General features: G+C 58.6%; 2 protein-coding genes across 5 annotated transcripts; one reads left to right on the top strand and one right to left on the bottom strand.

Moving 5' to 3' along the window:
* Positions 1-18202: 18202 nt before the first annotated feature.
* Positions 18203-35940, bottom strand: TRIP13 (thyroid hormone receptor interactor 13). 2 transcript variants are annotated; one of them, XM_062211853.1, is made up of 13 exons: positions 35814-35940; positions 34733-34898; positions 32837-32966; positions 32133-32188; positions 31336-31426; positions 28588-28660; positions 26059-26122; positions 25235-25321; positions 24917-25023; positions 22910-23063; positions 20898-21010; positions 19833-19902; positions 18203-18996 (listed from the first exon to the last, which is right to left on the bottom strand). In XM_062211853.1, exons 1-13 carry the CDS (start codon positions 35903-35905, stop codon positions 18934-18936), a joined length of 1266 nt encoding a protein of 421 aa, XP_062067837.1. In that variant the 5' UTR covers positions 35906-35940; the 3' UTR covers positions 18203-18933. The 2 variants fall into 2 exon arrangements, with proteins under 2 accessions (XP_062067837.1, XP_062067836.1); XM_062211852.1 differs by having other exon boundaries at positions 18204-19029.
* Positions 35941-36070: 130 nt separating this feature from the next.
* On the top strand, positions 36071-67111 carry BRD9 (bromodomain containing 9). Of its 3 annotated transcripts, none has more exons than XM_062211804.1 (16): positions 36071-36180; positions 37264-37478; positions 37752-37884; positions 39809-39869; positions 40648-40792; positions 42228-42338; positions 42927-43039; positions 47738-47870; positions 49610-49685; positions 51017-51112; positions 53256-53388; positions 55816-55927; positions 57991-58029; positions 58828-58930; positions 65177-65344; positions 66449-67111. In XM_062211804.1, exons 1-16 carry the CDS (start codon positions 36129-36131, stop codon positions 66547-66549), a joined length of 1791 nt encoding a protein of 596 aa, XP_062067788.1. In that variant the 5' UTR covers positions 36071-36128; the 3' UTR covers positions 66550-67111. The 3 variants fall into 3 exon arrangements, with proteins under 3 accessions (XP_062067788.1, XP_062067786.1, XP_062067785.1); XM_062211802.1 differs by having other exon boundaries at positions 42924-43039; XM_062211801.1 differs by having other exon boundaries at positions 42864-43039.
* Positions 67112-68399: the final 1288 nt, after the last annotated feature.

Raw genomic sequence — 68399 nt, 5'->3', positions numbered from 1 at the left:
CCCACTACAAGGGCTGCGCGGCCACGCCCGGGCACCCCTGGGCTCCCGCTCACCTCAGAGAAGCCCCCCAGCACGCTCGGTGGGTGCAGAGCTCCTGGCTGTGGGTTCCATGAAATCGCACGTAAATCCAGACGTGGAGCGGCGTGGGCATCCACTGCCCCTCCCACCAGGCGCAGCTGACCTGGCTCCCTGCCTTGACCTGCCCCGGGGCCTCCTCACAGCCCGTGCACGCCAGGGCTGCTCTAGGCCCCCCTCCCGGCCCCTCCATCCTGCTTGAACCCTCACCGTGGAGGACGCCGGGACCGCAGGGGCTCTTCCTCCAGGCTTCTCCACCGCGGGCCCTCACATCTTCATACACATCTTGGCCTTGCCAATTTCCACCAAAAACTCCGGCACTTCTGACTGGAACTGCATCCATCCACTCCGGAAGAAGCAGCGGCTCTCCCAGGCGGTGGACATGGCGTCTCGGTGCTCCTGTGGGATCTGCCACCCGTCCACCCGGTCTCTGAGGCTACCTCGGTGTCCGCAGCCTTTGCCCAGGCACCAAGCCCTCCCAGGACAGCCCTCTCCTGCAGTGCGGGGGAATCAGCTGTCGGCCACTTCCCCCGGGCAGACACAGCCAGCTGGGGCTGGACGGCTCAGTGCACAGGCAGGTTGTTGATGGGGGCTTCCGTGTCTCCAGCTCCCCTGTGTCCATGTCTAATACCGACAGTGGCCCTGAGCCAACCGTGGGACATCACCTTCTGTGCCATTCCTGAGGGTGACAGGGACCCTCTGAGAGCGCCCTCAGGAAATTGCTTTCTTCCGCTCCCCTGAATGGGGTAGTGATGGAGGGTGTGGCTGCAGGGCTGCGGGCAGCCACTCTGGCACCCTGAGGAAGTCTGAAGGCAAAGATGACACCAGAGGGGCAGGCTAGGGTGCTGAGGATAGAGCCCAGGACACAAGACCACTGCACAGACTGAAGGATGGGGGCGGAGCCAGGGCCCTGAACCCGCCTACCACGGCTGCACTCTGCCACGTGGGCCACACCATCAGAACTCCAGGTGGGGAGGGAGGCCAGACCCACAGGCTGTGCTGTGGAGCGAGTGTGAGGCCACAGGGGAGCGTGTGGCCAGGGCGCCGGGCGCCCACGGCCACAGGAGTTGGGCGAGGACATTCTGTCTCTGCCTCTGCCTCTCTGTAACTCTGCCTTTCAAATAAGTAAAGAAATTTTTTTTAAAGGGAGCGAGGACATCTGTAACCGTCTCTGGTTGATGAGGCAGTATAAGATGGTGCGCCCACAGAAACCAAGCCATCTGGTGTGAGCCACAGAATGGAGCACACAGAAACCACGGTGCCACACGACGCGGTACACAGAGGACGCCACCATCTGCAGCCGCCTGTCCCAGGGCAGCCGAGCGGCTCGCCAGTCAGCCTGCCGGTCTCTACCGGACGACAAGCGCCCTGACCTCTACTGTGAGACGAAGGGCCCTGACCTCTACCGGGCGACAAGGGCCCTGACCTCTACCGTGAGACGAAGGGCCCTGACCTCTACCGGGCGACAAGCGCCCTGACCTCTACCGGGCGACAAGGGCCCTGACCTCTACCGTGAGACGAAGGGCCCTGACCTCTACCGGGCGACAAGCGCCCTGACCTCTACCGGGCGACAAGGGCCCAAGCACAAGGTGAACTCGGAGGGTGGGCATCCCTGCCAGGATTTCCCAGCCCAGGGAGGCGGTGCGGGGACACCACGGCTCACCAGGGTTTGCTGGATACCCCTCCCCACGGAGCAAGTCTGCATCCCATCTGGGACATTGAGCACTGGGGTCTTGGGACACATGGGGCACCAGTGTGGGGCCCAGGGGGGCACCATGCAGCCAGCTCAGGGCTGTGCCTCTCCACACTGACTCCTGGCATCTTGCTCTGGTTCCCTTCCCTGGGACCCCAACCTCAAATTTCCAACTCTCCCGTGACATCTGCTCTAGGTGTTCTGGGAGCCCACCATGGCCTCCCCGGGGAGGGCCACAGTGGCCAGTCCAGGGCTTCCCATAAAGCCCCCAACTGGCCCTGGCAATCTCAGCGCTACCCAGCCCCTCTACGATCTCTCCCAAATCCTCTACCTGGACAGCCTCCTCCACCTGTGCAGGCCCCGAGGACTCCCCGGACACTCGACACAGCTGCCTCCATAGAGGCAGGACCGGCAACACACAACAAAAGTGTGTGTCCTTGCAGCGAAGGCCAGACCTGCCTGCTCCTCGGCCACAGCCCCTGTGCCCCGACTGACGCTGTGACGCTGTGACGCTGTGACGCTGTGGGGTGGGCCCAGCCCGGCCCAGCCCGGCCCAGCCCGGCCCAGCCCAGCCCAGCCCCGGGATCTGCACACACTCTCCGCTCCCTGCAGTCTCCCTGAGACGTGCTCGGTGCCTCCACCGTTCAGGCCTCAGAGGAGCTGCTGCTCTCCCTGCAGCCACATGGACAGCTCCGTTTCTCCCCTCCCCGCACGGTGGGTGGGCCGTCTGTGAGAGCCCCAAAGCACACAGTCTGCACTAGGGCTGCCGAGGCAGTGGGGTGGAAATCCAAACCCTGTCCACCGTGAAGCAAACCAGACACGTCCTGCACACCCTGGGCAGAGGCTGCAGCTCCCCTGCCCTCTCTCCCTCTGCCCCCTTCCCGCATTCCGGGCTACTCCTCATCCACATATCGAAGTGCTTGTCTTGGGATCTGCTTGGGGGACACTGCCCAGCCCACAGAAAACAGCGCAGCCCCCACTCCATGCCGACCCCAGGGTGTTTCCTGTTGTACTTCGCAAACTTCGTCGCACTCAGTGCCGACCCCAGGGCTTGGAACTGCCCCTCCCTCGGTGGGTGCTCAGGAAATGCTGGGGATGCAAAGACAGGGAGGGAAGGGGGGAGAGGGGGAGAGGGAGAGGGAGAGGGGAGAGAGGAAAAGACCATGAGGGTTCCTGGGTGTCAGCTCAGACCCTGCTTTGGTGGCAGAGCTGAGCCGGACAAAGCCTGGGCTCGGCACTGAGGTCCCACACCTGTGTGTGCATGTGTGTGCCTGTGCCTGTGTGTGCACACGCGTGTGTGGTGCTCCCACTGTCAGCACTGCCTGCAAGGCTCCCCTGTCACCTTGCCAAGGTCTGGCTGGTGCAGCGCTGACCGAGGACATGGGACATCTACCACTGGGGCTGGCGCCGCCCTGTGTGAGTCACTCTGTTCCCGCGCCCTTCCACCCTGCCACCCCATATGGAAATAATATCGGAGCTCATCAAGGGTTGGGGTTCTTGTTTCACATTATAAGCAAACATTCTCCTCGGAGAAAGCCCTGTCAAGCCACGACTGAGGTTTTGAATTCCAACTTCAAGGGGAACTAAAATTAGCTCTAAACCATGGCATGTAAGTTTGTAATAAATTGGAGGCCGTATTCTGCTCCCAATTACAAGTAACTGCTGAACCCGTTCTTCGAATCATTTGAATTTACATTTATGGCACGCCTTTCACAAAGCCTTAACATCAGGAACACAAGTGCGAACTTCAAAAGTCATTAATGCAACTTAATGGCAACAAACAAACTTCAAAGTGCAGCGGCCGAATGCCATCGACGCAGGGAAAACAGCCGTCTGCTGCTCACATCTGAACCCCAAGGGGCCCGGCGCGTCTGTCAGGGGAAAGGAGGGGGCGACGCTTTGGAATGAGGTGTCTCCCCCTCTCTGCCTGCTCCCCCGTAAGGAGACGCGGCACCAGGGGCTCACCCTGCGCCCCGCTGACGTCCGAGCGGCCCTGATCTTCTGAAATGAATGGAGCTGCCCTGTACTTCGGGAGCCAACACGGAGACGTCTCCCGAAACGCAAGGAAGCAGCTTTTCAACTTCCAGAACCTTCTAGCAAGGGCCAGTTCAGGCTTTGCTGTGGCCCCCTATTTCCAGGATAGCTGTCGGATTCGAACCCTGCCTCACCTGGGACTCCGGGGGACCTGGGAGCGTGTACACCTGCACACACTGAGCCACGAGCAGACCAACCTGCTGCTGTTTCTTCTGCTCATATCTGGTGGCCGAGACCAAAGCAACAGACGAGGCCCTCAGGACGCAATCCCAGCCTCTGTCCGGCAGACAGGCCTACCCAGGGGCGACCCAATGCCCTCCTGGAAGTCTCCAGGGGACAACGCAGCCTTTCCTGGCCCCCACCAGGAAGCCACTCTCTGCCGGCCTGACCCCGACACCAACAACGAAGGTTTCTGAGGCGCACACGAGGTCATGTGCTCCGCTGGTCTGCCTTGAGCTCAGTCGTCAGGGCGATGGCTCTGTCGGGAGCACCCGCGGAGCCCTCAAAGCAGCCTCCCCTCCCATCCATCCAAGAGCTCGGGAGTTGAGCATGGAGCTCCCAGCCGCCCTGGAGCCAGCCCACAGGATGGACCGTGTGCTTGACTGGACGCTCAGGGAGCGTCACAGCGTGAAGTGGGCCTCAGTGGGCATCAGGCACAGCCCCCCCCACCTCAGGTTCGGCAGGTGAGTGGGAGACCCCAGGCCAGGCCCCAGACCTCGTCTCTGCACACTCTTGTCATCCACCCACGTGTTCTGCCAACACGAGCCTCAGGCAGCTCTGGTAGCTGAGGGAGACAAAGCACTAGACGAGCACACGGTGCGGGCAGAGACTGCCTGGGCACGCAGCCTCTGCAGGCTGTCCTCTAGCGCCTCCTGGCCCAGCGGCCCCGTGGTGTGGTCACCGCCCAGGGTGCCGGTGCAGCCCTGCCCTCCACAGCCCCGGCCAGCCCACAGCAGGCAGGTGCAGGGGTCCTGCCCTTTCGCCAGGTCCCAGAATCCATCTGTCCCGGGTTCAGGGGCCACAGCGAAGCCTGAACTGACACTTACTAGAAAGTTCTATCCCTGGGGTCTCACAGTCCTGCCACGGCTGGGCAGGCTGCTGGGGGTTGGGATCCGCGTTCTTTGCCGGGTTTCTCCTTCCTGAGCTCTGCCCCAGGTGGACTGGGGCCTGGAGGGGCTGCAGCCCAGCTCAGCGCTGTGGGGGCAGCACAGCTGGGTACAGCTCTCCTCCACGGCAGGGTAACCGCTCAAGTCTGCACGGCCCCCGGGGTTCCCAGGGTTCAGCCTGAGCAGTCCCTGTGACCCAGGAGTGTTTCCTCAAGTTTCTCCCAAGTCCTGCTGGGGTCACCTGGGCAGGAGCCGGTTCCCCACACACCCGGCCGTCCGCAGCCCACCAGCCCCTCAGTGTCCCCGGTTTCCCTGCGTGGGAAGCTGCCTTGGGCCTCACCTCGGACCCCCGCGCATGCGCGCGCACGCTCGGTGTCCCGCGCTTCGAGTCTTCCACACCACGTGGGTTTTCTTCAGTCACCTGAGAGGCTGACGACCCCGCCCCTCACCGACACCACCGGCCACCGGGTTCTCGCCAAGCTCCGCCGCGCACCGCAGGACCTGAGGGAAGAGGACGACGCGGCGCGGCCGGCGTGGCACGTCCCGGGCAGCGGGAAGTGGGCAGCGGGCAGCGGGCAGCGCCAGAGCGCGTGTTCCGGTGGGCGGGGCCAGTGCGGCAGAGCGCTGCCCCGGTGGGCGGAGCTGGCCCCGGTGGGCGGAGTCTTGGCGCCCCTGTGGCCGCCGATGGGGTCAGTCGGCCACAACCCAGCCAGCACCCTCTGGACAGCACAGCACGACCCCAGCAGGGGCAAGTGCTCTGGGGGTTATCTTGTGGGCCTGGCTGTTGATTGATGGGTGGATTTCTCCCAGGAGACCCACAGAGCCCTCCTGTGGACAGGGCGGCCACGCACGAGGACAGGGCGGCTCCAGGTCCTGAGCTGGGGAGCAGGGCCGGGCCTGGTGGTGGGACCCTCACGCTGGGCCTGGCTGACATTCAGAGGCCGTGTGGACCGGTCAGACCATGGCTCCCCGCCTCTCTGGGAGCCGGCCGTCTGGGAAGCTGCCTCCACCCATCACTGTGGCCAGGGGACTCCCACTTCCCTCCGGTCCACAACTGAGGCCCACGCGACGCCATGCCGGGCCCCGGGCTGGTGGGTGGGACACGGGGCCTGGACAGGGGCGACAGGGGTGTAAACCGTGGGTCCAGTGCAGCTCCCACACCACAGGAGGCACATCCTGCCGCTGGTCCTGGGTAGCGGCGGGGGGCTCGTCACTTCCGGTCGGGGTCATGGGGACACCGCTGCTGTTCAGCTGAGAGCCAACGCCGAGGGTGACATCCGCGAGTTCATGGCCAAGACATCAGGAGCTGGGACCGCCTGTGATGGGCAGCTGGCGGTGGACCCTCCGGCCTCAGCAAGGCCCTCTAGGGTCACAGCCCTGTCTCAGCTGCGAAGCCCGGGGGGGGGGGGGGTTCATGCAGTGGTGGACTTGCCCTCAGCCCAGGGAGCCAGGCCCACCCGACCGGCTCCACAGATCTCTGAGGCCCACATGCCCCTGTCCCCCGTCCCCACCGCAGGACAGAGGGGGACGGGCCCTACAGAGCATGCGCAGGAGCCCCCGGGCGTCTGGACGCCCTGGCCCCTGGCTGGGTGTGGTCACCACGGTCTCTGGACGGAAGAGTCTGTCAGAGAGACCTGGACAGCCTGCCTGTGGCCCCGCAGCTGGGGCTGCCACGAAGCACCTTGTGCCCCACCTCTGAGGGGGCGGCTGCAGGCATCGACCTGGCCCGGGGCGCCCATGTGGGCGTCAGCAGCGAGGCAGGCAGGCGAGGGGGCACGGCGGCCGAGCCCGAGACCTGGATGACTCCTGCGCAGGGTCCTTCAGGGTTTGTCTCCCTCCGGCCTCCCCACGTGGGGGCAGCCCTGCCCCACCCAGCAGGGGGCGTCCCTGGCCAGAGCCACTGCAGGCCGCGGGAGCGGGGGATGATGCCAGGCTGTGTCTGCAGCCAGGCATTTGGGGAGGTAGAGAACAGACCCCAGGTCACCATGGGGACAGCGCTGCCCGTGGGGAGCTGGGACTGGACACTCGGGACCTTGGGAATCGATGCCCACCCCTGTCCGCCTGGCGAGCCCTCGCTCGGCTCCCATACCATTAACTGGGGCACGATGCTAAGGTGAGATCGCAGCTCCTGCCCCCTGCGCCCCAGTGTTTGCCGCCCGAGCCTTCCCCGGGGCCTTCCCCGGGCCGGCCGCCTCCCACACGCGCGTCCTCCTCTGGCCCTTGCTCACCCCACGGGCATGCGGCCTGGCCCCATTGAAGTCTGAAGGGTGAGGAGCGGGAGGGTGTGTCTGGATAAAATCTAGGCGTGACCGCCACCTGGCCGACAGAACCGCGCGGTCTCCCCGTGTCCACCCCGAGCCTCGTCTGGCCCAAGCACAGTCGCAGGCTGCTGGTTCCTTCCTCGGCTTCTTTGTTTTCTGTCTCACTGTTCATCGTATTTACGTGCGGCTCTCACTTCATCCTGAGGCCTGAGTAGCAGTGAGCGCAGGCGTGGCCGGCACAGTGCCTTGGAGACAGGTCCCGTGAAGTGGGCAGAACCTCCGGACCCGGAGGCTCAGGGGGACTGGAGAGCAGATGGTCAGGGTCACCTCGTCCACCTCCCCAGGCAGCAGAGTGCTGGGCTGGCTGGCTCCTGTCAAGCTGGGGGCAGCGGGTGTCCACTCCAAGTGTGTTGCTGACATCCGAGGCAGACCCTGGACAGGGTGCCTCTGAGGAGCCTGGGGGACATTCAGGTCCTTTATGGTCACGGTCATGGTTGGATCCACACCTGTCCCGTAGCCATAGCCGCCTTCTTAATTCAGAGAAGCAAACACAGCAGGACCTCCCCCCCCGCCCCCGCAGAGAGTCAGGAGAGCAGGGCTGAACCATCTGGTGGAGTGTGGAGGACCCCAGGGGTCCCTCTCGCCACCCAGAAAGCATCCTTTTTTTAAGGACTTATTTTAAAGACAGAGTTAAAGAAAGAGAGAGAGAGAGGTCTTCCATTCTGCTGGTTCACTCCCCGAATGACCACAATGGCCAGAGCTGAGCTGGTTGGAAGCCAGGAGCCAAGAACTTCTTCCAGGTCTCCCTCGTGAGTGCAGGGGCCCAAGGACTTGGGCCATCTTCTGCTGCTTTCCCAGGCCACAGCAGAGAGCTGGATCAGAAGTGGAGCGCCCCTATGGGATGCTAGCGCTGCAGGCTGGGGCTTTAACCCACCGCGCCACAGCGCCGGCCCCAAAAGCATCCTTGTAAAACCAGTTTATTTGAGAAACAGACAGATAGACAGAGATCTCCCTCCTGCCCCTGCTGCTTCACCCCCACCCCCCAGATGCCCACAGTGGCTGGGGCCAGACTGAGGCCAGGAGCCATAAGCTCCACCCAGGTCTCCCACACGGGTGGCAGGGACCTGTGTCCTTGAGCCATCACCTGCTGCCCGCAGGGCCTGCACTGGCAGGAGGCTGGAATTGGGAGCAGCCAGGGCGCCAGCATCTTAGTCGTGGTCTTAACACTGTGCCGATGCCCGCCCACAGTTTTCTGTAAAGCCTTTGGCAATATGGAGTGGCACCCGAGGCAGCTTCTATGACCCCAGTGCTGAGGGAGGGTGACTTCCAGATGTGTCTCCCACTGCCTGGCTAGGGGGGCTGGGGGCTGAGCAGGCCCGGGGACCCTGGGGCGGCCATGCCTCAGGTTTCCGCTCTTGAGCTTCAGGAGTTCCCAAGGAAGCCTCTTCATAATGGGGCCTCCCGGGGATGCTGTCAGGAGCCGTGTCTCGGGTCTGGTGGGGGCTGAAGGATGGAGCCGTCTAAGGCCGCTCTGTCACCCAGCGCACGGTGAGTGCCTGTGTCCAGCTGCAGCTGGCCAGGCTGGCCCTGCTCTGGGAGTGGCCATCCCCAGGGGGCACTGGCCAGGATTAGGACCAGAGCCACAGGCACCTAGACTTCCCCACTGGCTCTGAGATGCCACCCGCCCGTGCCCTCCCCAGAGCCGGGCCTCGCTTCCAGCCTGCACGGCTGAGCTTGGCACATGCGAGGGCGAGGGGACGCTGGCTGGCTGGGCTGGCGGGTCCTGACCACTGCCTAGGGCAGCTCAGGACGGGCCCTGGCAGCATGGGTGATTCCCCCAGGAAAGACAGGTCCACGCAGATGCCCCGAGGGCTCTGAGGGAGGCTTGGTGGGGGCAGGGGCAGGTGTGTCTGAAGAGTTCCTGACCCCAGGCGAGGCAGAGCTGCTGGGGGCACGGGCAACCCGCGAGGGCTCCCAGATGAGCTCCCAGGGGGCTCTGAGGGCAGACACGCTGCGCCCGTGGGTTCCATCCCCTCCCTCTGTGTTCACGCGGCACAGCCCACGCCCCGTTCACACGCCCCCCCCCCCCCCCGCCATGTCCACAGGGCTCACACTGGCGCTGTGGGCATGGGTGGCCAGGACCCTCTGACAAACAAGGAGTGCTGGGGGGCAGGGCCCTCAAAGGCACCAGGGAGCCTTCCCCTCCTCCCGGACGGCCCTGCCCGTGAGGCTCTCGTCCCGTGGGCACCCCCTCACCATGACAGGGCAGGGTCATCCCAGGTTTCTCCTTTGTTCTGGGAACCCCTGGCGGCCAGGTGTCGGTCCACTTTCCACTTCACTCACCAGGTCCCTCCTCCCGGACCTGGGCAGCCAGGGCGTGGCCCCTCCTGTGGGGAATCCCACAGGAGTCCCAAAAGAGTTTCAGAGCACCACTAACCCAAAAAGAAAGAGAAAAAGCAAAACCAAAATGGAGTTACTTAAGCTAAGGCCACTAAGCACCAGGAACTGCCCAGACCATCTATCAGAAAAGACTGGTGGTGAGGCCTGGTAAGGACTGGGGGACATTACATTATAGAAGAAGCCAACCAGCCGGCTACTGCACCACTACTGGCCACACCCAGGAGACCCCTAACACACCACTGGTCACACCCAGACACCCACATCTGGTTGGTGATACTCCAAAAGAAGAGCTTGTGATTGGTGACACCCAGGGCACCTTCACCGCCCACCTACCCCAGAGAGGGGATGAAAAGGCAAACCTCACAACTGCTCTGCATCCCCGGGGGACCACGGCTCAGTGCCAGTGACGCTCTGCCCGCGTCTCCACTGCCTGAGCTCTGCCTGCCACCCTGCTGGAGCCACCTCGCCTGGACCCCAGCTGCCAGACCTGACATCGGACCCGACGGACCTCTCATCAGGTGACATCAGAGCCGGGCTGGACCGCTCGTCAGGTGACCTCTCCAGCCCTTCACCTTGCTGTCCGTCTTGGAACTTGGAGCCTACTGCCCAGAGCACCAGTCACCCCACAACCCCTGCCCGTAAGTGACTGTTCTGAGCTCCGTCTCTCCGAGTGGGAACGGAGACTCTGGACTCTGGACTCTGACTTCTCGTGACCGTGATAGGAACCTTGAGCACGCAGCCTTCATATTAGAGTGTTTTTTTGTTTTTTTTGTTTTTTTTTTTTTGACAGGCAGAGTGGATAGTGAGAGAGAGAGAGACAGAGAGAAAGGTCTTCCCTTTTGCCGTTGGTTCACCCTCCAATGGCCACTGCGGCCGGTGCATCTCGCTGATCCAAAGCCAGGAGCCAGGTGCTTATCCTGGTCTCCCATGGGGTGCAGGGCCCAAGCACTTGGGCCATCCTCCACTGCACTCCCGGGCCACAGCAGAGAGCTGGCCTGGAAGAGGGGCAATCGGGATGGAATCCGGTGCCCCGACCGGGAGTAGAACCCGGTGTGCCGGTGCCGCAAGGCGGAAGATTAGCCTGTTAAGCCACGGCGCCGGCCAGTGGTTGTGCTTTTATGCTTTATGCTTATTACCATTGCTGGATATTTCCGGAAGTTGCCTTACTCCTAGATGTGTGTTATGACCTGTGGACTGATGACATATTGAGTGGTCCTGACCTTTAGAAGTGTGCAATGAGTGTATATTGAGTGATACTGAATACTGAATACCAAATTATTTTGAGAAGACTATCACTGTCCTGTGCTCCGACACGTCACATCACGTCAGCCTTGTCGAGCTGTGTGACAAGTGGTGCTTGCGACGCCTCCCCGGGCCGCCCTGGAGCACCCCATGGCCTACAGCGCCCAGCATGGCGCAGCTTGTCGGGGAGGGGCCCTGGAGCACCCCATGGCCTACAGCGCCCAGCATGGCGCAGCTTGTCAGGGAGGGGCCCTGGAGCACCCCATGGCCTACAGCGCCCAGCATGGCGCAGCTTGTCGGGGAGGGGCCCTGGAGCACCCCATGGCCTACAGCGCCCCGCATGGCGCAGCTTGTCGGGGAGGGGCCCTGGAGCACCCCATGGCCTACAGCGCCCCGCATGGCGCAGCTTGTCGGGGAGGGGCCCTGGAGCACCCCATGGCCTACAGCGCCCCGCATGGCGCAGCTTGTCGGGGAGGGGCCCTGGAGCACCCCATGGCCTACAGCGCCCCGCGTGGCGCAGCTTGTCGGGGAGGGGCCCTGGAGCACCCCATGGCCTACAGCGCCCAGCGTGGCGCAGCTTGTCGGGGAGGGGCCCTGGAGCACCCCATGGCCTACAGCGCCCAGCGTGGCGCAGCTTGTCGGGGAGGGGCCCTGGAGCACCCCATGGCCTACAGCGCCCCGCGTGGCGCAGCTTGTCGGGGAGGGGCCCTGGAGCACCCCATGGCCTACAGCGCCCAGCGTGGCGCAGCTTGTCGGGGAGGGGCCCTGGAGCACCCCATGGCCTACAGCGCCCAGCGTGGCGCAGCTTGTCGGGGAGGGGCCCTGGAGCACCCCATGGCCTACAGCGCCCCGCATGGCGCAGCTTGTCGGGGAGGGGCCCTGGAGCACCCCATGGCCTACAGCGCCCAGCGTGGCGCAGCTTGTCGGGGAGGGGCCCTGGAGCACCCCATGGCCTACAGCGCCCCGCATGGCGCAGCTTGTCGGGGAGGGGCCCTGGAGCACCCCATGGCCTACAGCGCCCAGCGTGGCACAGCTTGTCGGGGAGGGGCCCTGGAGCACCCCATGGCCTACAGCGCCCAGCGTGGCGCAGCTTGTCGGGGAGGGGCCCTGGAGCACCCCATGGCCTACAGCGCCCCGCATGGCGCAGCTTGTCGGGGAGGGGCCCTGGAGCACCCCATGGCCTACAGCGCCCCGCATGGCGCAGCTTGTCAGGGAGGGGCCCTGGAGCACCCCAGGGCCTACAGCGCCCTGCATGGCGCAGCTCGTGGAGGAGGGGCCTCTTCCCGCTTTCCACAAGGAAGAACCCCAGGGGCCGAAGTGTCCCCTGCTGCCATCCACCTGTGCCTTCTGTGCCCCCCAGCTCACCGTAGCCTCCCTGACCCACACGAGCACCCGGGGGACGTGGGGCTGTGGTGCCCTTCCTGAGAACACCATGCCTGGGTTGGCCGAGGGTGGCTTCTCGCCCGGGGTGAGGCCCCTCCCTGCATGGGTACCTGGTGCCCGTGGGGCCAGATCCGCCCTGCACTGTTGACAAGGACTCCCCACGCTGGCAGGCTGGGGGACAGGCAGGGCGGGGGCTGCTGTGAGCAGAGGGGAGGTTTGCTTGCAATCTAGACACACTTTGTGTGCCCCCAGCTCAGGACTGCCCGGCCCGGATCCTGACCTCGGGACCCCTGCCTGTGAGCCGTGGGGAGGGAGAGGACAAACACTCTGGGGGGTCCAGAGCCCCGTCCTTCCTGTCCACCAGGGGTGGGACTCCACTCATGGCCATCTGCTCCGGAGCGCCACACCTCAGGTGCAGGCTGTCTGCCGGCTCTTGATGTAAGGTCAGGCCTCCCCTGATTGTCCAGAAGGACAGGAGGAGCCAAGCAGTGGCCACTGCCACTGCCACAGTGTGGGGCGAACAGGCCAAGGCCTGTGATGGGTCCAGACAACAGAGAAGGACCAGGGACAGCCTCAGAGGGACGACGCAGGGAGGACGGGGTGGCTCCGCGTGAGACCCCGAACTCCCCTTCCATGGTATAGGAGGCCGGTGCCGTGGGCAGGGGCAGGGCTGGCACCAGGGTTAAAGGTACCAAGTTTAACTCACCAGCCTGAGCCTGTGGAATTGGGGACTGGGGACTGCCTGCAGCTCCCGTGCTGGCGCTGGTCCCCACACCACTGCCAGGTGTGGCCGTGTGGCTCAGGGACCTGGGATGGGTGCTGCACCCAACTGTGCCCAACTCAGCTTCCCGGCCCTTCCCCCACCGTGCGCCCTCCATCCACAGAGCCTGGAGACCCAGCTCACGCGGTGAAGGGGCCTGGTGGGCAGATCAGGTGGGCCCTGCTGGGGTGGCTTCAGGCGGCCGAGCACCACCTGCCTCCCACAGGGCCACCCCCAGCCAGGCTCCTGCTTCCAGCCCAGCCCACAGAAGGACCCCCACCCTGAACCTGCCCAGCACAGGCCAGAAAAGTGCTGGAGGCAGCCCGGCTGTGACTCCTGGACCTCAGTCCTTCTCTACACACTTGCACACATGTGCACTGGAACACACACCATGGTGGGGTCTCTGCGACCCTGCCGCGCCACTCATCCTATGCTGCAGGGAGGTGCTGCCCTCTAGTGGCCAGGGTCTGGGCCATCAGACATAGCAGCAAGACCACTCTGGAAAGCCTGGTGAACACCCTGTCCCTCAGTGGCTAGCCCCTGCCCACAGGGCCTGGGCTCTGATGGCCCCTGGCCCGTCCCCTCCCCAGCCCGCCTCCTCTGGCTCCCCTGCGCTTTCTGTCCCCAGCCTCTCTGCCTGGGCACCGAGACCTCTCGACAGCAAAAGTGTGACATTTTTAGGGTCCTTGCCACTCCAGCCCCCGATCCTGGAGCATGCAGCACCCTCCTCCTCCTGACCTGGTGCCCCCAGACTCACCTCTCTCGGGGGCACGGCCACTTCACCCGCAGCACTACCCCAGCCAGCATCGCCGAGTGGTGGCGCCCAGTTGGGCATGTGCCGGGAGGGCTGGGTGGCCAGCATGGGGGCCCCACGGCATCCCCTTCCCTGGCCCTGCTCTGTGGGGAATTTGCACCTCCCTCCAGGCAGCCAGCTTAGCTCCCTCTGGCATTACCTGGACACCCCATGGATGCTGTCACACAGGCCCTGCCTGAAGGGTTGTGCTTAGAGGACGCGGCCTTGTTACCCTGACCAGTGACCACAGAGGACAGCAGAAAGGGCATGGCTGACCCTGTGCCGGCTCTGAGCCTCAGCCCCCTTCCCCAAAGCGGTGTAGGACGGGGCCTCCGAGGCCACAGTCTGCAGGTGGAGCTGCCACACAGGACAGGAGGAAGTCACTCCCGGGTCCCCGCGCTGCTCTCACAGGTCCTTACCAACTGCGGGGGTCACTTTCAGGAGGCTCAGCAGAAGCTGTCACTGGGGACCCCACCCCAGGACATCTGCCGGAACGTGGCCCAGAGGACATCTCACCCACTCTGTAGATGCAGTTAAGCCGCTTCAATCCTACTGACCTCTGAGTCTCTATGAAAACTTAACTGGAGGTCAGCCCTCCAATGTCGACATGCTCTGCAGTCAGCCCCGAGTGTGAAGGCACAAACAGGTGTGTGCCCAGGGACGGCTCCTGGAGTGCAGACGCAACCTCACAAGCACAGGTGCCGTCCTGGGGCGACCAGGCAGCTGTGCAGCACCCCCGCCCCGGAGCTTGTTCCAGGCACAGAGCGTGGGCACACGCCCACCACACACGGCTTCACCACGGCTGTGCAGCACCCCCGCCCTGGAGCTTGTTCCAGGCACAGAGCGTGGGCACACGCCCACCACACACGGCTTCACCACGGCTGTGCAGCACCCCCGCCCTGGAGCTTGTTCCAGGCACAGAGCGTGGGCACACGCCCACCACACACAGCTTCACCACGGCTGTGCAGCACCCTCCCCCCAGCTTGTTCCAGGCACAGAGCGTGGGCACACGCCCTCCACACACGGCTTCACCACGGCTGTGCAGCACCCCCGCCCTGGAGCTTGTTCCAGGCACAGAGCGTGGGCACACGCCCACCACACACGGCTTCACCACGGCTGTGCAGCACCCCCGCCCCTGGAGCTTGTTCCAGGCACAGAGCGTGGGCACATGCCCACCACACACGGCTTCACCACGGCTGTGCAGCACCCCCGCCCCTGGAGCTTGTTCCAGGCACAGAGCGTGGGCACATGCCCTCCACACACGGCTTCACCACGGCTGTGCAGCACCCCCGCCCCTGGAGCTTGTTCCAGGCACAGAGCGTGGGCACACGCCCACCATACACGGCTTCACCACGGCTGTGCAGCACCCCCGCTCCTGGAGCTTGTTCCAGGCACAGAGCGTGGGCACATGCCCACCACACACGGCTTCACCACGGCTGTACAGCACCCTCCCCCCAGCTTGTTCCAGGCACAGAGCGTGGGCACATGCCCTCCACACACGGCTTCACCACGGCTGTACAGCACCCCCGCCCCCGGAGCTTGTTCCAGGCACAGAGCGTGGGCACACGCCCACCACACACGGCTTCACCACGGCTGTGCAGGCTCCCCCCAGCTTGTTCAAGGCACAGAGTGTGGACACACGCCCACCACACACGGCTTCACCATGGCTGTGCAGCACCCCCGCCCCCAGAGCTTGTTCCAGGCACAGAGCGTGGGCACACGCCCACCACACACGGCTTCACCACGGCTGTACAGCACCCTCCCCCCAGCTTGTTCCAGGCACAGAACATGGGCACACGCCCACCACACACGGCTTCACCACGGCTGTGCAGCACCCCCGCCCCTGGAGCTTGTTCCAGGCACACAACGTGGGCACATGCCCACCACACACGGCTTCACCACGGCTGTGCAGCACCCCCGCCCCTGGAGCTTGTTCCAGGCACAGAACGTGGGCACACGCCCACCACACACGGCTTCACCACGGCTGTGCAGCACCCCCGCCCCTGGAGCTTGTTCCAGGCACACAACGTGGGCACACGCCCACCACACACGGCTTCACCACGGCTGTGCAGGCTTCTACACCTTTCCTTCAGGACATGCGTGGCTGTGTGCTCCCGGCCGTACGACACTTCCACTGCCACCACGTTCCAGCACAGCCCTTGCTCCCCTCACTCGCTGTTTGCCCCCGTCACACATTTCGGGAATACCACCTTTAAAGGAGTACAGGGAAAACTATTCCCCAGATTGCTAAAGCCAGAGAAAATGTCATTCAAAAAGGAAGACGGGGGCCAGCATTGTGGGACGACAATGCTGTGCTGGCTGCTCCACTTCCGATGCACTTCCTGCTAATGTGCCTGGGAAAGCAGTGGAAGATGGAGCCTGGGCCCCTGTCACCCACGTGGGAGACCCAGATGGAGTTCCAGGCTCCTGGCTTCAGCCTGGCCCAGCCTCGGCCATTGCAGTCATTTGGGGAGTGAACTGGCAGATGGAAGATGTCTCCCTCTCCCCTCCTAACTCCCTTTCAAATGAACAGGTAACAGAATCCTGGCCTCTCAGTGCACAGGGAAGGAAGGCCAGGCAGCGCCCGAGTGGACCGAGGCCAGCCCAAGCCTGTGTGTCCAAATGGGGAGGGCCAGCAGACAGATCTGTCTCTCTCTCTCTTTCTCTGCTTCTCAAGTAAGTCAATAAAAAAGTTTTAAAAAGTAAAAGGATGTTACAATATCACACAAAAATGAACCAAAAGAAAGCTAGTGAGACTGCTCGTGTCAGTGCGAACCAGAGCCAACCTCCACGGAACTGCCTGGCTCTAGCAACAAGGAGGGCCGCAGCCCGGACACGCACAGGACGGACGCTCACGTGTGCAGGGAGCACAGGGAAGGCACCAAGAGGAAAGCTCCAGAGGTGTTCCAGAAGCAGCTCACTGGCATCTGGTGACGCCGCGGCGCTGACTGGGAGGCTGCCGTCACCAGGCGGGACAAAGCCACCGGGCTCGCAGGACACATACAAGCAGGCGCCCTGATGAAGGTCCCGCTACCAGGCAGCCATGACACAGGAGACTCGGAACTACAGACGCTGCGGGGAAAGGGAAAGGAGGAGAGACCCCTCCCAGGGGTGCGCGGGGCAGAAGAGGCAGAGGCAGAGGCAACAGCCTTCTCTAAGCAACTGGAAACGGGAAAGACCGGGTGGGCGTTTGGCCTAGCGGTTAAACCACCATGGTCACTCCACATCAGCGCTTGGGATGGAGTCCAGCTCCACTCCAGGGAGCGCACCCGGGAGGCAGCTGTGATGTGAGCTCTGGCTCCAGGTGGGGGACGCGCACAGAGTTCCTGGCTCCTGGCTTCAGCCCCAGGGAAGTGGACCAGGCGACTGCAGCTCCACCTGTCACACAGAAAAAGGCAGGCGCTGGCTGCTGCAGCTGTGCAGCCCATTCTGGCCCTGCTAGGGCACCTGGGAAAGCAGCAGGAGCCGGCCCAGATACGTGGGGCCCTGCCACCATGCAGGAGACCTTGGCTGGAGGTCCAGGCTCCTGGCTTCAGCCGGGCCCAGGCCTGGCCATTGTGGCCGTTTGGAGAGTGAGCCAGCAGACGGAGGCTCTCTCTATCCTTCTCGCTTTGTGACTTTTCCTTTCAGATACGTAACTATTTTTCTTTAAAGGTTTTTAAAGTTTGATCAGACCTACCAGTGCAGCCGTGTGTACCTGCCACTCCGTTTTTGAGAACTGACTGACAAGGGGAGACCTAGACCCACGCCCGCTCCATGGGCTTCTGTAAGGAAACCACCAGGCCAGCTCCACTCAGCAGGGCAGGAGCAGCGTCAGGATCTGGACTGGAAGTTAAAGCCCAAAAGATGGCGCAGCCTGGGGAACCTCTGCGAGTGGTGACCCAGCATCCCTGGCCCAAGCCCAGTGCCACGGCTGCGGGTGCCACCCTGTGGTGAGGGGGCTTCCCCGGATGATGCACAGAGTACATGGCAGATGTCAATTAAGTGACAGCAGGAGAAATTTTTAGTAAAACCCAGGCACCCAGGAGAGAAACTTAAAATCAAAATAAGAGAAAATTGGGGCCAGTGCTGTGGCCTACTGAGTAAAGCCACCGCCTGCAGTGCCGGCATCCCATATGGGCACCGGTTTGAGTTCTGGCTGCTCTACTTCTGATCCAGCTCTCTGCTATGGCCTGGGAAAGCAGTAGAAGATGGCCCAAGTGCTTGGGACCTTGCACCTGCGTGGGAGACCCAGAGGAAGCTCCTGGCTCCCGGCTTTGGATCAGTGCAGATACGGCCATTGTAGACATTTGGGGAGTGAACCAGCAGGTGGAAGACCTCTCTCTCTCTCTCTCTCTCTCTCTCTCTCTGTAACTCTGACTTTCAAATAAATACATTAAAAAAAAGTTGTGAAAAAATTTAATATTTAAAAAGTTCTACAACAAAAAGTTAACATTCTTTAGAAAGTGAACTTCATGTACAAAACATTATTATAAATTTATTTTAGCATGAGATAAAAGCAAAACATGGTATTTTGTGACACATCAATAACCGACCCATTTATTTTATGCTCTGCTGATGTGAAACTTCTCTGAAGCATGAAAAACACCAGAACAGAGAAGATGGGCAGAAACGTCCAGGCAGTGACGGGAGCTGGCAGCGGTCCCGAGGGACGACCGGCACGCAGGCGCCTCCACGGGAGGCGGTGCTCCCCGCAGACAGCACGCGTCTGATGGTTACAAAGGACACGTCGCCGGGACCTCTGCCTCAAGTCCCGCAGCCTGGGAACAGGCTTCCCACCAGGAAGCAACTCTGGGTTCTGGCTTGAGAAACGCTATGGCTTCAGGCTTACTGAAGGCAACAGCATATTTCTTTTGTTTCCATAGCGCCCGTCCTCAGCTTCCTCTTTAAACAAAGGCCAACCCTGGTAGTGTGACGTGTCTGGCCGGCTGCAGGCAGGATGGGCGGACCTCGTGGTGGTTTCTTTACAGAATCGGGATGAGCTTTAGAGCGGCAGTGACAAGTTGGTAGTCTTCTGGCGTGCATCAGGAAATAGCGCAAAGGTCGCACACCTCTTCCAGGGAAGCCCGGCCTCGTCGGGGGCTGGCCTGCAGGCCTAGGTGGTTTCCAGGGATGGTGAGTGGCAGCTGCCGTGAGGCCATGTCCCGACAGGTGGTGCTCCATGAACGCCACTGCTGGGACCCGGGTCAAACATCAGCTGAGAGCTTCTTCCTCTCTTCAAACTGCTTGTCCACTGCCAGCGACAGCGCCTGCAGGAAGCCCTCTATGGTGACGGTGGGGGCCTGCAAGAGCACACAGCCATCACCCTGGCAGGGCCTCTGGCAGCAGACACACCAGGGGCTCAGCAGGGCACAAACGTGACGCATTCTTTACGTCACAAAAGGCAAACAAGGTGACCCGAGGGCTCCCTTGCTCCTGCAGGCAGGGAGCACAGAGCAGGGAGCACAGAGCAGGGAGCACGGAGCAGGGAGCACAGAGCAGGGAGACGCTGCTGGGAACAGACTCGGGACCTCTCGGTCTGCCTGCCTGGAGCCCTCGGTCTACGCGGCTCCAAGGACATTGCTGTCACCACGTCCCTGCACCCTCGCTGCATTAAACAGCTTCCACTCACAGGCCCCAGCCACCCACCTCACCTCAGCTCTGAGCACCACCCCCAGCAAACAGGCTGCTATGACCAGACAGAGCCAATGACTCTGACTGGGAAGGAACTATTACGAGACACGTGTTCTCACCAGACGTCAGCTTCTCTGCCTGCCACCCTCTCAGAACACCCCCCGACCAGCTTCTGGGGACCATCAGGGAGGGGGCCCAGCACGGGCAGGAGAGGCCGTGGCCCCAGGTCGCTGTGTGAGCCAAGCCCAGAGCTGGGGACGGGAATACGCCGAAGCTGGATGGAGGTAGGCATGTGTGTGAGCAGACACACGGCCCGACCCCCCCTTCCCAAGAAGCTCAAGACAGCCATCACCAGTTCTGCCCAGGCACTGAGCTAAAGCAAGGCAGACCCTAAGGCTGCCAAGTGGAATTCCCAGGAGGCCAAGACCTGTGGACAAGGAGGGTGAGGGTGGGACCCGAGCGCCCGACTCACCTGCACGTACAGCGCGTGAGCCAGGAAAGGGAGCTTCCTCAGGACCCGGCCGCTGAGGCCCTCGCTCTTCCTGTGTGGAGCAGCCGAGTGCAGGATGTCAGTTTCAGGCAACACCTCCTTCGTTCCAGGGCCAAACCTGAGGCCGGGGGGCTCAAGGCGGCCCAGGCCCACCCTCGGCCCCCGGGCTCTCTCCCCTTGCAGCCCCTGGCTGGTTTCCTCCTCCGTGTCCTTTCTGACTTGTGACCTTTGAGTGGGCTGGCTTCCCGTTCTCAGCTTCTGCTCTAGGCGGGGCAGTAGCCCTGGGACCCCAAAGCAAGCACCACCCAGGCCCACGTCTGTGTTCCACTGCGTGGCGCCCCCCTTTGTGCTCAGGGAATGGAGCACCTGCCAGGGGCCCCAGGCGTACAGCCAGGCGCCCTGGACACGCACGGTCAGCCGAGGCCCCAGATGACAGGCACAGCTCTGACCCTGACTCGCTTCCTGCTAACGCCGCCCAGGGAGGCAGTGGTGAGGGCTCGAGTGCCAGCACTCCTGCCGCCTGTGTAGGAGGCCTGGACTTGTTCCTGGCTCTTTTCTCCCCAGCCCTGGCCCTGTGAGATGGGAGCTCTCTCTCCAGAGCAGAAAAAGGAAAATTCACTTCGCTCTTCACGTTTCTCTTCATTCAAGAACTCCTCGTGGCTTCAGGTAAGTCCAAGGCTCTGCCACACTGGCCCCTCACTCCCGACTGCCGTGTGTGGGGAGGCCCTAACCACAGGGCTCTGGCAGTGCTCCCAACACAACCCCAGACCCCGACTAGCTGCTCCTCGAGGCTCTGCTTGCCCGCGAACACCAAGGCCACTTCTCGTCTCTCGCTGTCAGCGGGAGGCACCAGCACGCATGCCTGTGGTTCTTACTGCGCCTGCGTCTCCTGTCCTTAGGGAGGCAGGGCTGCTCTCAGGCACAAAAAGGCACACGTGTGAGCACACGCGTCACCTCTGTGCTTGGAGAGCTCACACCACAGCCCTCGCTGTCCTCGCTCACTAGGATCCCCGCATTTCCCAGGTCACAAACGAGGCTGGTGTGCACCTTGAAATTTCACTCAAAAGGAGGCTGAGTTTTGACACGTTGTTTTCAATGAAGCCGATCATCTCCAGCTCACGCAGGGTCAGCAGCTGCTGGCGCGGGTATATGATCTGACACTGGGGAGACACGGTGTGGGCAGTTAGGACAGAGTGCAGGCACCCTCAGCAAAGGGACAGACAGCACACACAGGCTGAGCGCAAACCAGCTCACATCACAGAACAGACACCAGCGAGCTTTGCCCTCACACGCCCCTCCCCAGCACAGCTGACCAACGGGGCGAGTCCGGCACCAGCACCCACAGATGGGACGCTGGGCCCGCACTCCGAACTCCTCTCCAAGAGCAATCCTAGTTTGTTTTTCAAGATTGTTTACTTATTTTAAATTTTTTTGAAAGGCAAAGAGACAGAGAAAGAGAGCACTCTTCTATCCTTTGTTCATCCCCCCAAACACCCACAATAGCTGGAGCAGGGAGCACAGAATCACTCGGGTCTCCCACACGGACCCATGCACTGAGCCATCACTGCTGCCTCCCAGGGTGTGCACGGAGGACGCTGGACTGGAAGCAGAGGTGGGACTCGAACCCAGGGACTCCAATCCGGGATGCAGGTGTCCCAAGCAGTGACTGAACCACTGTGCCTAACGCCTGCCCGTTTGTTCTTGATGAGATTTCTGGCATAAAGACACGGGCAGCGTCTGACTGACAAGAAGCTGGTCCCTGAAGTTCACCCGTCAGCAGCTGTCTGAAGTCAAGTAGCTCGCAGGACTGCAGGCCGGCACACGGACCGCGACCCAGACTGAGGCTGGCACGGGCCGACTCAGGAGCCAGGGGCCAGGAGACACCCTGGCACACTGCACACTGGAGGTGTGCTGAGGGCTGTGAGTACACTCAGCAGCAAGGCCTGTGTTGGGTGTGCCCCGCGATCCTGCGTGACTGACTGGCACTCCCCCAGGACCACTCGTCTCCAAGCCAGCACACACAAAGCAGCCTGGACAACAGCCATGGCAGGGTAGAGGCCTGCCTACCACCCATAGCCTTCAGGACTGGCCACATACCCACTTCCACTTCTGAATTCCCCATTTTGTGTAAGTGGTCTGAACTAGGATTCCAGCCCTGCCTGCACTCTGGGCTCCCTGGCAGCAGGAGCCTCCGTCACCCCTCCTGAGGTCGCTGGCTGCTCAGGTAGGAGTTCCTCCTGCCACCCACAGAGCCACCTAGGGATGGGCAAGCCCGCCTGGCGCTCACCCACACAAGAGCGCAGTGGGGCCACCACAGTGAGGCTGTGCTGATCTGATGATGTCGAGGTGGGCTGCAGAGTGGGGACAGCTCCACCCTACTAGCACAGCAGCTACTGTGTACCCTCGCTGCTGGCTGGCTTGGTCACCACCCGAGTTCTCTCAAGGTTCAACGTCTGGGGGCGCTGGTCTGTCTGCAGCCAGAGGAGGTGGGACCCGGCTACATGGGGCCCCATGGGACTGACGTGGGCCCTGTCGGTTGCTCACGGCACGGTGAAGAATAGGATTGTTCCACGTGAGCACAGTAGAACACTTCAGTCAGATGACAGCCCCGGGCTCCGATCTTCAGCTAGACGACAACAGCCAGAACCTGCACTGTGCCTTTCCCATGAACCACGGCCATTGCTGTGGCCAGTTACAACGACCCTCTGTAGGCAGAGTGAGCCCCACAGGTCAGACCCTGGGTCAGACTGCAGTCTCGTGAGCTTGGCCCACCACCGTCTCCTCCTTCACGCAGGGAGACCTGGCCAGAATGGAAGGTCATTTCCAAGGTGTGGCCAGTCTAGAACAGCAGACGACATGTCCACAGTCCACTCACCCACCTCCTGCACATCGGTGTCTCAAATAAGGAGGTCACCCTACTTGGCCAGTGGCCCTCATGCCCACTCTTAGACCAGGCTGCCTTTCTGACCAAGACTACGGTTAATGCCTGTGTCCTACAACAGGACCAGCTCATTTCAAGTCACGCCAACTCATGAGGGTGATAAAGAGTAACGCAGTACCTTCATGAGTTCTTCCAAGCAAGAGAGGTAGATTTTAAAGATGGCTGCTGCCGAGGGGGGCCCGATGTACTGCTTGAGATCAGCTCTGTCCACGAAGGCCACGTCAATCTTCTCAGTGATGTTGGAAGTGGTCAGGATCACCACATTGGAATGCCTGTCGTGACCGGGAAGCAAGGCCCACAGTCGGCTTGTGACTCAGTGGCTCAATGGTGTCCAACCCCATCTGACGAGCGCAAGCAGCAGGAGGCACCAATCAGCCGTCTGTGGCCTGCAGGGCCTTGCCACCACCTGCTGAGCTGACTCCTGTCCACCCCAGCGCCCACCGGACACTCCGGGCTGCAGCACAACCACGCCACGCAGCCCTCGCAGGGCCCTTGCTCAGGCCGCTCCTCTGCTTTCTCAAAAGCTCTGCTTGACCCCAGCTGGACTCATTCCCTCACTCCTGTGAACTGTCCCTGGGCACCTTCGCTACCCCTTGCCTTGCCACAGCCACGCAACTAAAACCCATACAGCTCATGCCGCTCTCCTGTAAGTGGTGGAGCTGAGTTATCTGTCCCACTTGGCGTCTGCTTTCCTCTCCAGTTTCTGAACACCACAGAAACAGCCACTGGTGTTTGGCCTGTTTGCCGATGTCCCCAGAGCAGGCAGCAGCTGCTCCTTGCCTGGGTGCAGAGGGTGTGGCTGCGCTGCCCGTCTGGGCCTGTGGTGGACCTGCAGTTCCCTGCCCGAGAAGCACCTTGGACGGTCGGCTTCACTTAAACTCTGGCAAAGGCTGGGGCCCCCTTGTAAAGCAGGAGTGAGCCAAACAAAGGTGGTGGGAACACATGGGCCCAGGCATCCAGCCAGTGGTGTGCAGGCCAGGTGAGGGGCGGGGCAGGAGGGAGGTGCCGAGCCAGGCACAAAGCTGGGAACCATGACCCAGGGGCGGGGGAGGGGGGGTGCAGAATCACCCGGAGGCCCTGACCCAGGAGCTGGAACTAACAAGAGGTAAAGGCGGCAGGCACATCTCCCTGTTCCTTGCTGAACCCACACCTCACGTGTGATGAGGAAGGTAGGTAGCCCCATCTTCTGACGTGACAGTGCGGTCCCTGCAGCTGACAGCCCCACCAGGAGGGGCCTCCAGGCCGGGAGCATGTCTGGGACCCAGCCACACCACAGTGAGCAGCACTGGCAAAGGGTAGAAAGAGGCCAGGGCAGAACAGAGGCGGCAGGGTGAGGTCACCAGGGGTCAAATGCTGTGCAACGTCCCAGGAAACCAAACTGAGCACTCAGGTGAAGGAGGGGACTGGGGCAGGGACGGAGCCAGGTAAGAGCGAGCTGGAGGGCAGGCGGGGAGGGAAGGAGCTGAGACCAGGAAGCCATTTCCGTTCCTACCAGGCTGGCCTGGGGCAGGCTGGGCGGGAAGCTAGAGGCAGGCAAGGCTTTCTCCCTCCCTGGGCCCCAGCCCTCCTGCTGGTCTGCAGAGCGCTCTGTAGCACAGCTCAGTCTCTCACTGCACACCCTGCAAGCTGGTGAACACGTGGCTCCCCAGGCACTCAGCACCTCGGAGTCCTGATCAGCAAAGGGGTGGCTGAGGCACTGCTGGGAACCGGTGAGTCTGATCCGCGTGTCACTTCCTGTGAGCAGTCACCTTTGACTGACAGACGGCAGGCCCTGGACTCACAAGGCTGGACTAGGGGAGCACTCTGCTGGGCAAGCAGGTGACAACCCTGCACCCATGCAAGCGCCTCAGACGCTCACGGCACCGGCGCTGGCACCCATGCCCGGCTGCAGCAATGCTTCACTCTTCGTTTTCTGCCCAAGTCGCACTCTTTTAATAAATTAAAAAACACTTGATTTTTAAAGCTTCATTTACTGTATACTGTCTCCAGTGTGGAAACAGGTAAGAGTCGACACTCGGCGCCAAACGCACTTTTAGTTAAAAGAGCTGGGTGGTAAGACCCAGGCTTATGCAATTACCACGTGTCGTCCATCACCCATGCAAAGGCCCCAACGTCAGGGAGTTACCTTTTAATCTGGTCAATCTGGGTCAAGACGGCGTTGACCACGCGGATGGCGTCCGAGGGCTCGGTGCCTGCCCTGCAGGCACTGCGGGCGGCCGTGAGACTCTCCACCTGCGGCACGAGCCACGGGTCAGAAGGGACAGCATCAAGCCCTGCCCGTGCAGGAGTGCAATCACACCTGGACACCTGCTGCAGGAGCTCAGCCAGGGTGGCCGGGGAGGAGAACCGGACACGGGGCCCCGGCAGTGGCCGGGCGGGCGCAGGGGAAGCCTGCGCGCTGGGCGATTCAGCCTGGCACTTCCTGCACGTCTGCAACACCCACCTCATCAATCAGCACAAACACCAGCGCTTCTTTGTCATCAATCAAATCTTGAATCTTCTGGAACATCCTGGTTACCAGCTTGCCGCTCTGGAATCGAAACGTCAGCTCACGATGAACACACACACGAGCACACGGGCACTCCATGCCCTGTCCCCCAAGCCCACCGTCTCCTGATGGCCCCTCAGAAAACACTCCAGATCTGAGGAGCCAGGTCAGCACAGTGGAGGTCAACTTGAACTTTCCCTCTCGGCTTCGTCAGCCAGCACCGGGATCTGAGCCTGCACCTGCTCTGGGCCTGCCCTCCTCACACTGTCCTCAAAGACCAGGAACAGGACGAAGCATGGGTGCAGACGGGCTGAGTGCAGTCCCCAGGGCGCTCCCTGTCCCCACTGAGCCTGTGTGCGTGCACTGTGGGACACACAGACACCAGGTCCTGGGCAGGACCCTTCAGAGGCGAGGGGCAGCATGTGACTCCCTGCCCCACCCCTCAGCTCACAGACAGCCTCCACGCACAGCAGCACGGAGGTGTGTCGGCAGGGGCACAGCCCGTGGTGAATGCTGGCTCCGTTCCCCGCTAAGGGTGTGCAGTGTCCTGCCGGCCCTGCTGGAGGTGAGGGACGTGACTAAGGGAGGCTGCGCTCAGGCTCAGCCCGTTCCAAGTCCCACTGCATTCTGGAACCCTTTGTTAGCCCTCATCTTCCTCCCTACAGCTTCCCCGTTGGCCTAACGCACACCACATCTATCCTATCTGCCTGATACAGTCACGCTGCTTTCAACCAGAGAGCTGGCAACTGAGCTGATCGGAATGAATATTTAATACTTACTTCAGAAAACCACTTGGAAAACAGACTGTGGCTGTTTATTTCAATTAATTGACCATACCGGTACCTAGATAACAAAAATGAGCCAAGAAAATTACTTTACAAATCACTGCTGTGCGCCTCTAGGGGCAGCCACCCACGAAGGGAGGCACCCAGCCCACTACGTATCCACAACTACGCAAATCCAACAGGGTGCGAATAATAGGTCTGGATCACAGCAAAGTAAGCTTTCCATAGCCTTACATGAATTAAAGAGTAAAACCTCCATTTTAATCTACTTATAATTTATAGTCTTAGGTTTAAAAATCATTAGCAATACTAACACAGCAAGCAAACCAAGACAAGAATCGCGTCCATGGACAAGAGCATGTGGTTCATCTTCTTGCACAGACCTGAGCCCCGGGAAGCTCGGTCAGGAACCAGCGTGCCCTGCTCCCCGCCCACAAGCAGGCAGCGGGCGGCTCTGACGTGCTCACCTCAGACCAAACTCAAACAGCAAACAGAGGGGCAAGAGAAAGGCCGACTCCAAGCGCTCCTTACGTTGTCCCCCAAACCAAACGTCTGCAGAGAAACAGGACTTCCGAGGTGTCACTGGCATTCCATTTAAAAACTATCTTTGGCCATCTTTAACACAGCTGTCAAGACAAGGGCCGGGCTACCAAACATGAAGCACTGAAACCCAGCACGCGCCCTGTGTGGAAATGCCAACACGACACGTTCCAGAAGAAGGAGACAGACACACAGAAGCACGTCTCTCAGGACTTCTAACTCCACTGGAACAGTAGATACCAGAGCTGCCCTGTGACCAAACATAGAGAAAATAGACAAAGGCCAATGAAACAGCTCCCGGTGAGGCTGCTGGACAGCGGTGACCATGCGACAGGAGAAGTGAGCTGCGGCCTGCGGCTGTCCTGGCTGCCTGCCTGTAGGCACCGTCCAGGCACAGCATGTGGTCTCAGGAGGCGACAGAGGTCAGAGGTCAGGGAGCCCGGGTGGCTGGAGACAGCAGAGGGGAAGGGGACATGAGGTAAACACCTAGCAACGTGCAGAACCCTGAGGCATGTGCTCTGTGAGGCTGGGTCCCGAGTGAGTGGAGCCCTGGAGCTCACAGCAGCTGAGGAGAGCTCAGCTCCAGCGTCACCGTGCAGGGCACGGTGGATCACTCCAGGCACCCAGCAGAGACGACACTAAACCCAGACCCTTCACTAACAAAGCTTAAAACCAACCTCAGGAAGCTCACACCACATGACAAGAGCTGAAATCCAACCATCTGAGGAAGACAACAACATCTCGATACTCCAAATCTCAATGTGTAGCGTTCAAAGATTACTTGACATACCAAAAAGCAGAAATGTGTCACTCATCACCAGAGGAACCAGACAACTGTCAGGCTCAGATATGCTAACGACATGCAATCAGTAGACAAGAACATCATGGCAGCTGTTACAAAAGAATTCAAGACATAACAAAAGCACAATGAGAGAGAACAACAACACACTATTAGAAATAAAAATTTCACTGAGCAGATTTTAAAAAGCAGATTGGATGCTGTAGAAATGAATGAAATTGAAGTTGTAGGACTGGCCCTGTGGCGCAGCAGGTTAAGCTGCCATCTGCAGTGCTGGTATCTCTACTGGTGTTGGTTCGAGTCCCGGATGCTCTACTTCTGATCTAGCTCCCTGCTTAATGGCCTGGGAAAGCAGTGGAGGATGGTCCAAGTGCTTGGGCCCCTGCACCTATGTGGGAGACCCGGAAGAAGCTCCTGCTTGCTGGCTTCAGCCTGGCCCAACCCTTGGTTGTTGTGGCCATGTGGGGAGTGAACCAGCAGATGGAAGAGCTCTCTCTGTCTCCCTTTCTTTCTTCCTCTCTAACTCTGACTTTCAAATAAATAAATCAACCTTAAAAAAAAAAAAAAAAGTGAAGCTGTAGCAACAGACGCTGTTCAAAATGAAGCACAGGTTATTTTTTAAGAAACATAAAATGGGAAAGTACATTACTTGGCTGGTGGGACAATACCAAGAAGTCTAATGTGAAGATAAACAGATTCTCAAATAAAAGGGAAGAATGAGGAGATTAACTGTAGGAACAACGACCAAATATTTTCCAATTGTGATCCATCCAATTGTGATGAAAACCATTAACCCCCAACAGCCAGAACTCAAAAGAGAAACAAACAAACCCACAACGGAAGCCCTGGACACTCCTCACTTTCCGAGGGTAGGTGGACAGGAAGCCAGCGGGGACACCACGCACCCTGACCAGACGTTGGCACAACACCATCCCGCACGTGCAGAACACCCACTCTTCTCGCCCTGGGATGTCCACCAGACCAGGCTACACGTGGCAATAAATTCAAACACGTCTCAATAAACTGAACCCGAAACTGGAGACGATGCTAAGCACAGAGCAACTGACTGATCTGCATGAAAGGAGAGGAACCTGTCATTCACATAAAACAATTATCAAGCAAACCAGCTTCCTATGCCACAAATCCCATTCCCGCTGCTCCTCTCTCGCCTGCCCACACGTTACCTGCTTGACAGTCTAATGGTCAGTTTCTGGGCCAACGCTTTGCACAGCGATGTTTTCCCAGTTCCCGGAGGACCTGTAACAAGATCCAAGAAAACACAGTTTTAAGTCAGAGATGTGACAAATTTCTCCAGATGGTATTTGCGTTATCTGCACCACTAACGCTGTCCCTACAAACAGTGCTGGATGCCTCTGGAGAAGTCTTTCAGCAACCTGAATGCACGGAACACACTTTAAGTCCTCTCCTCTTCTAAGCAACCCGGGCTCCCCCGTGTGTGCTCTGGCCGCAGCCTCCACCTCCTACCCCACCCAGCACACTGCCCCTGGCCACAGCCCCACACAGCACCTTCTGGTCGAGGTCTAGTGTGATACCTGTCCCCACCCCCACACTTCCTCTGTGAAATCTACTACTCGAGGCCCCCTGCAAAGGTCCACACACCTCTCCTGAGAGAGAGACAGAGGCGCCACCCTCATCGGGGCCTCCGCAGGAACCGGGAGCCGCAGCAGTGCCATCTCTCACTGCATCCCACGCTGAACCAGAGGAGTGGCACAGCGAGGGCTCCTCTGGCACACGTCCCTGCCCTGTGTATCCTGCATAAGGACAAGGCCTGCAGAACTGGGGTGACTTCTAGGGACAATGACTGCCATCTGGCTGAAAACGAAGACAGGTTCAACCCTGATTTTCTCCAAGTACTTTCAGCGATTGGAGAAGAAATACGTAATCCATTCTAAACGGGAAATTATTCTAAAAATTCATTTATGAGGGCCCAGCGCTGTTGCATAGCAGGTAAAGCTGCCACTTCTGTCGTCGGCATCCCACACGGGCACTGGTTTGTGTCCTGGCTGCCCTGCTTCCGATCCAGCTCCTAGTGGCCTGGGAAAAGCAGTGGAAGATGGTCCAAGGGTTTGGGTTCCTGCCACGCACGTGAGATCCATGTGAAACTCCTGGTTCCCAGCTTCAGCCTGGCCCAGCCCTTGCTATTGTGGCCATTTGGGAAGTGAACCAGTGGATGGAAGATCCCTCTCTTTCTCCCTCTCCCTGTAGCTCTTTCAAAATACATAAATCTTAAAATAAATGTTTTAAAAGACGACATATGAAATAAGGATACTCCAGGGGCTGGTGCTGTGGTGCAGTAGGTTAATCCTGTCCGTGGTGCTGGCATCCCACATGGGCGCTGGTTCTAGTCCCAACTGCCCCTCTTCCGATCCAGCTCTCTGCTATGGCCTGGGAAGGCAGTGGAGGATGGTCTAAGTGTTTGGGCCCCTGCACCCACATGGGAGACCGGGAAGAAGCACCTGGCTCCTGGCTTCGGCACAGCTCCCGCCATTGCGGCCTCTTGGGGAGTGAACCATCGGATGGAAGACCTCTCTCTCTCTCTCTCTCTCTCTCTCTCTCTCTCCCTCTCCCTCTCCCTCTCCCTCTCTCTCTCCCTCTGCTTCTCCTCTCTCTGTGTAACTCTTTCAAATAAATAAATAAATCTTAAAAAAAAAAAAAAAATAGAACTCAATCCAGACCCAAGCACTTGAGCATCACCGGCTGCCTCGCAGGGTGCACATCAGAGGAAGCTGGGATTGAGATTTGAACCCAGCCATTGCAGCAGGGGAAGCTGGCGTCCCCACCACTAGGCAACGCCGACCCCAGAACAACGCACTTTACCAATCACAATGGCCACTGACTGTGTACTCCGACACTCTGCGGGGCATCTGCTATCTAAAAAGACACAAACCATTGTTGTTAAGTTTGTGTCCAATAACACCTTTTCTCTTAAAGGTTTCTATCTATTTGAAAGGCAGAGTGACAAAGAAGGAGACTGAGAGATCTTCCACCCACTGGTTTACTCCCCAAATGCTTACAGCAGCCAGGACCGAGCCAGACAGAAACCAGGAGTCAGAAACGCGTTCTAGGGCACCCACGTGGGCGGCAGAGGCCCACCTACTCGGGCTGCGTTAGCAAGAAGCCGGTGGGAGATGGAGTGGCTGGGACCTGAAGCGAGCACTCTGAGATGAGACTTGGGCATCCCAAGCTGGCGGCTCACCCCAGTGTCCACAACCCCTGTCACTCAATCAGACAACCTGAACTGCACAAAGCTGACTTTCTCTAGAGCCTCCACCTCAGTAGGGCAGGCTCTGGATTCCTTTGTTCCCTTGCTATGTAGTGACACTGAGAAAAACCCACCAATATTATCTCCTGAGAAGAGCCAGACAACATTTCTTTAAAAGTATGATTTTGTAATCGACTAGTCATCAGGTGAAGTTCTGAGGATATTACAAATAACTATCAGGCAGTTTCTATCCTAAAGAACTATGAAAAATAGGTAAATAGGTGGAGTTATTCGAAAAGTTTAATAACACAGAAAGTCACAAGACAAGGCTGTGTAGGCTGCCAGTGCCAAGCGTGCAACTGTGGCAAGCTGACGGCTGCAGCCCCCCACAGGAGCCCACCGCAGCTGCTGGCCGAGCCCAGGAGCCCACGTGACAAGGACATGTCGGGTGCGAGTGTGGCAAGCTGATGGCATGGCTGCAGCCCCCCGCAAGAGCCCACCACAGCCACTGGCCGAGCCCAGGAGCCCACGTGACAAGGATGTGTTGGGTGTGAGTGTGGCAGGCTGACGGCACGGCTGCAGTCCCCCACAGGAGCCCACGTGACAAGGATGTGTCAGGTGCAAGTGTGGCAGGCTGACAGCACAGCTGCAGCCCCCCACAGGAGCCCACCACAGCCGCTGGCCGTGCCTAGGAGCCCACGTGCTTTACCGTGCAGCAGCACCACGCGGTTCCAGGTGATGAGGTTGCTGTCCACGTTCTTGTCTGAGAACAGTAAGGTTGTCATCACGTAATCAAGGAGCTGATAGAGGAGAGAAAGCTCAGGTGAGGGGACCTGTGAGGGAGGCAAAGGTTCCCAACAAAGGTACTGGTGGCCCCTCAACCCTTCCCCAATGAAGAGAGGAAGCCAGGGCAGCAAGGCCGCCTGCGGAGGGACCAGCACCTCCACGTGCCTGGTGAACACCTCCAGGCTCTCACTTCTGAAGGCATCTTGAAAAGAGAGGATAAAGCTGGCCAGGACTACTTCAAATAAAGAACAATATGGTCACTTCTATTCAAGACGTCAACCTTACATGACATCACAAGGGGATTTATGAGCTATCGGGCGAGATCCCTCCCCGAGTGGGAGACTATGGGCAGTCTCACGGCACAGTCTCAGACAACAGCAGGGGCTCTGTGCAGCAGCTCGGACGGCCGAGGTGCCGTCTGCCACCACGCCCCAGAGTGTGAAGAGAACGAGGCGTGGGCCTGCTGCTCCTGGCCTGGCCCTGGTCCTCTCCTCCTGCTCCTGTGGGGCTGCCCGAAGCCCAGCCCTCCCAGGAGGAGGGGGACTCCTCAGGCCCATTCTCCTCCCTTTTCCCTCAGGGAGCTCCACACTGGGCCGTCACACAGGACAGACGTCCAGGGATCCCTGAGAGCCTCCGGGCCACGGCGCTCAGAGGTGCAGTGGCGCCACAGGAGCGACCCTTCTCCAAATAAGAGGGTGCTTGGGGAGAACCACGACTCACGTGTGACTTCACTTCCACATCGTACACCAGGCTGTCCCAGAGTCCGTGGAATTCAGCTGCGAGAGAGGAAAACCAAGACGAACTTGAGGAGAGCAGACTTCACCACCGCTCCTGGCGCCTGCCCTGGCTGCTGTCCCCACGCTGCTCTGCGTGCCGTGGGCTGAGGCTCATCAAAGGGACACGTGTGCTTCTCAACTTTTTCTTCAAATCTTAGTTTGTCTTGAAATTAAGGGCACAAAGTACGTGCCAGTCACATCTGACTTCTGGCAAATACATTAAATGAGTAAAAGAATGACTTCCACATCGTGTCATCCTCTGGGGAGCCACGTCTGAACACCAGCACAGATACCACCCCTCTGCCCATGTGGCAGGCCACGTCTAGCTACTGGACGTGGGACATAAAACCTGACGATCAAAGGAACTCCCACAGCTGGACACTGGCAAAATCCACAGACAGGCATCAGGAGAGCTGGGGGCACAGCTGGGCATGAGAAGAGCTTTGGCAGCACCGCCTGTGAGGTGCCTGGCCAAAGAACAATGCAGTCTTACGCCAAAACCCCTACTTTCCTCTTTTGTGAAACCCTTTCGTTTCATGAAAAATAAAACATCTCCTAAAATCCTAGAAAACAAGCAGCCCGGGACTGACTGGGCAAGCCCAGGACATGTGCGACCCCTGCTGGCCCCACGCCGGCCGGCACCTGTACCTGCGGGCAGGACCCAGTGACTGGCTGCAACTATGTTTTCTGTCTCTTCTTCCACGTTTTCACTGCTGGGGCCATCTTCATTCAGCTGGAAGACGTGAAGTGCAACAGTGCACGCGCTCAAATCAATGGGCTGTGAAGAGAGGGAGGAACCACACCGTCCACATAAATTTACAATAGTTCCCTTCCTAATCCCAGCAATACAGAGCTGACACTAAAGTCCACAAAGTAAAGGTGAAGTGTGCAGTAGCTTACATACTTATCTCAGGTGAGATGAGGTTATTTACACGGTTAAGTCTAGCTTTCTTTTCTTTTTTTTTATTTGAGAGGTAGAGTTAGTGAGAGGGAGAGACAGAGAGAAAGGTCCTCCCTCCGCCGGTTCACTCCCCAATAGCCACAACAGCCAGAGCTGTGCCGATCAGAAGCCAGGAGCCAGGAGCAGGAGCCTCTTCTGGTCTCCGCAGGCAGAGGATCAACCCACTGCGCCATGGCGCCAGCCCCTAAATTTAGCTTTTAAAAGTGTTTACTCACTCCTTTCCTGTGCTCCCTTACATACGTCTAAAAAAACACAACTGTTTCTTCATATTCACAGTGTGACACATCACTGTTGAGAAAAATGCGAACAACACAGCATGAGGCTGTGGTGTAGCGGGTAAAGCTGCCGCCTGCAGTGCTGGCATCCCACATGGGCACCAGTTCGAGTCCCGCTGCTCCGCTTCTGATCCAGCTCTCTGCTATGGCCTAGGAAAGCAGTGGAAGATGGCCCAAGTGCTTGGGCCCCTAGACCTTGTGGGAGACCCAAAAGAAGCTCCTGGCTCCTGGTTTTGGAGCTCCACAGCTCCAGCCATTGTGGCCACCTGGGGAGTAAACCAGAGGATGGAGGACCTCTCTCTCTCTGCCTCTTCCTCTCTGTAACTCTGCCTTTCAAATAAATGGATAAATCTTAAACAACAACAACAACAACAAAACAAAAACAAAAACACCACAGGATGAAGACGCCCCCTAACTACACGCTCAGAGACCTAGCATGCACCGGGCTGACGCGCATCTGACCAGCACTCAGTTGGTCAGGTCCCCAGCAGGATCTGGGAAGCCAGCGCACTTCCCGGATCTGTAACTTTTCCCACTTCCCATCACTTCCTACAGCTCAGAGACATTTCACGCTTTTCAATGGCTATATCATATCTGGTGAAAATGCATCAACAGCGTTTAACCAGTATCTGATTGGTGGCAACTGAAATATCTCCAGCTGCTAGCTATCACAGGCAGTACAGAACAAACATCTGTTCCCACAACACTGACAAATTATGTTAGGACACTTCCCACCGGTGAACGTGCAGGCGAGGAGCGAGCGTTGCCACTTGTCAGGACAGCCCAGGACACGCACAGCCGTGCTGGAGCTCCTCCCCTCCCACCCTGCTGACGGGAACAGCGAGGAGGCCCACCTTACACGCCAAGGCTCAGGCCGTGCCTCTTCCAAACCAATGCTTCACCAGACACGCGTGCACAGCTCTAGGGGACGTGTCCTCCCTGTGGACACTTCCGGGGTTGCTCTCACAGTGGTGTTAGAATCGCTCCAGCACAGGCACTCTAACAGGACACCCCAACCCCACAGATGAACCCCGAAGACAGCTGGTGAAGCAGCCCACGTTACTAGGCAAGCCCGTCTCATGCGTGGCCCCCACGGCTCCTCCCGAGCCCCGGCGCTGACGCACACGGAGCACAGTGCGTGCTGGCTGCCAGGCCTGCTAGCGCAGCCCTTCGCTCCGAAGCTCTGTTCTAACCCTTGGTTTAACTTGTCCCCCGCTCCCTGGGAGTCCTGACACCCGGGCCACTTCCCACGCCAGCGTGCAGCAGTGTCCCCTGGCAGGTGGGCCAGCGGGGGCCGAGGTCAGTTACCTGCGGGTCTTTAACCTTCAATTCCGTGTCAACGATGGACACAGACTGCACATTCCTGCTCAGAAAAGGATCATCGAACTCAGTCCACTGGTAGTCCCCGAACACGACGCTGTGTCTGCCGAGCAGCTTCCGGACGCCCAGCTTTATGTCTTCTCTCTTCGCGGTGCTGGGGAAACGAGCGAGGCACACACGGCAGAGCCGCGTCTCAGCTACCCGCCTGCCCCGACCTCGGGCGGCTGGGCGCCCGCAGCCCCCGCAGCCCCGGCCCGCCCGCCGCCGGGCAGCGCGACTCCCGCACGCCGGGGGCGCCGGCCGGGAGTGGGCAGCGCGATTCCCGCACGCCGGGGGCGCCGGCCGGGAGTGGGCAGCGCGATTCCCGCACGCCGGGGGCGCCGGCCGGGAGTGGGCAGCGCGATTCCTGCACGCCGGGGGCGCCGGCCCGGAGTGGGCAGCGCGATTCCCGCACGCCGGGGACGCCGGCCGGGAGTGGGCAGCGCGATTCCCGCACGCCGGGGGCGCCGGCCGGGAGTGGGCAGCGCGGCTCCCGCACGCCGGGGGCGCCGGCCGGGAGTGGGCAGCGCGGCTCCCGCACGCCGGGGGCGCCGGCCGGGAGTGGGCAGCGCGGCTCCCGCACGCCGGGGGCGCCGGCCGGGAGTGGGCAGCGCGATTCCCGCACGCCGGGGGCGCCGGCCCGGAGTGGGCAGCGCGACTCCCGCACGCCGGGGGCGCCGGCCGGGAGTGGGCAGCGCGATTCCCGCACGCCGGGGGCGCCGGCCCGGAGTGGGCAGCGCGGCTCCCGCACGCCGGGGGCGCCGGCCGGGAGTGGGCAGCCCGCCCGTGCGCGGACCCCGCCGGCGCCGCGGCGCCTCCACCGCCCTCGCCTCCCGTCCCCGGCGCCGCGGCGCCTCCACCGCCCTCGCCTCCCGTCCCCGGCGCCGTGCCCACGGAAGCCGCGCTCTGTCCCGCCCACGCGGCCAGCTGTCCCGCCAACCACCGCAGGGCCCGGGAAGCCCGCGACGGCCCCGCCGGCGCCCCGGGCAGGGCGCTCCCGCACACAGGGCCCGCAGGGCCGGCGCCTCACCTGCCGCCGCGCTGGTGCACCTCCACGTGGACCGTGGGCGCTTCGGCCACGCAGGGCAACGCCTGCTTCAGGTCGCCCACGGCCTCGTCCATGGCGCCCCGGCCGCAGCGTGGCCGCCAGCGCCTCAGCCCCTCGGCCCCGCCCGCGCTTCGAAACTGCCGCGCGCCGCGCCCCGCCCCCTGACCCGGAAGTGCTCGGCCCGCGGGCGCCGCGCAGAGGGCGGGGCGGCTTCCGGCGCGGCGCCCCCGGAGCGCGGTCCCGAGCGGCGCGGTCCCGCCTGCCCGCTCGCGCCCGGGCGCTGGCGCCGGCGCCGCCATGGGCAAGAAGCACAAGAAGCACAAGACCGAGTGGCGCTCTTCGTACGAGGGTGAGGCGGCGGCGGCGGCGGCGCTTTGTGACGCGGGGGCGTTCTGAGCGCGGGCCCTGGCGCGGGCGGAGGTGGCCCCGGGGCGGTGGGCTGGGTTCTGGGAACGTCGGCGGGGTCTCGGGCACGGGGCTGGGAGGGCCCGGGGGCCGGGGGTTCCGAGGGGTGGGCGGGTCCCGGGGGCTGGGCTGGGGGGTTCCGAGGGGTGGGCGGGTCCTGGGGGCCGGGGCTGGGGGGTTCCGAGGGGTGGGCGGGTCCCGGGGGCCGGGGCTGGGGGGTTCCGAGGGGTGGGCGGGTCCTGGGGGCCGGGGGCTTCCGAGGGGTGGGCGGGTCCCGGGGCCGGGCTGAGGGGTCCTGGCTTGGGGGGTGTGGCCACGGACCCTGGGGCTGAGGGGTCCTGGCATGGTGGGCGGGGTCCCGGCCCCTGGCTGAGGGGTCCTGGCTTGGGGGGTGTGGCCACGGACCCGGGGGCTGAGGGGTCCTGGCATGGTGGGCGCAGTGTCTGAGGGGGTCCTGGCATGGCGGGCCGGGTCCTGGGCACAGGGGTTGAGCCCGGGTGGGCGTGGGCCTGGGACGGCATACCCGGTCTCTGGAAGGTGGACAGGGTCTGGGGAGTGGGAGGGGGATCCTGGGCCCTCGGGTGGGCTGGGTCCATGTTGTGGGTGGGGGTTCCTGTGCTGCCCACCCCTCTTGTCCTGGGAACAGAAGTCCAGGGCCCACTGGCCTGATCGCTGCAGCGCTGCCTGCCTCCCTCCCTCCCTGTGGTCCTGCAGCTCCACCCGTCAGTGCGTGCAGGGCTGCAGCAGGCGGGGGCTCCTGAGTCCCCGGCTGTTTGTTCTGCTGTGAGAGACCAGGTGCCCCAGTGAGGCTGAAGTGACCTGAAAGGGACATGAAGCTCACTGCAGAGGGAGCGGGCACAGACGGCTAGGGAGGAGCACCAGCCATGGCCGATTTTGCCTGCCACTTCTGCTGTCCGGTCTGGCAAGGCTCTGCTCTCGGCCCCGCATGTCGGACCGACTGTTCCCACCCAGCTGGGCGGTGCTGGTGGCAAAGCACGCGGTGAAGCCCTTGTCCGTGTCTGTCCAGATTATGCCGACAAGCCCCTGGAGAAGCCGTTGAAGCTGGTCCTTAAGGTTGGGGGCAGTGAAGTGACCGAACTCTCGGGATCTGGCCACGATTCCAGTTACTACGACGATAGGTCAGACCATGAGCGAGAGAGACACAAAGAGAAGAAGAAGAAGAAGAAGAAAAAGTCAGAGAAGGAGAAGCGACTTGATGACGAAGAAAGAAGGAAGCGAAAGGTAAGGGCGCTAGCAGGCCGAGGGGCCCTGCCCTGGGAACCCACACTAGGTGCCTGCACAGCCCTGCTAGATCATTCCTCTGAGTTCTGTCCCCTGTGCGTCGTCCTAGGCTGCCCCTGCGGGGGGATCTTTGTGAAGACGGGCGTTTAGAAGAGGGCGTCCCCCCTTCCTCTTTCCCCCTAGGAACTAAGGAGAAGGCTGGGCAGATGCTTCTGAATCCCTACTGCTAGTCTGGGGTGAGCCACTGACAACTCCTGCTTCTCTGTATCCCAGGAGGAAAAGAAGCGGAAGCGAGAGAAAGAACACTGTGACACAGAGGGGGAGGCTGACGACTTTGATCCTGGGAAGAAGGTGGAGGTGGAGGCACCCCCTGATCGGCCAGTGAGAGCCTGCCGGACCCAGCCAGGCAAGTGGTCCCTTTCCAGAGGCTCCCGGAGCATGACAGCTTGTCCTTGTAAAGTAGGGGTTGGCCTCACTCCTCCTGCTTCCGAGAGGTAGGAGAAGAATTAGCGTGTTCTTTCAGGGCCTCATACCAGGTGTAACCTGGACCTGAGCTTCCCACCTTCTTTGATGTCGAGAGCAGGGCCTGGCCGATTACTGCTTGTGACTTTAAAATTTTATTCCTTGACCCATGAGGAAAGCTTTATGTGCTTTTGAAGACTAGTGAGAAGGAGCTGAAGAGCAGATGTGCAGAGGCCGACCCACTTCCTGTCTGCCCTAGCACCTGACCAGAGCAGCATCAGGAGGGTGGCCAGGTCAGTGGACTCAGAGGGACGTACACACCAACGAAGGACACAGAACCCCGTTTTGGGAGAGGGACTCTAAAGGCCCCAGTGGTGGATCTGTTGTCACTTTAAAGTGACTGCAAGCTGGGAATGAGGGAGGTAGGAGGCCTCTGGGTGACCCGTGTCAGGAGCGCTGCCTTGCCTTCCGTGACCCAGCGTTCGTGCTTAGGGCTCACTGTGCCTGGGGCACGGGTGCGTATGGCAAGGGCTCTTTTCCTAGTGCCCCTCAGCATCTGGTGGTTGCCACGTGACAGGGACCCAGGAATCTGAGCGCTAGGACAGGGGACAGGGCAGGAGGAGGCGGTGCTGGAGATGGGTGTGCAGACCAGCAGCAGCCCTGCGAGTCATGCTGTCTGTGCAGAAGGGAGGCTGTGAGTGCTCGGTACCTCTGAGTCTCTGATCGTTTGGTCTTCAGACATTTCTGACCTTGGGTTTGACCACCTCTGATTGACGCATGGAGGGGGAGGTGTTATCCAGTCCTTGTGGTGAAGGGGTGCTATTTTCTGGCACATCCCTGCCGCCTGGTTTGCTTGAGGTTTTTTTTTTTAAGATTTTATTTATTTCTTTATTTCTTTATTTATTTATTTTTGAGAGGGAGAGTTAACAGAGGGAAAGACAGATAGGGAGAGACGGAGAGAAATGTCTTCCACCTGCTGGTTCACTCCCCAAATGGCCATAATGGCTGAAGCTGAGCCGATCCAAAGAAGGAGCCAGGAGCTTCTTCCAGGTCTCCCACGCAGGTGCAGGGGCCCAAGGACTTGGGCCATCTTCCATTTCTTTCCTAGGCCATGAGCAGAACTGGATCGGAAGAGGAGTAGCCAGCACACTAACCGGTACCCATATGGGATGCTGGCGCTGCAGGACGAAACCTGGCCTGCTGCCTCACAGTGCTGGCCCTTGTTTGAGTTCTTGCTGGTGCACTTGGGGTGGACATGTCATGCACCGAGCAGCAAATCTGGTGGATGTGTCTTACAGACTCAGTGCAATTGCTGGTGATAGCTACTTTAATCTACTTAACTACCTATTTGGGACTCTCCCTCCCACCCGGTCCCTCCTCGTGTGCTAACAATGAGATTCACTTCCCTGGATTACCCTGCTCCCTGTGGAGAGCCACTACCACGGACCCCCCTTTGAGGTCCCTGACTGGGCCCAGAGTTGTGTTAACGACCGTGGTGCTCACCAGAACTCCCGCGTTTTACCTCTGTTCTGCGGAGGTGGACCGAGGCATGACTGCAAAAGTTGAGGAATTGCAGAGTGTGCCAGGAAACCTGTGTCCAGAGCTGTGCCTTGTCTGGAACACGGCGGGCCGTGGTGGTAGGAGCTGAGAAGAGACCAGTGAGTGACAGTTCCACTCTGGTGCTGATTTTAAGGGGTTTTTGAGATTGACACTGTATGTGCATTTTCTCACCCAGCTGAGTTTTGTGGTGGCCGAGGCTGGGTCTGATACATCTTTGTGTCCCCAGTTCTGTGAAACAGCAAGCAGTCAATGCTGCGGATCAGACGTTTTCTGATCGCGTTTAACTTTTCACTTGTTTCCGTTGCCAGCTGAGAACGAGAGCACGCCGATTCAGCAGCTGCTGGAGCACTTCCTCCGGCAGCTCCAGAGGTGAGCGTGGACGTCTCTGAAGAGCCTGTGTCGGACGTGTGAGGCGTCGCCTTTCTGAGGGCTTCCAGCCATGAAACAGGCACTTCCTCACCAGGTGCTTTCTGTCCCGGCCGGGGGTGGCTGGACATTGTGGGCAGTGGAGGACAGGGCTTAGGGGCATGGAGCAGAGCAGGAGGGCTGCAGGCCCTCAGCTCACCCAGCATGAAGAGACAGGGCGCCAGGGATGCTTTGCTCACACATGTCCAGGCGAGAGCGCTCTTCACTTGTGCTGTGTAGAAGAGACCTGTCACACTCTGAAAAGGCATAGATTTTCTAGTTTTTAATGATTTTCAGGAGTATTCATTTATTTATTTGAAAGGCAGTGTGAGAGAGGAAGAGACAGAAACAGAGAAAGATCAATCTTGCATCTGCCAGTTCACTCCCCAGATGGCTGCAGCAGCCAAGTCTGGTCCAGACTGAATCGGCCAAGAACGCCATCCTGCTCTCCCACGGGAGTGGCAGGGCCCAGGTGCCTGAGCCGTCTTCTGCATTTCCAGGCTGATTAGCAGGAAGCAGGATGGGAAGTGGAGCAGCTGGGAGGAGACCAGTGCTGATAGGGGATGGCAGCATTGCTAGAGCAGCCTCACCTGCTGCCTTGCAATAAAGCCCCAGGTGTTTTCTTTTTAAGCGGCGAGCTTTGACCAGTTATATCAAGTTTTTGGAGTTTGAGGATTTCTGTCATTTAGAAATCTAGGTTTTAAGGTCTCCTTTTGTTAAGTAAAGATGTCTTTACTTTCAGAAAAGATCCTCATGGGTTTTTTGCTTTCCCTGTCACGGATGCAATTGCTCCTGGATATTCAATGATAATAAAACACCCGATGGACTTTGGCACAATGAGAGACAAGATCATGGCTAACGAGTACAAGTCGGTCACAGAATTCAAGGTAAATTGACACCATTTTCTGGAAGAATTGTTACAGAGTTCTGTGTGTCCAGTGTGCCTGACTCCTCTCACGCTTCTCCTGCAGCGGGTGGGTTGTGTAAGCCTTTCCCTGTGTTTTGGTATCAGGGCCTGGCTGTGCACACGCCGTTAGAAACGTGGGCAGGAAGAGCCAGGGCATGATGTGTCCAAGTTGAGCTGGCCAGAGGAAAAATAGCTTTAGAACCATAGATTTCCCGATCCCTAGTTTTGTTCCTGTAACAATTGGTTGTTTAATTTTATTTTTTAAAGCAATTCTTAGAGTGTCTCACATTTTGCTCAACTCTCTTGTGTTTCTTGGTACTAATTGTGAGAGTTAGAGATTGATTTTTACCTTTTTTTAGCAAAGCTCATTTTTTAGCAAAATGATAACATTGGCGTTAATATTTAGAAAAAGTTTTTTTTCTAGTTTGTTAACTTTGGTAAAGCTTGACTTTCCTGTTTATGTTTACTGGAGACACTGAGTCTGACACAGCCTGACAGACAGGTGGAGACTGAGCGAGAAAAGAACTTGGTGTGAGGGAATCAGGCCAGACAGAGATCGGGTCTGTAGCAGTGGTCCGTGCCCCAACGTCCTCTCAGTGTCCCTGCAGGGACCCTGTGGGATCAGAGGCACTGGTGAGCAGCAGCCACCCTGCAGGGACCCCAAGTTAGAGCCTGTTGGGGTACATGATGGACGTAGCTCTGCACCTTCAGTGCCCTCTGGGGGTGCTGCACAGTGCCCGTGGTGGGGTTCTGGGCTGGTGGAGGCCCTGGTGGCACGCTCTTGATCGTGGGGCTGTGTACAGTGCTCCTTCACCATCCTAATGTGACAGCTGCTGGAGCTGTGTGCCGAGTGGGTTGGTCATGACGATGGCCTGCCTGTACTTGCAGGCGTGCAGTAAGACTGTCCTCGTTTGGGGGAAGGTCTTTTTCTGATGGTTGTGGGAAGCCATTTGAAGACAAAATGTGGAGTTCTGTGAAGAATCTAAGGGGTGGAGAGTGTCCCTGTGACCCCCCTTTACCTTCTAGCTTCACTTGGGCGAACCACTGGCTACTGCTGCTTGTTTGAGTGCATGGGGAGAGCCCTGGAGGGGAGGAGAAAGTACAAGAAGCCCTTTGCCCTTACAAAACACGTGTGCGGTGCTCAGAATGGAACTATGGCCTTGGACTGGCTCCTCAAGGAAGAATTCTTCATCCCAATAAAGACCAATGAACAGCTATGAAAATTTCTCCGAGTTCTTAAAAACTTTTAAAAGCTGTTTTTTAGGTCAGAGAGCCAAGTTTGTTTTCCACACAATTTCTGCCTTTCCTTTATGGCCTCTTTTGACGAGAATCTCAAACTCTGCTGTTTGTCTGGCATTTCGGACTTAATTCTTGTGGTTTTTTTTTTTTTTTTTTTCATTTTTTTAAATTTTCAGGCAGATTTCAAACTGATGTGTGATAATGCAATGACGTACAACAGACCAGATACCGTGTACTACAAGCTGGCCAAGAAGATCCTGCATGCTGGCTTTAAGATGATGAGCAAGGTAAGGCCCCACCAAGAGCAGTGAGCCGGAAAAATCCAGTGAGTTCTAGTCCACAACCCTCAGGTGTGAACAGAAACTCACAGTGAATGACATGCTCCATCCATCGCCACCGTCATGGTGTTGCACCCTCTGCTTTAGGGTAGACGTCCCTGGCCACCCCCCTTCCCTCTCTGCACCTGCTCCTGACCTAGCTGTAATGTCTCATTAAGACTTGGCGGAAAGTTCCGGATCTGTTGATCTCAAGCCTGGGTGTCAGTCTCATTGGATTGCAGCCAACCCTGTGGGTGTGTTCGCAAGGCTGCCTCCCTGAATCCAGACGGCACGTCCTTGTCCTCCTTGGCCATCCTGCTTGGCTTTCCCATCTGAGCTGGGAGCCAGGCTGCATGTGTCACGTGTGGGTGAGGTGCAGCAGTGCCGCACGTTGGCCTGTTGTCACCAGCTGTGGCCATCCCATCCCACCCCATCGTCATGGCACTGTGGCTGTGAGGGAGAGGTAAAGCCCTGCTCTGTGCTTTCTGATTCTAGGAGCGGCTGCTAGCTCTGAGGCGCAGCATGTCGTTCATGCAGGACATGGATTTTTCTCAGCAGGCAGCTCTTCTGGGCAGCGAAGAGGCCGCTGTTGAGGAACCTGCTCCTGAGGTTGTACCCGTCCAAGTAGAAACAGCCAAGAGAGCCAGAAAGCCGAGTAGAGAGGTCATGAGGTAATGCCTGTGTGCACAGCGTGCTTGCCTGTGGGAATGGGGGCTGGGGGTGTCCTGTGGGTGTAGACACCCTTGCAGTTGCTGGTCCTGGGGGGAGGAGCCTGGTTCTTTAGTATCTCCAGGCCTGTGGCCCGACCCAGGTGTTGTAAGGCTCCAGGTGCAATGCCTTTACCCAGTGCTTGAGAGGGAAGTAGCTGTCCCTTTCCTGCCCCTCGAGGGAGGTCACTGTGTTGCGTAGGTGATGTTGCGGAGGTCCCCCAGTGGTGTCAGCAGACCCTGGGACCATGCGGGCAGGCCATTCTGAAAGGTGGTTTGATTGCTCACCACACACACTTGGACAACAGCGTCCTGCACAACAGCGTCATTGCCACTTGTGCCACTGCAGATGGAGGAGGCAGAGGCCTGAGACACGCTCCTGCCCATTGCCATTTGTACTTTTTTTTAAATTTTTTAAAAATTTATTTGTAAGGCAGACTAAGAGAGAGAGAGAGATCTTCATCTGCCTGGTTCACTCCCCAAATGACCACAATGGCCAGTGCTAAGCCAGGCTAAAACCAGGAGCCAGGAACTTCATCCAGGTCTACTATGTGGGTGCATGGGCCCAAGTACTTGGACCATCTTCCACTGCTTTCCCAGGCGCATTAACAGGGAGCTGGATTGGAAGTTGAGCAGCCAGGCCTTGAACCAGTGCATTACAGGCAGTGGCCTAACGCTGGCCCCTGCCACGTGCATTCTTAACCTGGTGTGGCCCGTCCAGCTCACTTGGCTGGCCCTACAGCTTGTCTGCCACTTCTTCCCGTGTGACCTATCTGTTAGCATTTATCAGCCCCTCACACTCTGGACACCCCCTCCCATACATGATACCTGCTGGTGGTAGAAGCTCTACCTGTCGCTCAGTGCAGGAGACGTGGCTGCATCCATTCTGGGGAGTTGCCACTCTTCTACAGTAGCTACACAGCTGTAGCTGTACAGACACAAGGCTGGTAGCTCTGTGGTCAAGTGTGGATTTTGTGGAAAGCAAGGAGTGGCTGTAGGCGTAGTGGCTCCCATGGCTCTGTGCCCTCCACCGGCAGCAACTGGTGGCCCTTCCGGGCCTTTCCCTGGGGTCTGTGAAGCTCTATGTTTCCTCCTAGGGCTGAGTGCTGAGGGTGAATTACACATCGTAGCATTAGCATTAGCCAGAGAGAGAGGTCTTCCATCTGCTGGTTCACTGCCCAGATGGTGGCAATGGCTAGGAGTTGGGCTATCCAAAGCCAGGAGCCAGGAGATTCCTCTGGGTCTCCCACGTGGGTGCAGGGGCCCAAGATCTTGGGCCATCTTCCACTGCTTTCCCAGACCATAGCGGAGAGCCAGATCAGAAGTGGAGCAGCCAGAACTCGGGATGCCAGCACTGCAGGCAGTGGCTTTACCTGCTAATCCACAGCACTGGCCCCTGGATTTATTTTTAAAGAATTATCTGTTTATTTATTTATTTGAAAGAGTAGAAAGGGGGGCAGGAGAGAGAGAGAGATCGATCGATCTCCCATCTGTTGGTTGACTAAGCCAGGAGCTTGGAGCTTTATCCTGGTCTCCCACATGCATAGCAGGGACCCAATACACGAGCCGTCTGCTGCCTTCCCAGCTGTGTTAGTAGGAAGCCGTATTCAAAGCAGAGTAACTGGGACTCAAATGACCACTGCAGTGTGGGGTGCTGGCATTGCAGTTGATGACTTAAGCTGCTGGGCCACAATGCCATTCTCTAGTGGTTGGTTTTTTTTTTTTTTTTTTTTTTTTTTTTTTTTTGGACAGGCAGAGTGGACAGTGAGAGAGAGAGACAGAGAGAAAGGTCTTCCTTTTTGCCGTTGGTTCACCCTCCAATGGCCGCCGCGGTAGGCACGCTGTGGCTGGCGCACTGCGCTGATCCGATGGCAGGAGCCAGGTGCTTCTCCTGGTCTCCCATGGGGTGCAGGGCCCAAGCACTTGGGCCATCCTCCACTGCACTCCCTGGCCACAGCAGAGAGCTGGCCTGGAAGAGGGGCAACCGGGACAGGATCGGTGCCCCGACCGGGACTAGAACCCGGTGTGCCGGCGCCGCAAGGTGGAGGATTAGCCTGTTGAGCCGCGGCGCCGGCTAGTGGTTGGTTTTAAAGTGCTTTGAGGGAATTCTGAGTCCTGTCCATGCGCTGTGTGTGTGCAGTCAGTGGCTGCTGTGGTGTGGCCCACATGGGTGGTGCTCATGGTGGGTTGTGCAGGTTGCGTGTGCACAGGACACCTGTGTCAAATGGTCCTGTGGCCTTGAGTGTCTCATAGTGTAGGGGATGGGGTGCCTTCTAGAAAAGTAGCTAATGGTTTCCTTTTGTGACTCCCTATGTGCCAGTGCTTCCCAGCATTCTCTCATGGTTTCCTGTGGCCTGGGTTCAGGGGCCCTCGGTGCTGAGATTCTGGCCTTGCCTGTGTTGAGGTCTTTAGATAGAAAGCTAGAACCTGTGCTTTGTGCTTCCAGGCCTGTGGGCCCTAGGCAGAGCATGCTGGGCTGTAGTGCTGATAGCCCAGCCACACACTGTGACCACAGGAATGGTCCATTGGCTGCTGCTACGTGGCCCGTCTGCCTTAGAGCCTTCCAGGGAGAGGGAGCTGCCTGCTTGGGTGCTATGTTCAGTGCTTGTCAGCCCTTGGGGTTGAGAACTCCTACATCACAGGGAGCCACCCAGGGCACCGACTACAGTCTTGGACAGAATAACCAGGCCACTCTTTGCGGGCAGCAACCTGACCTCGCCTGCCCAGCCTTACTGTAGTGCTGCTCTCAACCCACCAGAAATTTCACTGTTGTAGGGGTGCCTGTAATGATTCTAATGGATGAGGTTTCTGTCATTTTCCTTCTGTTGTATTTAAAGTAACTGAGTGTTCTTGACACTTGAAAAATGTGAAACATGTACTTGGCTTAAATTGTTCTTCATCTTGTTTTGTTATGAAGAGGAAGAAACATTTTGAGAAGTGTAATGCGAGACAGTGCTCTCACTGTGTTAGGAAATGTGGAGGGGTGTTTGGGTGTGAGCAGGGGCAGCGCTGTGTGTGTGTGTGAGGAAGTGTGGAGGAGGAGTGTTTGGGGTGAGCGGGGGCAGCGCTGTGTGTGTGTGTAAGTGTGGAGAAGGAGTGTTTGGGGTGAGCGGGGACAGCGCTGTGTGTGTGTGTGTGTGTGTGTGAGGAAGTGTGGAGGAGGGGTGTTTGGGGGTGAGCGGGGGCAGCGCTGTGTGTGTGTGTGAGGAAGTGTGGAGGAGGGGTGTTTGGGGTGTGAGCAGGGGCAGTGCTCTGTGTGTGAGGAAGTGTGGAGGAGGAGTGTTTTAGGGGTGAGCGGGGGCAGCGCTGTGTGTGTGTGTGAGGAAGTGTGGAGGAGGAGTGTTTGGGGTGTGAGCAGGGGCAGTGTTGTGTGTGAGGAAGTGTGGAGGAGGAGTGTTTAGGGTGTGAGCAGGGGCAGTGTTGTGTGTGTGTGTGAGGAAGTGTGGAGGAGGAGTGTTTGGGGTGTGAGCAGGGGCAGTGTTGTGTGTGAGGAAGTGTGGAGGAGGAGTGTTTAGGGTGTGAGCAGGGGCAGTGTTGTGTGTGAGGAAGTGTGGAGGAGGAGTGTTTGGGGGTGAGCGGGGGCAGTGTTGTGTGTGAGGAAGTGTGGAGGAGGGGTGTTTGGGGGTGAGCGGGGGCAGCGCTGTGTGTGTGTGAGGAAGTGTGAGGAGGAGTGTTTGGGGGTGAGCGGGGGCAGTGTTGTGTGTGAGGAAGTGTGAGGAGGAGTGTTTGGGGTGTGAGCAGGGGCAGTGCTCTGGGTGTGAGGAAGTGTGGAGGAGGAGTGTTTTAGGGGTGAGCGGGGGCAGCGTTGTGTGTGAGGAAGTGTGGAGGAGGAGTGTTTGGGGGTGTGAGCGGGGGCAGCGCTGTGTGTTGAGGAAGTGAGGAGTGTTTGGGTGTGAGGGGGGCAGTGTTGTGTGTGAGCAAGTGTGGAGGAGGGGTATTTGGGGTGAGCGGGGGCAGCGCTGTGTGTGTGTGTGAGGAAGTGTGGAGGAGGGGTGTTTGGGGTGAGCGGGGGCAGCGCTGTGTGTGTGTGTGAGGAAGTGTGGAGGAGGGGTGTTTGGGGTGTGAGCAGGGGCAGTGCTCTGTGTGTGAGGAAGTGTGGAGGAGGAGTGTTTTAGGGGTGAGCGGGGGCAGCGCTGTGTGTGTGTGTGAGGAAGTGTGGAGGAGGAGTGTTTGGGGTGTGAGCAGGGGCAGTGTTGTGTGTGAGGAAGTGTGGAGGAGGAGTGTTTGGGGGTGAGCGGGGGCAGTGTTGTGTGTGTGTGTGTGTGTGAGGAAGTGTGGAGGAGGAGTGTTTGGGGGTGAGCGGGGGCAGCGCTGTGTGTGTGTGAGGAAGTGTGGAGGAGGAGTGTTTGGGTGTGAGCGGGGGCAGCGCTGTGTGTGTGAGGAAGTGTGGAGGAGGAGTGTTTGGGGGTGAGCGGGGGCAGCGCTGTGTGTGTGTGTGAGGAAGTGTGGAGGAGGGGTGTTTGGGGTGAGCGGGGGCAGCGCTGTGTGTGTGAGGAGTTGTTGGGCCAGCCAGGCCAGGTGTACATGGTAGGGACGTGCGGTCGAACCATGGGTGTTCTCTTGGGAAGTGCCTGTGAGTCCTCCCGTCGTTGCAGACTGCAGCAGAGGCAGGTTTGCTGTTAGAGCCTCGTCTTACGACGTCCTGGTGTTCACACCTTGTAGCTGCGTGTTCGAGCCTGAAGGGAACGCCTGCAGCCTCACGGACAGCACTGCGGAGGAGCACGTGCTGGCACTGGTGGAGCACGCAGCAGATGAGGCTCGAGACCGGATCAACCGCTTCCTCCCTGGTGGCAAGGTAGTGTCCCTTGGCCTTCCTCAAGGGGGCGCACTGGCCCCAAACCCTCCTGTCTGCTTCCTCTTTGGATGGGGCTTTGAGCTTTGACGTAGCTTTCAAAGTCAGGTGATTACCGTTGGACAGTCTCGAGTCCAGGCAGGGCACTGCCTAGGCCTCGGAGCTGGCCTTTGCCCTGGGGAAGCCGGGAGGTCCGGCTCAGAAGCTGGGGCCCACTGCTCAGTGCCCACGCACCGTGTTTCCTCAGGAGGGCTTCAGGAGCCCTGTCGCAGGAGCTGCCTCACCTCAGGTTCACCCCTTTCCCTCCATAGTACTGACCTTTAAGAGTACTTGTCCCCATCTGTGCCTCCCTACCCAGCGGCCATGACCTCCGTCAGGCTGACCTGACTGCGCTGCCTGCCCCGGGGTGGCCAGTGGGAGCCTGTGCCGCTGACTGCTCAGTCCTTAGGATGCGGCTCCTTCCCCTGTGCGTGCTCCCCTCTTGCACGGGCATCCTGACGGGGGCACCCGTACAGGTGTAGTGCCAGCCCCCTGTGCACCTGCAGGCTTCGGGCAGCCAGGTTAGCAGCAAATAGCACATGGCTGAAAGTACTCTTGAAAGGTTTTATTGACCTGATCTATCCAAAATCTTGTCATTTAGACAGTCTTTATAAAAACTTAATTGGATTTCTGCGTTTTATTTTTCACGCTAAGTCTTTGAAATGGACGTTGGATTGTAAGTAAAGAAGGTTGAGATAAACGTTTTGGATGTGTCAGGTCATATGAGCTAGACTCAGGCTAGCGTTGCCTGTCGTGTCTGCTCCCGCAGGGAGCTGTGCAGAGATCTGTGGGCTGCCTCGTTCTGGGCGCAGGGGCCTGCACCGTGTGCTGCAGCCCTGGCACCAGCCATTCCTCCAGGGATCCCTGGTGTGTTAGTGGAGAACTTTGTGTAGTTTCTGGTGAGGCCCTCCGAGCAGGTGGAGCAAGGCAGAGTGTGGATGTGCGTGTGCCCTCCATGCACGCACACTCCTTACAGAAGGAAAGCTGTGTTAGGCTGGGTTTCCATTTGCTCAAAGCCATGTTTTCACACTGAGACCTCCACCTGTAACAAGGACATGGGACCCACCTCCTTTTTCCCGAAGGCCTCCACAGCGTGCTCCTCAGGCCAGCGTGCTGTTGTGCCTCGTCTCCCGCCTCTCCCTGTTCCTGCTCATCCTGTCTATCGAGACTCCTCACAGGGAACGCTCTGCATGAGTGTCGTGCCCATCCCACTTGCCCCTGCGTGCAAGCCAGTGACCACTTCGTGAACTTGTCCCCGCATGCCTGGCCACCCTCCCACACGTCACAGACACACCGAGTCTCTGGACCCCAGCATGTGGGCTTGCGTTTGCTGCGGGGTTTTGATGGAGGTGCAGCCTTGGACTGTCAGGTGCCGGTGTGGCTTGTTGACTGGCCATCTCGGTGCCTATCATTTGTTCAGGCTCAAGAACAATTTTAAACGTTTACTTCTGGGTAAAGGTCTTCATCTCAGACGCACTGCTTTAGGAGTGGTAAGCCCCACGGGCACATCTTGATACTTGTGGCCAGTTTTAGATGCCAGGATACGTGGATGGGGCCTCTTTGGCATTGCTCACAGAGAAGCAATCTTCCTGGCCAGTTGGGTCTTGTCTGAGATAAACGTCGCCTATGGGACTTTATTCATGTGCACTTGAGTGGAATCGCACGGCCCCCTGGAAGCTGACCCCGGCGCCCCTTCTTTGCAGATGGGCTACCTGAAGAAACTCTGTGATGGAAGCCTGCTCTACAGCGTTGTCAACGCAGCTGAGCCCGATGCCGAAGGTGAGTGCCCGGCAGGGACGCAGAGCACGTGTGGTGACGGTGACACAGACGCCTGCACCCCAGTGAAGGGCGGCATGAGGAGCTTTCTGTTTCCTGTTGCTTGACGTGCCTCTGCATAGGTGCTGAGTGGGGGCCCCAGGGGTGCTGGTGGGCCGATGCTGGTCAGACCTCTGTCGGGGCTTCCTCAGTGCTGCGGGAAGACTTGGTGTCACCCTCCTGGAAAGCTCCCAGGAGCTGTGCCGCTGAGCTTTGCCTCACGTCCTGAGCTCAGCTGACATTGCTGTATCAAAACCAGCACGCTGGCTTCTGGGGCTTAAGAATGGTTTCAGAAGGAAGGCTACATGTGGTAATCCCATCAAGGAGGGTCTAGAAGGAGGGTGTAGACACTGCCTCTGGTCCCCTGATACAGGCATTTTCATGGCCTTTGTGAAACATTGTTAATACTTCTCCATCTCCTTGAAAAACCTTCTAAGGCTGTCCTTGGATAAAACAGTGAACCTGGTGGAAAAATGTTCCCAGACACACGTGAGGAAAATGGGACCGAGCAAGGCTAGCTTTAAGGTCCTCTTGCTGTGGGATTTCTGCATGTGCTTGGCAGCTCTTGGGTGCTGCATGTTCCTGATGACATGTTCATGCAGCCCTGGATAAGAGTTGTGTATTGTCCCCTCCCATGCCTGCTGCACAGAATATAAACTGGAGTCTTTGGCCGTTATCTGGAGCAGATTGGCAGTGTTTTCTGTAAGAGATGCTTACCTTAGAAAGAACATTGAGGAGCTGGTGTTGTGACGTAGTGGATTGTGATGCTGGCATCCCAGATGGGTGCCGATTCATGTCCTGGCAGCTCCACTTCTGATCCAGCTCCCTGCTGAAGGCCTGGGAAAGCAGTGGAAGATGGCCCAAGTGCTTGTGCTCTTGCCACACATGTGGGAGATCCAGATGGAGCTCCTAGCTAAAACTTGGTCCAGCATCTGGGGAGTGAACCAGCAGATGGAGGATCTCTGTCTCTCCCTTTCTCTCTATAACTGTCAAGATAGATAGATAGATAGATAGATAGATAGATAGATAGATAAAGTAAAGAAAGAAACATTGAGATTGAGGTTTCAGTTGGGAACTGAGGCCCCGCCGACATCCCGTAAGTATTGTGAGAACCGAGCAGAGCAAACACTGTCGGGTGAGTGCTCAGGAAGCCGAGGCTCATCTGTGTCAGCTGGTCGTTACAGAATCCTTGCCTCCGCCCTGCCCCTGCAAGTGTGCTGTGCTGAGGAGGAGGGTTGTGGTGCTGGGCTGGGGCGGGCCCTGTGCTCACGGCCCTCCTGTGTCTGCTGTTACAGAGGAGGAGACGCACCCTGTGGACCTGAGCTCGCTCTCCAGTAAGCTGCTCCCGGGCTTCACCTCGCTGGGCTTCAAGGACGAGAGAAGAAACAGAGGTACGGGGCTGAGGTGGCAGAAGGCACGGCGCTGGGTGGCAGGGTCACAGGGTCACAGGGTCTGCCCACTGCTGTTCCGGCCCGGCTGCCTTCAGGCTTTAGACACTGTGTAACTAGGGTTTGGGAAGACAGGAATAGAGATCAGATTCTCTGGGGTCCTTTGTTGCTGCTTGCTCTTTATTGGTGGGTGTGGCATACTCCCAAGTTTCGAGAAGTTCTCCTGGGAGCGCCCAGTGTCCACAGGGCTAGCTGACCTCAGTGGTGATCTGGTGGGAATTTAGTTTCTTCCAACAGAATGCCCCCCGCGGTCCATGGGAGGGGAGCTGCCGAGAGGCCTGTGCGTGATGATGGTGGCAGGCGAGGAGGTCGTGAGGGGGCACGTGGGTGTGCTGGCTGCCTGGGCGGTAGTGGCATTGTGTCTGTGGCTGTGTCACATTTGTGGTGGGCATTCTGGTCGGTTTGGAGTGCACACATGTGCATGAACAGTTTGTGCACATGTGCATGTGTGTTGCAAGGCTGCGTACTTTTTGATTCCCATCTTGGGTTCAGTGTTTCTCTCCATTTTCTGTCCCCATGACATTTACAGAAGTGTTCTTTCTGAGGTCCGGGAGTGTCTGTCTCCTCTCCCCTCCTCCACCATTGCTTCCTGTCTGACAGCTGTGGTCAGGCCCCATCCCTGTCTGTCTTTCCCTGTCTCCACTGTTGCTTCCTGTCCGACAGTTGTGGTCACTTTTTTTTTTTTTTTTTATTTATTTATTTATTTGAGAGGCAGAGTTACAGACAGAGAGGAGAGACAGAGGGGTCTTCCATCTGCTGGTTCACTCCCCAGATGGCTGCAAGGGCTGGAGCTGGTACGATCCAAAGCTTGGAGCCAGGAGCTTCCTCCAGGTCTCCCACGCAGGTGCAGGGGCCCAAGGACTTGGGCCATCTTCTACTGTTTTCCCAGGCCATAGCAGAGAGCTGGATCAGAAGAGGAGCAGCTGGGTCTAGAACCAGTGCCTGTATGGGTTGCTGGTGCCGCAGGCGGAAGATTAACCTCCTGCGCCATAGCACCAGCCCCACCATTGCTTCTTGTCTGACAGCGGTGGTCGCCCCCTGTCCCTGTCTGTGTGTCTGTCCCTCCTCCCTGTCTACCATGGCTTCCTGTCTCACAGCTGTGGTCACCTCCCATCTCAGTCTGTTCCTCCTCCCCATCTCTGCCATTGCTTCCTCTCTGATGGCTGCAGTCACCTGCCGTGTGTCCCCTCTGGAAGACCAGCTTGGGGTCACTCCTGTGCAGACAGCTTCCTGGAAGTCACTGTGGTCTCCCTTTCCTGCCTCCCCTGCGGCGCACAGTTCAGTGTTCCCTGCAATCCACAGTCTTGCTTGTGAGCCGCCTTCTCTCTGGAATGTTTTGTTCTGCCATGCAGGGTGTTGAAGCTCTGCCTGTGTGTGGGTCACCTGTTAAGTGTCCCCCTGTGTGTGGATGACCCCTGACTGCTCAGTCCACTTTCTGCCCTGACCCCCTCCAGCACTGCCGATGCCTCCATGTTCTTTCGGACGTTGCTCGTCGTCATCCTTTATGCTCTCCCTGTGCAGTTTGTCCCAGGGACGTAGGGCAGTGCCTGGAGATGTCTTGGTTGTCACCAGCAGTGGGGTTGCTCCTGGGAAGAGGCTGGGAAGGCTGTAACACTCTGCAGCGTGCAGGACCTGGCACTGAGCATGCTGGTCCCTGGTGTTACCCTTAGGAGGCTGCGAAACCCTGTACTCTGTGCACATCTTAATGGATGTGCTCACAGGAGCCAGCGCTGTACAGGCCGCAGGGTGGGATTCTGTGACCTTGCTGGGCAGAGCCCTCGGCACCTCTGTCCAGTCACCTGGCAGCTCTGCTGTGGGTCAGGGGTCATTCCTGACAGTGAGGTAGAGCCTTTCCCTGCAGTCTGTGGAGGTGTAAAACAGGGTCAAGTTGATTTTGCTAGTTTACACAGACAGCTTTTATTACTTCAGTTAGACTTGCAGCAAAAATTTCAGAGAGAGGAAAGGGGTGGGGAGCAGCTGTGCGAGCAGGTGTGGTTGGTCAGCCCAGAAGAGAAAGGAGTGCAGCTGTGTGAGTGTGCTGAGTGACAGACTGACACTGTTCCCTTTGCTCTCCTTGTCCTCTTAGTCACGTTTCTGTCCAGTGCCAGCACTGCGCTCTCCATGCAGAATAACTCGGTGTTCGGAGACTTGAAATCGGATGAGACAGAGCTGCTGTATTCGGCCTATGGAGATGAGACGGGCGTGCAGTGTGCACTGAGGTAAGCTTGCTCACACGTCCACACCCAGCCTTGGGAGTGGCTGAGGGCGATCTCTGAACACATCGGGGAGGGCCCCTGGCAGCAGCGCAGGTGTCACGCCAGGCGTCTGTCGGTGTGCTGCAGCCCGCCTGGAAGACAGGTGACTCAGTCATCGCCTCGCAGGAGGCAGTGCCCCCGGCTGCAGTCTAGGAGGAGAGCTGGGGTGTCTGAGTGCACGAGTACACCTGAGTTTACGTAAGCTTTGTTCCCTGGGTGCACTGACATGTGTTCGCAGCGGCTGTGTTAATCCAGTGGGGTGACTGCCACAGGTACCACAGCCTGTTGCTCCTAAAAGCTGAGAGTCTGGAATCAAGGTGTGGACAGGATTGGCTCCTCCCGAGGCCTCTCTCTCTGGCTTGCACACACTGTCTTCTCCCTGTACCTTCATGTAATTGTGCTTCCATGTGTGTCTGTTTAATCACTTCATTTTTGTTATTTATTTGAGAGGTAGAGTTGTAGATGGAGAGGGAGAGACAGAGGGGTCTTCTGTCCTCTGGTTCACTCCCCAAATGGCTGCAATGGCTGGAGCTGGGCTCATCCAAAGCCAGGAGTCAGGAGCCAGGAGCATCTTCTGAGTCTCCAACACAGGGCAGGGGCCTAAGCACTTGGGCATCTCCCACTGCTTTCTCAGGCCATGGCAGAGGGCTATATTGGAAGAGGAGCAGCCAGGACACAAACCGGCACCTATATGGGATGCCGGCACTACAGGTGGAGGCTTAGCCTACTGTGCCACAGCGCTGGCCCAGTCCCCTCTTTATAAGGGTGCCCATTAGGCTTGATCAGGGCCCACCTGAGTGATGCCGTTTACTCACCTCTTTAAAGGCCCTCTCTCCAAGTGCAGTCACATTCTGAGACAGTTTGGTCAGGATGTGAACAGAAACGTGAAGGCACACAGTGCAGCCCATCATGGGGATTCAAATGTAATATTAAGGACATAGATTGTTTCTTTCGGACTGTTTCTGTGTTCTGTGGCAGAATGGAAGTGGGTCACTCTTGTAGAATTTAGTAATTTCTCTGGGAAAAGTTTATTTTATAAGCCTCTAAGAAATAAAATCTTCACATCTCAGATCTTTGTTCAGTCCAAAAAGATTACAGAGTATGTATGAAATACAGACAATTCATTTAGCCCCTGAGAAAGTAAATGAATACCTAATCCAGACTTCGTGACACACACACACACACAAAAAAAGGTAGAAATGGGAAACTGAGGAAAATACTTCCTGCAGGACAGAATGGTGCCCACGTAGAAACCGAAGGGCTGGTGACCTCACCCTGTGGAGCCCAGGCCCTAACTGGACATCGATCACCGGGTGTCCCACACCTGTGGCCACCAGACCTGCCTGCCTTCCCCAGGGCTCCTGGTACTTGTCCAGGTCTGTGTGCTCTGCAGTGCGGCTCCTTGCGAGGGCCTTGGGGCGCACCCTGGGACGAGCCCGGAGCTCAGCTGTGTCCTCGAGTTCTCCCCTCCTAAGGCGCGCTGCTCTGCAGTCGGGCAGGGAGGTTTCCTGTTTCCTGGCACAGGTCTTCATCCCTGTGTGCAGGGCTCAGGCTGTCGGCTCACGGTCTGAGCCAGCAGCCATCTCTTCCCCTCAGGGCAGGAGCCCTGTTGAGAACTCCACACGGTTGAAGTCTAGGACTGCACTTTTGTTTCATGCCTACTTTCTAATTTTGTTTTACTTATGTTTTTTAAAGCAAATACATTCATGTCCAAAAATCAAAACAATACAAAAAAGTATACGTTGTCCTGCCCCCAGTGCCTGCTTGTATTTAAAATGCAAAACTAGTAGATAGGAATGAATCTGTTGATACAATCGGCAAAGCATAGTTCTACAGTTGTGTATATATACTTGTGTACTGTTTCATTTTGGATCACGGACCAATTTGAAAATCTAATGAAAACTGTAGGCCGGCACCGTGGCTCACTTGGTTAATCCTCTGCCTGAGGCCCCAGCATCCCATATGGGCGCCGGGTTCTAGTCCCAGTTGCTCCTCTTCCAGTCCAGCTCTCTGCTGTGGCCCCGGAGGGCCCTGCACCCGCATGGGAGACCAGGAAGAGGCACTTGGCTCCTGGCTTCGGATCCGCGCAGCGCCAGCTGTAGCGGCCATTTGGGGAGTGAACTGACGGAGGGAGGACCTTTCTCTCTGTCTCTCTCACTGTCTATAACTCTACCTGTCAAATTAAAAAATTTAAAAATTTAAAGAAAAAAAACCTGTGAACCCACTCTCCTAAAGATACAAAGCCGGGAGGTTCTCAGCGAGGTGTCTGAGGCAATGTGCCGACGTGCAGGCCTCTGAAGTCAGGACTGCGGTGACTGGCAGGTGGCAGTGTCTTGCAGTTAGAGTCTGCAGCATTTTCCCAAGATGTTCTCTCACGTGGTCCCCTTCTAGCCTGCAGGAGTTTGTGAAGGATGCTGGGAGCTACAGCAAGAAAATGGTGGACGACCTCCTGGACCAGATCACAGGCGGGGACCACTCAAGGATGCTGTTCCAGCTGAGGCAGGTGAGCGCAGGCCCTCAGCTCCGCCCTGGGGTCACTCCTCGCATCACAGGACGGGTGTGCTAGTTTGAGGTCATCTCTAGCTGTCTTCCTTCAATGACTTACGTTTTGCTTTGAACAGTTAATTATTGGGGCCCATGTTGTAGCACAGTGAAGTAAACCAGAGCTTCCAGTGCCTTCAGCCCATACCAGTGCCAGTTTGAGTCTTGGCTGCTCCACCTCCTGGAGAAGGCAGTGGAAGATGACTCAGGTGGTTGGGCCCCTGCCACCCTTGTGGAAGACCAGGATGGAGCTTTGGGCTCCTGGCTTTGGCCTGGCCCAGCCCTGGCTGTCGTGGCCATTTGGGGAGTGAACCAGTGGGTAGAAGCTCTCACTTTCTCTCTCTGTCTCCCTGTCTCTCTGACTTTCAAATAAATAAATAAATCGTAACAAGATCAACAGTTCATTATCACTCCAGGAAGCTCTGTGACATCCTCATCACTTTGTGGCACCAGATTTCTTTGAGCCGCCGTCTCTCTTCTTCCGGAAGCTTGTGAATTTAACCCAGCACTAACTGATACTCAGTGCTAAAATCTATGCCATGCAGTGGAGGATGGCCCAAGACCTTGGAGACCAGGAGAAGCCCCTGGCTCCTGCGTTCGGATCAGCGCGATGCGCTGGCTGCAACGGCCATTGGAGGGTGAACCAACGGCAAAGGAAGACCTTTCTCTCTGTCTCTCTCTCTTACTATCCACTCAGCCTGTCAGTAAATAAATAAATAAAATGAAAAAAAAAAAAAAATCCATGCCATGAAAGAAAACTTATTTGCAGAAATGGACCTTGAAGCAATGGCATTATTTCTGTTTAAAAGTAGGGGTCAGGTGTTTATCCTACTGGTGCCCTCATTCCACTTTGTATTGCCTGGGCCCCATTCCTGGTTCCAGTTTCCTCCCAGTGAAAACCCTAGGAGGCAGTGGTGATGGCTCAAGTACTTGGGTCCCTGCCACCTACATGAGAGACCTGGGTTCTGTTCCAGGCTCCCAGCCTTGGCCCCAACCTTTATAACCCTCTAAGGAGTGAACTAGCCAACTGAGGCTTTATCTGCCTTACCTGTCTCTCAAATTTAAAAAAAAAAAGAGAAAATTCTAAGTGATTCGCAGAATTATCATTCTGAACAGAGACCCCAGGCCGGCACCGCAGCTCACTTGGCTAATCCTCTGCCTGCGGTGCCGGCACCCCAGGTTCTAGTCCCGGTTGGGGCACCGGATTCTGTCCAGTCCAGCTCTCTGCTGTGGCGCGGGAAGGCAGTGGAGGATGGCCCAAGTGCTTGGGCCCTGCACCCGCATGGGAGACTGGAAGGAAGCACCTGGCTTCTGGCTTCGGATCGGTGCAGTGCACCGGCCGGCTGTAGCGGCCATTTGGGGGGGTGAACCAACGGAAAAGGAAGACCTTTCTCTCTCTCTCTCTCTCTCTCACTGTCTAACTCTGCCTGTCAAAAATCAATCAATCAATCAATAGAAAATCTACCAGTAGCTTCCCATCTCTTAAAAAAAAAAAAGAGAGAGAGAGAGACCCCAGACAGAAGAGGGCACGCTCCCGCCTGCCTTTGAGGTTGTGCACAGTGCTGGGCTGTCTGAAGGTCTCGCTGCCGTCTCAGCCTGGGGTGGCAGCACTGCGGAGGCTGACGGCCCTGTTCCCCTGGGCGTGTTCTGGGAGGAGTCCACTCGTGTGTCCCACACACACCTGCCTGCTGTGGGACTTGAGCAGGTCTCAGGTGCCTGTTTGCTGCAGGTTGAGCCACCAGCGTTGCCTAAGCTGTCTGTGGATCTGGCTACAACACCTGACTTCCTGACGCAGCACTGGTATTCTCTCCTTCATCTTCTTCGGCCCTGGGGGCACTGCCCTGGCACCGCCTCCTGGAGGAGAGAATAATGGTGGTCCAAGCGGGTTATGAGGACCCTGACCAGACCCCCGCCTTGACCTGTGAATAGCACCCCGCTTCTGTGCTGGGAGGGGAGGGACTTGGGGAGCTGTCCCTCTGTGTAAATTGCCTTGGAAACACTGATGTCTCGCCTGTTGCTTTGCAGAGGAGAAATGTTCGCACGAAGCCTCCGGATGATGTGAAGGTGGGTGTTGGGAGCAGGTGAGGGAAGCCTGGTGTGCAGGTTCTCTGGGGGCGTTGAGGTGCAGGGTGTGAGGGGAGCCGCATCTGTCGTTTGATGGAGAAGCTGCTCAGATTTCTGATGGATGAGATGAAATAGTAGTGTTCTCCCCCACCCCCATTTTTAAAGACTCGAGGTGAGGAGGCCAGGCTGTAGTACATTCTTCCAGATCTCGCAGCTGGAGTTTCAGAACAGTGATCCTGACCTGCTGTCCTCAGGGAGGGGTGGCAGGGAGCAGGACTGGCCCGGGCCGGGGCTGCCAAGCGTGTCTGTTGTCCACAGGGCCGTGACAGTGATGAATCCTGTGCCTGGGTCAGCAGGTGTGGGTTTAGTCTTGGGTCCCTGGGAGCTGTGAGAGACCTCAGCCCTCGGCGTGACCTGAGGGTGGAAGCTGCACTGCGGTGTGCTGGCCAGAGCGCGCCATGGGTGGCTGTAGGCTCACCTGGGGCCGCCCCTGGCTGGAGAGAGGATGCCTGGGGCTGGGGGTCTGCTGCTTTGTGACTTCATGCCTGTGGTCTTCCTCCGTTTTGTTGGTCTGAGCAGATTTTTTGCAGAGTGTGTTTGTGCCTCCATTTGTGTGCTTAGACGCTGTGGTCCCTTGGCTCAGCAGTGAACAGGGCGTGGTCTCGTATCCCTTACTGAGGGGTGGACCCAGGCTTGGCAGATCATCAGAGGTTTCAGGAGCCAGTGTGGAGGGCATCTCCTCTGTTTCTTGCTCGCCCTGTGTTCATAGAACCTTCACGCCTGTCTCATTGTCCACAGGTTGGGGACACACTGGGAGATGCCAGTGCCTCTACTTTGGACTTCACCTCCATGCGACCCTGCCCCGAGGTCTCACTGGACATCTCCGTGCTGGGTGCTCTGGGTGAGTCGCTGCCCTGCTCCTGCAATGCTGTGATGCCCCAAGGGAGAAATTCTTGGTTTCCCTGAGCCCTGTGAGCCACCCTAGCAAATTAATAGCACCTGACCAGGGGATTGGGAGAAGGAACTGGGTTCATAGCCAGTCTGTCAGGAGCACAGGTAAAGCCACCTGGGGCTGTGCCGGGCGTGGGAGTGGGGTCCTGAGAACCAAGCCCTCTGCTGTGGGCTCTGGTTTGCACTGAGCTGAACCAGAGGGTGCTCGGCTGGTTTGCTGCAGAGCTGCCTGCTGTGGGGAGAAACCCTTGCCCTGGTGCCAGGAGTATGTGAAGCGCGATGAGAGCAGAGAAAGCTGTGCGTTTCCAGACAGGCTGGCCCACCTGTTAGCTGCAGAGGGAGGCCCCACTGCCCTCAGGACCACCCGCACTGGGCTTGCCCGTGTCGGTGTTGTGACTTGGGCTGCACCTGTACAGCCGGGGCTCTCCTGGCAGTGTGCAGGTCAGTGAGTACTGGCCCAGGGCCTGCTCTCGGGCGACTGTCAGGAAAGGCCTCGTCCCGATCCCGTGCACTGCTCTGGTGCTGACCAGCCGTCTCAGCTTCCCATGGTCTGGGGTTTCGCAGTGTCTTCTTCCTCATGGCACTTGGAACACAGCTGCTTTCCAGGTCCCCAGCCCCACCCCCAATCCCAGGGACATGTGGCAATGCCTGGAGAGGTGGTCGTGTGGGGGGCGGTTCTGGCAGAGCCCCACTGGGTAGCCTGTTCTGCATCCTGCTGTGTGGTGACCCCGTGTCGACAGTGCAGAGGCTGAGAAACCCTGCCGCACCGTCACGTGGGTGTGGTGAGGCTTTGTTTTTGTTCGCTCATTTTATTTGAAAGGCAGAGAGACAGATCTCTCGATGTCCTCTGGTTTATTCCCCAAATGCCTGCAAGACCAGGGCTGGGCCAGGCCGAAGCCAGGAGCCAGTTGGGTCTCCTCAAGCACTTGAGCCCCCCTGCTGCTCCCAGATCAGAAGGCAGGGAACCAGGGCTCACACCGGGCCCTGCAGTGTGGGACGTGGCACCTACCCACTGTGCCAATGCTGCCCCTTGGGGGCTGTTTGAAGAGCAGAGGAGCAAGGCCTTGCTTTGTCACCATCCCCACGCCGCCTTCCCTTCGCCGTGCTTTTAGATCGTTTGTATTTGGTGCAATCACCAGCATGCCGTCTTGTTCTGTGTTCCCCTCAACTGTGTCAGGATCCCCACAGCCACCCCGGGTTCGGTGATTTGCTAGAACTTGTGGCAGTGGAAGGCACAGAGCAGAATCGGCAGGCCCCGGCGTCCAGGGGTTCCTCCCAGGGGAGTCCCACATGGCACCCTCCGTCTGGCACACACCCAGGTCCAGGCTGCAGGAGGAGAGCAGAGTGTTGGTACAGTCCACAGTGTTTGCCCAAACAGTGGAGGTGCAGGGCGCCCCTTGTTAGCGGTGCTGGGACTCTCCCGCGGTCCAGGTCCTCAGTCCTCCCCGTGGCCCGCAGCCTGACTGTGCTGGGAACTTCCCACACACCAGCTCTTCTCTTCCTCAGTCCTCCCCGTGGCCCGCAGCTGACTGTGCTGGGAACTTCCCACACACCAGCTCTTCTCTTCCTCAGTCCTCCCCGTGGCCCGCAGCTGACTGTGCTGGGAACTTCCCACAAACCAGCTCTTCTCTTCCTCAGTCCTCCCCGTGGCCCGCAGCTGACTGTGCTGGGAACTTCCCACACACCAGCTCTTCTCTTCCTCAGTCCTCCCCGTGGCCCGCAGCCTGACTGTGCTGGGAACTTCCCACACACCAGCTCTTCTCTTCCTCAGTCCTCCCCGTGGCCCGCAGCTGACTGTGCTGGGAACTTCCCACACACCAGCTCTTCTCTTCCTCAGTCCTCCCCGTGGCCCGCAGCTGACTGTGGTGGGAACTTCCCACACACCAGCTCTTCTCTTCCTCAGTCCTCCCCGTGGCCCGCAGCTGACTGTGCTGGGAACTTCCCACACACCAGCTCTTCTCTTCCTCAGTCCTCCCCGTGGCCCGCAGCTGACTGTGCTGGGAACTTCCCACACACCAGCTCTTCTCTTCCTCAGTCCTCCCCGTGGCCCGCAGCTGACTGTGCTGGGAACTTCCCACACACCAGCTCTTCTCTTCCTCAGTCCTCCCCGTGGCCCGCAGCCTGACTGTGCTGGGAACTTCCCACACACCAGCTCTTCTCTTCCTCAGTCCTCCCCGTGGCCCGCAGCTGACTGTGCTGGGAACTTCCCACACACCAGCTCTTCTCTTCCTCAGTCCTCCCCGTGGCCCGCAGCTGACTGTGCTGGGAACTTCCCACACACCAGCTCTTCTCTTCCTCAGTCCTCCCCGTGGCCCGCAGCCTGACTGTGCTGGGAACTTCCCACACACCAGCTCTTCTCTTCCTCAGTCCTCCCCGTGGCCCGCGGCTGACTGTGCTGGGAACTTCCCACACACCAGCTCTTCTCTTCCTCAGTCCTCCCCGTGGCCCGCAGCCTGACTGGTGGGAACTTCCCACACACCAGCTCTTCTCTTCCTCAGTCCTCCCCGTGGCCCGCAGCCTGACTGGTGGGAACTTCCCACACACCAGCTCTTCTCTTCCTCAGTCCTCCCCGTGGCCCGCAGCCTGACTGGTGGGAACTTCCCACACACCAGCTCTTCTCTTCCTCAGTCCTCCCCGTGGCCCGCAGCTGACTGTGCTGGGAACTTCCCACACACCAGCTCTTCTCTTCCTCAGTCCTCCCCGTGGCCCGCAGCCTGACTGGTGGGAACTTCCCACACACCAGCTCTTCTCTTCCTCAGTCCTCCCCGTGGCCCGCAGCCTGACTGTGCTGGGAACTTCCCACACACCAGCTCTTCTCTTCCTCAGTCCTCCCCGTGGCCCGCAGCCTGACTGTGCTGGGAACTTCCCACACACCAGCTCTTCTCTTCCTCAGTCCTCCCCGTGGCCCGCAGCTGACTGTGCTGGGAACTTCCCACACACCAGCTCTTCTCTTCCTCAGTCCTCCCCGTGGCCCGCAGCCTGACTGGTGGGAACTTCCCACACACCAGCTCTTCTCTTCCTCAGTCCTCCCTGTGGCCCGCAGCCTGACTGGTGGGAACTTCCCACACACCAGCTCTTCTCTTCCTCAGTCCTCCCCGTGGCCCGCAGCCTGACTGGTGGGAACTTCCCACACACCAGCTCTTCTCTTCCTCAGTCCTCCCTGTGGCCCGCAGCCTGACTGGTGGGAACTTCCCACACACCAGCTCTTCTCTTCCTCAGTCCTCCCCGTGGCCCGCGGCTGACTGTGCTGGGAACTTCCCACACACCAGCTCTTCTCTTCCTCAGTCCTCCCCGTGGCCCGCGGCTGACTGGTGGGAACTTCCCACACACCAGCTCTTCTCTTCCTCAGTCCTCCCCGTGGCCCGCAGCTGACTGTGCTGGGAACTTCCCACACACCAGCTCTTCTCTTCCTCAGTCCTCCCCGTGGCCCGCAGCCTGACTGTGCTGGGAACTTCCCACACACCAGCTCTTCTCTTCCTCAGTCCTCCCCGTGGCCCGCGGCTGACTGTGCTGGGAACTTCCCACACACCAGCTCTTCTCTTCCTCAGTCCTCCCCGTGGCCCGCGGCTGACTGGTGGGAACTTCCCACACACCAGCTCTTCTCTTCCTCAGTCCTCCCCGTGGCCCGCGGCTGACTGTGCTGGGAACTTCCCACACACCAGCTCTTCTCTTCCTCAGTCCTCCCCGTGGCCCGCAGCCTGACTGTGCTGGGAACTTCCCACACACCAGCTCTTCTCTTCCTCAGTCCTCCCCGTGGCCCGCAGCCTGACTGTGCTGGGAACTTCCCACACACCAGCTCTTCTCTTCCTCAGTCCTCCCCGTGGCCCGCGGCTGACTGTGCTGGGAACTTCCCACACACCAGCTCTTCTCTTCCTCAGTCCTCCCCGTGGCCCGCAGCTGACTGTGCTGGGAACTTCCCACACACCAGCTCTTCTCTTCCTCAGTCCTCCCCGTGGCCCGCAGCTGACTGTGCTGGGAACTTCCCACACACCAGCTCTTCTCTTCCTCAGTCCTCCCCGTGGCCCGCAGCCTGACTGTGCTGGGAACTTCCCACACACCAGCTCTTCTCTTCCTCAGTCCTCCCCGTGGCCCGCAGCCTGACTGGTGGGAACTTCCCACACACCAGCTCTTCTCTTCCTCAGTCCTCCCTGTGGCCCGCAGCCTGACTGTGCTGGGAACTTCCCACACACCAGCTCTTCTCTTCCTCAGTCCTCCCCGTGGCCCGCAGCCTGACTGGTGGGAACTTCCCACACACCAGCTCTTCTCTTCCTCAGTCCTCCCCGTGGCCCGCAGCCTGACTGGTGGGAACTTCCCACACACCAGCTCTTCTCTTCCTCAGTCCTCCCCGTGGCCCGCAGCCTGACTGTGCTGGGAACTTCCCACACACCAGCTCTTCTCTTCCTCAGTCCTCCCAGTGGCCCGCGGCTGACTGTGCTGGGAACTTCCCACACACCAGCTCTTCTCTTCCTCAGTCCTCCCCGTGGCCCGCAGCCTGACTGTGCTGGGAACTTCCCACACACCAGCTCTTCTCTTCCTCAGTCCTCCCCGTGGCCCGCAGCCTGACTGGTGGGAACTTCCCACACACCAGCTCTTCTCTTCCTCAGTCCTCCCCGTGGCCCGCAGCCTGACTGTGCTGGGAACTTCCCACACACCAGCTCTTCTCTTCCTCAGTCCTCCCCGTGGCCCGCAGCTGACTGTGCTGGGAACTTCCCACACACCAGCTCTTCTCTTCCTCAGCACTTGTAAGAGCTTCGCCTGGTTTACTAGTTTCAAGTGTGGTTATTATAGCTCTTGATTTGCTTTTTTTTTTTATTTTATCTATTCTTGGGTTTTATTCAGTTTCTCGGACTGAGGGATTTATAACTCTTTTTCTTTAAGATTTATTTATTTATTTGAAAGTCAGAGTTACAGAGAGGAGAGGCAGAGAAAGAGATAGGTCTTCTATCCACTGCGTCACTTTCCAATTGGCTGTAACGGCAGGAGCTGCGCCCATCTGACGCCAGGAGCCAGGAACTTCTTCCTGGTCTCCCACGCAGGTGCAGGGGCCCAAGGACTTGGGCCATCTTCTACTGCTATCCCAGGCCATAGGAGAGAGCTGGATTGGAAGTGGAGCAGCGAGGACTTAAACCGGCGCTCATATGGGAGCCCGCACTGCAGGCGTGGCTTTACCTGCTATGCCACAGCGCCAGCCCCTGACTTTCAATGCATAGTGAAATTCTGAACTCTGATGCCGTCAGCAGTCAGCACCTGCTCTTCTCCTGGCCTCTGAGGAGGCCTCATGAGAGCCCTGAGGCTGTCTGCCTCTGTCCTCTTTCTCTGGACCCTGGAGCTCCTCCTGTGTCCTCCCGTGTTGGCTGTGGCCCCAAGGGACATTCTCCTCTGGCGCTCCAGTCTGCTCTCCTCCACCTTCCCCTTGTCACCTCCCTCGCTTGTGTTTGCTTTGCCTTCTGGGACACATGGAGCATTGCTGCTTTCTGACTGCTCTCCCGTCTGAGGTCTCCGTGGTTTTTGGTCATTTGCTTATTTGCACACCAGAAGCTTATCTGCTGGATGTCAGACAGGGTCTGCACCCTGGGCACTCACGTGGGCTGCACACCTCTGGGTCCTGGGGGCCTTTTCCTGAGGCTGTTGGGTGTTTGGAGTCCCCTGGATCCTTTCCAGGCATTGCCAGGCTGGACCCAGAGCCCTCCTTGCTGTTGGGCACAGGCAGGCCCCTCTGGGCTACCGGCTTCTGAGGGCTTGAGCAGACACCCAGCTGGTGGGACACACGTCGTCAGCTGTGGGTAGCTGGGCCATCTGTGGTACTTTCCTGGCCTGCACCTGTTCTCTCTCAGGCTCAGCTGGGTGTTTTGCTGAGACATGGGAGTGAGTGCAGATCTGGCTGTGGCTTGAAGCTGCCGTAGACCCATGCTGCACCCGTGTTCAGCTTTCTGATTGTTGATACAGAAGGTCAGCGACAGTCTGGTCCTTTGTCGTGGCAAAGCTTTCCACAATGTGAGTGTGTCAGGTCGAATGTGGGGCATGGCTTGTGCAAAAGACTTTGGGTGTTCACTGCCCCTGCCCTGGAGGCCTCCCACAGTATAGCCCTGACGTCGAGCTCAGAGAGCTTTTCTGCCGTGAGTTCTTCCAGCGCAGTTGTACAGTGCTTGTCATCCTGGGCCCTGGAGCCGGAGCTGACCAACTCCATATTCCATAGGGAAAGTGAAGAAGGAGCTACACCATGATGATGGCCACTTGAGCTTGGACGAGACAACCAAGCTCCTGCAGGACCTGCATGAAGCGCAGGCAGAGCGTGGAGGCTCCAGACCCTCATCTAACCTCAGTTCCCTTTCCAACGCCTCTGAGCGAGATCCTCACCATCTGGGTAAGGTGGCCTCAGCCAGGCAGGCTGGTGTGCACAGGTGCTGTTGGCCTGTGACTTGGACGTGGCTGGAAGGTCAGACCGTGGCCTCTGGCCCATGGGGCTGAGTGCAGTTGGGGCATCCTTGTCCTGGCCTCCTTGGAGGAGCTGCACCTGCCTGTGTGGCGGTCCAGGTGAGCTTTCGGGAATGTTTGCTTCTGTCCTGGGTTCATCCCCGTGGTCCTTTCCGTAGTACAGACATTGCCCCTCCACAGACCCCGATGTTCAGTGGTGCTGTCAGGGACCGTGACCTTCTCTGACCAGGGCTCTGCTGGGGAGAGGGAGGTCAGCACTGGAGTTGCCTGGCTGGCAGGCCTCAGCTGTGGCACAGGGCGCCAGGCGGGTCCATCACTCCTTAAATGTGCTTACTTGTTTCTGGTTCTCAGATGTAGATGTGAATTAATTTTTTTTTTTTTTTTTTTTTTAGGATTTATTTATTTGAAAGGCAGAGTTTACAGAGAGGGAGAGACAGAGAGATCTCCCATCCGCTGATTCACTCCCTAAATGGTCCCAGCGGCAGAGTTGGGCTGGTCTGAAGCCCAGAGCTTCCTCCACTCACCCACATGAGTGCAGGGGCCCAAACACTTGGGCAGTCCTCTTCTGCTTTCCCAGGTGAATTAGCAAGGAGCTGGATTGGAAGTGGAGCAGCCAGGACTTACACTGGTGCCCAGGTGGGATGCCAGTGTCGCAGGCAGTGGCTTTACCCGCTGTGCCACAGCGCCAGCCCTGATGTGAATTATTCTTTAGGCAGAGTGAATCTTGATGTGTTTGCAAGGAAAACATAGTTTTTTTGATCCCATTATAGCCTTGTAATCAAATGATGAACTAAACAGTGCCAGGATGTTCTCGATGGCTCGATCAGAGAGCACTTCAAGTCTTTGGGAGCCAGTGAGAGGATCCCCCATCCCTCGAGCGAGCAGAGATACCCTGGTGTCCCAGGAGCCTTGGCTGTCACTGAGACCTGGCCTTGCAGGCAGGGCCATGTAGGAGACAGTTTTGGTTCCATGTGCCCCACACTGCAAATCCATCCTTATATGTTGAAATGGCACATTTTCCTCAAAATTTCAGGAAGCCCGTCCCACCTGAGTGTCGGGGAGCAGCCGGATGTGACCCACGACCCTTACGAATTTCTTCAGTCTCCAGAACCTGCAGCCTCCACCAAGAACTAGCTCGTAGGTAGCCTTCCGTTGTTTCACTTTGTTGAGTTTTCATTCGCGTGTACAGTTTCGTCGTGAGACAAAGACTTACTTTTCCCCCTTTGGCGTGCGGGAAACAGACCCAGGAGGTGAAGAACTGTCTGTGACATCACTGGCAGCAGCGCAGCTCCTGGGCACCGGGCCCCATCGCGTGGATTTTGAATAGTGGCTGCCATATACAAGGGCATGTGGCTGGCTTGCCCCGAGCACCAGGGTCAGACGCGGGCAGGCTGTTGTCTCTGCCCGTGTCTGGTCATGGCCCTGGGGAACAGACCAGAGTGTGTCTGTGCTTGTGCTGAGCCTCCTGTGTGTCCCAAGCCCACATTTCCCAGGCAGTGGGGTCTCCAGAGGACAGCCTGAGGCGGGGCAGTCTCCTCATTGCTGTTTGGTGTGTGAGTGGACACAGTGAGCCTGGGACAGAGAAGAATCCAGTGTCCGTGAAGCACATTGTGACTGGGTGTCTACTGGATGCCTGCTGACCTCTGCGAAGTGCTGTAAATACAGATCTTAATAAAGAGACATGCAAAGAGCCTACGGGAACGGTCGTTCGGGCTTGGCTTGGGGCAGCTCAGGGCATACTCCTGTCCCTGTGACGCTGTGCTGTCCCTCGTCTGGCCTGGCCTGCGTGTTACCGGGGCCCCTGTTCCTGTGCGAGGAGATGTAGATGTTAAGGACCCTTTATCCCAGGGCTGGGTACAGTTGGTGCTCAGCTGTGCTGGGGGAGGCGTGGCTGGGAAGCCTGGGGGCAGCAGGCAGTGCCCTGGCTGAAGCACTGGGCTGGGTAAGAGTCCTCAGAGAGGTCCCCCGTGGATGTTGGTAAAGGGGAACAAAATGTTTCCACCTTGAATGAAGGCTCAGAAGGAGCTGTGGCCTCTTGAGCAGAAAAGGCTGGGAAGGCACCGCCCAGGGGGCTGCACCTCAGTGGTGGCCAGGAAGCACCCTCCACAGCCCTGGCCTCCAGCGCTGCCCCTGCTCACTCCCGTGGCTGGACCCCAGGCTCTCCTGTACCCCTAGGCTGGGCCAGCACCCCAGCTGCTAGGAAGGCCAGGCAGTGGACTCAGAAGGCAGTACGGGCAGCCCTGCAGCAGGTCCCGGGGTGCAGAATGCCCTTCCCAGCCTGACTGGCACACAGCGTGAGTCCTGTGCGCTCAGGGTGCACTGTGCACATCCTGCTGGACAGAGCCGGGGCAGAGCCCACACCTTCCTGGCCAGCACGGCCTCCAGCTCATGTGTGGTCCAGCCAGCAGAAGGCAGTGTGACTGCCACTCGAAGGTGCGGCAGCACAGTGGTCACATGGGGCATTTGCAACCCCGCCCAGACGCGGGCCCCCAGCCTGCCCTGCGGCAGGAATCGCTCAGAACCGATTTTTCAGTGGCATCTGGCACATTCCCAGTGTTAGCAGCCCTCACCTCTTTGAAGTTCCAGAACATTCTCTAAAAGGAAGCCTCCTTCCACCCACCCTGGTGCCCATTGGCATTCATCGCCCCAATGCCTGCGAGCTCCTGGCAGTTATCAGTCCCCTCCTCCAACTGGACTGAGCGTCCTGCGCATTGTGCATCAGTGGACCCGGGTAACAGGTGCCCTTTTGTGTCTGCCATCTGCTGAGCACGTTGTTCGAGGTTCATCCATGTAGGACCATGTACCCTGCGGCCGAGGCCGCTCTTCAGAGTACTGGCAGCAGTGAGGAAGGCCTGGGCACAGGCTGGTGCTACAGGAGCCCTGGCCAAGACCTACATACAGGGCTCTGGTTGGCTGAGTGACTCGCCTGAATGGCAGGGTAGAGGGGATGCGTTCTGCCCATGTCACCGCAAGCCGGCCCGGCA

This window comes from Lepus europaeus, chromosome 15, assembly GCF_033115175.1.
Source record: "Lepus europaeus isolate LE1 chromosome 15, mLepTim1.pri, whole genome shotgun sequence".
Lineage (NCBI taxonomy): Eukaryota > Metazoa > Chordata > Mammalia > Lagomorpha > Leporidae > Lepus > Lepus europaeus.
This window is presented reverse-complemented; position numbering and strand designations above follow the sequence as displayed.

Bases quoted from the DNA above. Each gene is read 5' to 3' on its own strand.
- TRIP13 (XM_062211852.1), bottom strand. From the start codon at position 35,905: ATGGACGAGGCCGTGGGCGACCTGAAGCAGGCGTTGCCCTGCGTGGCC. The intron at 31,427-32,132 runs GTGAGTCGTGGT...CTCCTCTATCAG, and splicing joins ATGTGGAAGTGAAGTCACAC to CTCCTTGATTACGTGATGAC. The intron at 26,123-28,587 runs GTAACGTGTGGG...TTTGTTATCTAG, and splicing joins ACCATTAGACTGTCAAGCAG to GTACCGGTATGGTCAATTAA.
- BRD9 (XM_062211801.1), top strand. From the start codon at position 36,129: ATGGGCAAGAAGCACAAGAAGCACAAGACCGAGTGGCGCTCTTCGTAC. The intron at 37,885-39,808 runs GCAAGTGGTCCC...TTCCGTTGCCAG, and splicing joins AGCCTGCCGGACCCAGCCAG to CTGAGAACGAGAGCACGCCG. The intron at 58,030-58,827 runs GTGGGTGTTGGG...CATTGTCCACAG, and splicing joins AGCCTCCGGATGATGTGAAG to GTTGGGGACACACTGGGAGA.